The sequence below is a fragment of the Panthera tigris genome, chromosome C1 (genome assembly GCF_018350195.1).
Source record: "Panthera tigris isolate Pti1 chromosome C1, P.tigris_Pti1_mat1.1, whole genome shotgun sequence".
In the NCBI taxonomy this organism is placed as follows: domain Eukaryota; kingdom Metazoa; phylum Chordata; class Mammalia; order Carnivora; family Felidae; genus Panthera; species Panthera tigris.
In genome coordinates this window covers 6499770-6569653 of record NC_056667.1, presented here as the reverse complement: position 1 = coordinate 6569653, position 69884 = coordinate 6499770, and the positions used below count along the sequence as shown (strand labels likewise).

Here is a 69884-nt window from a genome sequence, read left to right as displayed (position 1 = left end):
TGTGCACACCGAGGAAAGTCCCCAAGAAGACACAGTGAGAAAGTGGCTGGCTACAAGCCAGAAGAAGGCTTTTACATTCAGGAACTGAATGGGCCAGATCTGCCCTTGATCTTTGGACTTCCCAGCCTCCAGATCTGTGAGAAATAAAATTCTGTCTTTTAAGCCGTCCAGCCAATGATATTTCGTGTGGCAGCCTGAGGACAGGGTTGGGGGCGGGCAGGGCTGGGTGCAGAGATGGAAAAGGGCCCATGACCCACGAACCAAGGGGTGCAGGCAGCTTCTAGGAGCTGGGAAAAGTAAGCCGTTGGATTCTTCCCTAGAGCCTCCAGAAATCGGCTCTGCTGACACCTTGATTTTTAAGACCTCCGGCCTCCAGAACTGGAAGATCATACATCTGGGTTGTTTTTAGCCATTTCGTGGCAGTTTGGTACGAGCAGCCGCAGGAAGATAACACAGGGGCCACGAGGTCTGGCCTGCCCTGTCTGACCTTCCTTCCCCTTCCCTGGGGAACAGCCCCTGGCCCTTCCTCTGGGAACCTCCCGCCCCGTTCTCAGGCCCTCCCTGCGTGGGGTGGAGCCGGTGACCAGGACACGGAACAGCACGTCTCCCTGGCCACGGGGCGGGGGGGCCTGGGGTTCTGGGGCTCTTCCCGAAACCTCCGGGGGAGAGGAGGCCCCTCTTTCCACCGAGGCAGCTGAGGACGGACGTAAGCCTGAAGCACTCGCTGGCCATCTGGCCACGTCAGGGGTGGAGGCCACGCCGGAAATCAAGAACGCAGAACCGAGGGAGGCCGAGGGTGCCTCCCGACCCCCCCAGTCGAGCCCCCAGCAACTTGAGCTTCCCGACGCAGGAACCTTTAGATCCCCTGTGTCGCTTGACCAGGTTTGAGGTGGCATTCCGTCACTTGCAACCTGGAGTCCTATACTAATGTCACTCGCTCTCGGCCGCCCGCGATGAGGTCCATTTTCTCAGGTGGGAAAGAAAGGGCTGGAATTGGGGCGCGCGGCGTGGGAATCATTCCCACCCGGGCCGGTCTTCTCTCCAGAGCGGCCACTGTTAGTGTTTGTTGGGGGCAATTATGAGTCACCGCACTGCTTCTGGAACAGTTTTTTTTTTTTGGCGGGGGGGAGCTTCCACGAAAACCCGAGTCCTGCCTGTTTGTGCGTCTTCTACCCATCGTGGTATTTATCGTACGGAAGAAAACGGAGCCCTACCTCCCCCCAGGCAAGCACCTGCTTCGGTCCTCCCGGGCACTCCTCTGCAAATGGACACGCTCTTTTCCAGTGTTTTATTCCACGATGGTCTGGAACAGGGTACGTGGGGCGTGGGAAAGAAGGCGCACGTGGCTGTCTAGAGAAATCTCGCGGGTGCACGTGTGGTAACGGGCAGGGTAAATGCGCACAGAGGCCAACGTGGTCGTTATGGGAGGCGGCACAGAAGCGGGGTGGGCAGGGCCCCCTGCGCCCTCTGGCAGGCTGGGCGTCCACCGAGGTCTTGTGGCTTCTGTGTTCACAGCCTGGGGGACAGACGAGCCACCGCTTTTGCTCTGGGGTCTGGGTGTGATGCCACCGTGATAAGGAGTATGATTTCGTATCTTCCATTTGCCCCTCGGATCCTGACGCCGCCTTCCCCTGCTTCCTGCCTCGAGGGTGCCCTGTGCGGACAAGGGGCTCCTGTGCCCTCCACCTTCTGGCTGGGAAGCCCTACGGCGGGCTAGAGAGAGGGAGGAGGCTGAGGGCAAGGTGTCCATTCTCCTGGCTCCTTCCGTTCGATGCCTGTGTTCATTTCTGCCACAACGAAGTACCATGGACAGGGCGACGGTGGGGGGAGGCGGGGCGCGTAAACCGCAGAAGTTCCTTCAGGAGGTCACTAAGTCTCAAATCAAGGTGTCAGGCAGGGCTCCGGCCTCCCTGGAGGCTCCGGGAACATCCTTCCTGGCCTCTCCAGGCTGCGGGTGGCTCCGGGCGATCCTTGGCTTGTGACAACAGCATGACATTCTCTGCCTCCTTGTCACATGGCCTTCTCTGCGTCTCTCTGTCTCCTCCCTTCTCATAAGGTCACCAGTCAGATTTCAGACCCACCCCAAATCCAGGATGATCTCGTCATCTCAGGATCCTTAAATAATTATATCCGAGAGGACCCTATTACCAAATGAGGTCCCAGACAGACATGAATTTTGGAGGACACTATTCAGCCCACCGCAAAGCCCTCATGGACTGGCTGGGTCTTTCTGACCAAAGGTCCGACAAGGGTCCTGTCTGCATGACTCTTTTATTCTGGGCCTCGGGCCTTTGGTGCCTCTGGTGGTAAGGCTCTGATGGCACCAGCCCTGGGACCCTACATTCTCCTTTCCCCTCTCGGTTCCCCTACACCCCACCTCGTGAACGAACGCTCCTTGAATGACCTGAAAGAACCATCCGTTTCCTGTTGGGGTGTTGATGGACATACTCTCCAGCACGGGGCACTCAGTCCATCTGCTTCCATTCTCGAAATTAGTATCACTCCCTCCTGGATGAAGAGACAGGCTCAGCAAGGCTGAGCTCCCCGCCCGAAGCCGTACAGCTGAGATGTACCACGGGTAATGCCCTCCTTCTCTCAGGATGCCGGGCAAAGCCAGTTCTGCCTCCGAGAGGCATCCTTTGGGGTGTGGCGAGGTGGGGACAGTGGGGCCTGACTCCGGACTCGTGTCGCTGCAGGTGAGTGGAAACCCAGCTCCAACTGGCTCCAAGCAAAAGAGAGAATTTGTTGGCTCCTGTGCCTGAAAAATCTGGGGGTGGTGGGGAGGTGGACTCGCTCGAGGCACCTCTGGCTTCCGGTGTGCAAATGATGGCGAAGAAGGGCACGTGTCCCCCCTGTCGGCTCTGTGTCTCTGTGCCAGCTCCATTCTTGGGTGGCTGTGCCTGGGAGGGGTGGGGGCAAGATGGGTCCTGACTTCCCAGCTTCAGGTTCCCAGCGGGAAGGGAGCTTGTCTCTCCACGGCCTGCAGAAGTCCCAGGGAAGAAGCTGGTGTCAGGCAGGTGGCTCCCCAAGGGGAAATCAGGGTGCCGCTGGAAGCTCCTGGAAAGGGCAGGTGCTTGGTGGGGAAGGTGGGCGGAGGTTTTATCGGTCACCTGAGGCAGTGGAGGAAGGAAGGGCCGGGCAGATGTGGGACCGGGGCTTCTCCCACCTTCCACCTTAGCAGAGGGATCCTCCCGAGCCAGGTGTTGGGAAGCAGGAGGTGGGCGGTGTGTCGGGGGAGGGGGATGAAGGCACTTGGGTGCAGAAGGCCACCCCACCTGGTCCCAGGACGTCAGCATCATAAACCCTCCCTAGGGATGGGAGTCTTCAGGAGCTGATGTCCCCAGCTGCTCTCCAGGAAGGTAGCGAACCAGCAGGATGGAGTCCCATCTGCCGCCTCCTCGCTGTGTGACCTTGGGCCAGCACCATCGTCCTCTGGGCCTCAGTTTCCCTGCTGTTAAACGGGGGCCTGCTCCCCATTGCCGAGAGATCAGAGGGAGGACCAACAGGCATCTGACAAGTGCCCTGTGCGGACCTAGGAACCCGGCTTCTGGTCTCGTCTTCACAGTGTCTCCTGTCTTTCCAGGTGTCCTCGGTGTCCTGTCTGGTCGTCCGGTGGCCAGGCAGCTTGGAGGCCATAGAGGCTGGCTGCGTGTCGCCTGCTGACTTCCCACCCTCTGCGTCTTCGGTAACTGCTTGTGGGAGGCTGAGGTGTGAGTCACGGGAGGTGCCGGGTGAGGCCGCGGGGCCCGGGGGGCCCCCGAGCCGAGTACCAGCTCTCATGCCAACTTGGTGCCAGGCCAGCGTGGGCCACCGAGCAGGAAGAATCAGAGCATCTCTGTCTGCACCCAGGCCCTGCCTCCTCCCAGCCGGAGTCCCACTTGGGGCAAGCCTGTCCCCTCGGCGCCTCAGTCTCCGCCCCCACCAACGTCGGGGCAGGGCCACAAGAGCGTGGGGAGGTGGAGCAGGCCGGCGCCTTGCACGGGGCCCGCTCACTAGGTAGGAGGCTCGGCGGCTGGTTTATCGAACGGCCCAGTGTGGTTTGACTCGGCTCCAGTCCCTCGGTCCCCGGCTGCACTCTGTCAAATCGTCCCTTCCTCGACTTCCAGTTTCCTTCACTTTCGGTTTTCACTGAAAGTGTTCGGACTCTCTGCCCTGTCCCTTCTCGCTCCCCTCTGCTCTCTGTCTTTGCTCCTCCTGTGGGTTAGGTAGGGGTTGAGGGGAGCAAGATTCAGGGTGTATGGTCTCCCTTGCCCTGGTCCTTGGCTGTCCTCTCTCTGGAGCCTCTGGGTGAGCCGTTATCCACCCCACCCCCCCACCCCCATCCTTGCCCTCAGCTCCTGTCCCTGGTGAGATGCACCCTTGATCTGCGGCCCCTCCCTGGATGCAGGTTCACAAGGGCGACCTCACCTCCTCCATCATTTGTTTGACCCCCGTGGGGCCCATTGCCGCTCCCACCTCTCTTTGACTCTTCCTCTTCTGAGAGGTCCGTTTTGAAGTATCTGCCTCTTGGTTCTGTGTAAATCTTCTTCGGCTTGCCCCCTGGCCCCCTGGGATTCTCCAGCCCACACTAGGGGGTGAAACGAAGATGTTACTGACCAAGCAGGAGCCAGGTTTTCTGCTCCAGAGACTCAGTCCAGCTGGGCCTGGCGGAAAGCAGGCCGAGGTAGCACAGGGCCGCCTCGTACAGGTGTTAAGGCTGTGTACTGCACAAGGGTGCCTCAACCGTGAGGACACTGTTGTCAGTGCACATCCAAACTGACCTACGTGAGGCGTGTGGGTAAGTGTCAGGATGCAGGCCTGTGTCTCTGGGTGGCTGAGGCAAGCCTCCTTTATGTGAACCCCACACTGGCCTGGACACGCTCAGGGCGGCACCTGTATACTTCCGCACACGCACGGATGTGTGCAGCTATGCCCAACCCCCGCTGAGCTCAGAGGATGCCTTGAGGTCCCTCCACCTACTTGCTACTCTCGCACCCAGTCCTCACGCTCACCGGGCTCCTCGGGGGCGGTCCTGAGGCAGGGTTCAAGGAGTAAGTAGAGGCCAAATAAGCGAATGGATGAAAGAAGGGGCACAGAGGGCAAACGGCAGAGAAAGGAGTAGGCACGCAGCTGAGCATCTGACCGCGTGCCTTTGCTTCCTGGGTTGAGCAGTGTTCTGGACCCCGGCCAGCTTCAGGGTCTGTGCTGCGGGGAGGGCCGGCCTTTCTCTCCGCTTAAACCCCCAAGTGGCTCGGGGTCTGGGTCTGCAGTGTCTCCCAGACCAATGTCTTCCGGCCCTTGGGACCAGTAGTGGAGCACTGCCCTTGGAGTCCAAAGTGAGAGCCCCCACGGGCCACCTGGGTGTCCCCTGCCCCGGCAGCAGCTGCCAGCCACGGAGAAAGGGGAGTGCCAAGGAGAGGGCGGATGCTTTCCCAGGGCCCCTGTGTGCCCCTCCAGAAACGCCTGGCCTCCTTCCTCCTGCCCCTGGCAGCAGGGGCTCCCCGGGGCGCCCTGGGTATGGGCCTGGGGGCAGGGAGCCGGGTGAGCTCCGTGCTTGCCAGCCCGCGGGGAGTCTGTCTGCCCCTCCCTGGGCTCTGGTGAGAGACTAGAACACAAAGCTATTTTTATTTATGATAGTGTCAGTGGGCTGGCCTCCGTCTAGACAGCGGGTGTTATCATTCGGGGCCATCCTGGAATGCGCAGCCCCATTTATTGAGAACAGAAGACCGTGTGCAGATTAAGCGGCTCACAAAAATAAGCTGGGAACTGATACGGGCCGGGCAAAGCCAAGGTGACCGGCGAGGTCAGCCGTGCACGTTGCTTTTGGACACCGGGATGTTTTCAGAGAAAACGAGGATCGATGTGGCCGCGAGGGTGGGCGTGGCCTGAGCCTGCCAGTTCCCCTCTGGATGACGCATTTAGCTGCCTCGGGGCCTCAGCGTGCTCATCTGTAAAACGGGCACGAACACAGACCGTCTGTCTCAGGATGACGACTACGTGGCCAAGGGGGAGAAAGAGTTTGGGAAGGTGCCGGCGCACAGCGAAAGCTCCTCGATATTACTGCCTCTGCTATCATTCTGCCCCTTCGGCCTTTGGAGCGTGGCCACGAGGTTTACCGGAAGGCCCCCATCCCTGCTGGCATCACGGGGATCCATTTCTAAGCTCCAGACAGAAATGTCGGATCCTGGAAGAGGGAAGGAGGAAAAGGCAGCAAGAGTGGCCTTGACCCAGCCCTTCCGAAGGGCCAAGGCAGCTGCTGTTGAGACTTCTACGTGGGCACACCGGGACAGAGCTGGAGGGCCCAGACCTGGGCAGGAGAGAGCTCCAGTGGGGGTGGCAGAGGCAGGGACCCGGCTCCACCCCAGCGGACGGTCCCAGCACCCCTCTGAGCCTTGGTTTCTGCTTCTGAGAAATGGGGAGGCTGGGGGGTCCCTTGCAGGCTTGCCTGGGACGGAGCGCGCCCAGCGCTCAGGGCGCTGTGTGGACGCCTGGCTTCTGTGAACCAGGCACTGACAGAGCCCACGGCAGAGCAGGCCCCGCGGCCCTTTGGGTTGGGGCTTTAGGAAGGAACAGAGCCTCTCCTGGTATCTGATGCCGTCCTGCTGTCCTGCCGTCCTGCCTTCCCGCTCCCACCCCGACACTAAAGGTACACATGTGTTCTGCGTTGCCCCGATATCGCCCTGGCCTGGGGCCTCTGTGGTCAGAGGCCTTGTACTCTTCCTTCAGCTTCCGTGGTTTCTCCGGCTCACCCTTTGCACCCGCGGCGCCGCCCCACCTCCGCGAGGTCTCCATCCCAGCCTCTGCTTTGGAAGGCGCCTGCCCTCTCCTTCCTGTGATAGGAGAAGCTCTGGGTGGGGGGGGGGGGTCCACCCTGTCCCCAGGGGCCACACCCAGCACCCCCTGAACGAATGAGAACCCAGCTCTGCAGGGAAGCGGGCTGTCCTCAGCCACCCGACGAGGGAGACTGCGGGGGGGTCGAGAGAGAGTGTGTGTGTGTGTGTGTGTGTGGCCTGTCTGAGCAACCGAGGTCACGGTGGACCCGCCAGACAGCGCCGTCCAGGGGATAGCATGCATCAGCGTGTGCAAAGTGAGTGCTTTCGCCGGCACACGCGAGTTCTCAGGCCCATGGCGTTGGGTGGAGGCAGACGGTAGGCTCGTGCCTACTTTAGGGGGTGGCTGTGAGGCTCACAGAGGTGGTTTCGTTTTCCCAGGACCACCCAGGAGTCTCTGAGCTGCAGGTAGAGCCCGGATCTTTTCCCCTGCGTCTTTTTTGGAAACTACTACCCCTGGGAAGGAGAGAGCCCAGCGGGAGCTCCCGCCCAGGAACGACTTAGGAAGAAGGCAGCCTCGATTTACCCGGGTGTGCTGGGGTTTGCCGTCCACTGCCCCCCAGGCCCCAAGGCATGGCGGCAGCGTCCCTGGGCTGACCCGCTGACACTGTGAGTGCCGGAGGGACCCGTCACCAGGCACAGAAGAAGCCTGGAAGCGCACAAACCGCACCCCCCCTCCTTTCCCAGGATGCTCTGCAATGCGTGGGCTCAGAGTAGCCACCGCGACTGCTCCGAGGGAAAGAGGACCCCAGAGGGCAGGGCTCAGGGAGCCACACGGACAGGCTCAGGCTCTTCCCCAAGAGCGTGGACTGACTGCGGCTGGATTTCAAGACAGGAGCGCCCAGGGCAGTTCGGTCAGAGCCACAGCCTAGACCAGGAGCTGCCTAGAGATGGGAGGATTTCTGGACGTAAGCAGAATAAATGACCCGGGTCCCCGAAGTTCTGGGTTTAAGCCTCCTTCATGGGGCCGCCCGGGGGAGGCGCACAGGCTGTGAGCTCAGACAGCATTCTTACCATTATTATCTCCAACCCTTAAATGGCACTCCCTGTGTGGCAGATACTTCCTAGCAAGAGCCACTCCACGAGCAGGTCCTGTCACCACCCCCGTTTCACAGAGGAACCTGCACAAATGGGCTCGATCCCCACCCCTGCCGAAAACTCCTATTTATTTTTCAAAACCCTGATAGGGCATCCCTGCGCTGATCTCCTGGTGGGGGCCATCCTTCCCCCCAACCCCCCCCTGGAGCCCCGTTTCCCATACCTGCCGGTCTGCGCCCATCCACTGGGCTCCTTGCTCAGAAGCCTGCTTTCCGGAGTCTGAATCCCCATCCGGCACAGACAGGGGGTCAAGACGTGTTTGCCAAACGGGACAGCAGAGGCTGTGGCCCCTTTTCTCGTTACTCCCACAGGACCTCCTGGAGGAAAATGTTGCTTGTCTCCCCCGCAGGTGGCCAGGAAACCTGTCCTTTAAAGGTGACTCTGGGGAGGTCTGCTGGCCCAGCCCACCCCCCAGTTCATCTTTCCTGGAAACTGGGGGTGGGTGATGCCTACAGAGGGGACCCCCCCCAAGCTTCCAGGGACGGTGGCAGGAGGCACGAGGAGAAGCCATGGGACCAGAGGGAGGGGTGTCCCCGGGGGGGCACAGGCATATCCAAGATGCTTATCTTTCCCCCTCTCTCGTCAACGGCTATTACAACGCCTTGGGCCTGTGTGGGCTTTGCAACGTTTCGAGGCATTGCCTCGAACCCAGTTCTCCTTGACCCTTTGCAACACCGTGAGCTGGGCTGGAGTGGTTCTTCCCACTTTGCAGAAGAGGAAATGGAGACCCCCCAAAGGTGATGCCCAGCCTCACAGGATCAGCGACTGGTATTCTGAAGTCCCCTGGCCTGTAGATCTCTGTCGGCCTCACCCTGCAGCGGGCCAGCCTGGAAACTTCCTAAATTCCGCCACCGTGTCCGGTTTGCGGGTGAGGGCCCCCTGCTTATGATCCTCTCTCTTTCGGGTTTCCTGGAGGACTCCGAATGAGGGGGGGGGCAAGGGCTGGGTGTGGGTGGCAGGAAGTCGGACTCCTTAGGGCTGCCGGGAAAGGCGCCCCAGGGGGCAGGGTCCCAGGGCCGGCATGCTGTTCCTTCTGTCCTGCAGCCACCAGGCCCGGCTCCTCCCAGCGTGGCCCTCAGAGGCGGCTCCTTCCAGGGAGAGCCAGACTCCAGCCTGCTAGCAGAGGATGTTTTCCTGCGCAGTGGACAAAACATTTCTGGCACTTTCAGGAGGGGACTGAACAGTCTGTCCACTTTGGCTGCGTTCGGGGTTCCTGGACGGGCGCAAGTGTGCTTTCACAGGCAACAAGATTAATCACACAGCAACCTCCCTCCCTCCTGGCTCCTCACCTGCCCCGCCCCGTCCCCTGTCACCCGCGCTCTGCTCCGGAGCAAACTTCTGAGAAGTCATTCCAAGTGGCCTCAGGAAGTGAACACTCGAGTCACGCGCCTCCCGCCACAGGCCTCCTCGGTGAGGGGGAGGGGCTGGGAAACACCCCCGACCCCGAGTCCCGTGAACCCCAGCCGTCTCACGTGGGGCACGTCCCATCCCAACTGACTGCTTTGGCCTCTGACCTGACGCAGTGGCCTGGATCCGACGGCCGTTCCTCCTGGTGCCTCTCTGTGGAAGTTCATCAGAATTTCCAGAGGTTTGGGAAGCTTCCAGAACCCCCTGGATGAGATGTGGTCCCAGCCCTGGTTCCCTGTGTCCTTCCATGCTCGATTTAGAAAGGTCTCTGAGGCACCTGGGTGGCTCAGTTGGTTAAGCGATCACCTTCGGCTTAGGTCACGATCAGGTTCGTGAGTTCGAGCCCCACGTGAGGCTCTGTGCTGACAGCTCGGAGCCTGGAACCCGCTTCAGATTCTGTGTCGCTGTCTCTGCCCCTCCCCCACTCACGTGTTTTCTCTCTCTCTCAAATATAAATAAACATTAAAAAAAATTTTTTTTTTAAAGGCTGGTCTCAAGTGGCCAAAGTGAAATCAGTGGGTAGGGCCAGGATAGAAGATCAGGAGAGAAAGGGAGAGGTCTGTGTCCAGAACTTCCGGGCCACGCCCAGGGCTGGGTGGGGGGTGTGGTGGGGGGGACAACCCTGGCCTGGAGGGCCCGCTCCAAGGAACGCCTCGTTGCAAAGCTGTTCTCAAGGTCTCGAGGTTTGCTCTAGACCCTGCCTGTCCCAGAGGGCCCAGGAGTAAACATGAGACAGAACATTCCACGAGCTTAGGGTCCTGGCAAGACACCCCGAGGCCAGGGCCACACGGCCACCCCAGGCAGGTCTGACGCTTTGGAAATTGGGCCCCCCACCCTGGCTGCACTCGAGGCAGAACAGGGTTGGGCGGCACGGGGGTGGGGAGCAGCGAGACCACTCCGCAGAGGCCCGTGGGCCGGCGCCGGGGCCCTGAACCCGCCGGGGCGAGCTGAACTCCGTCGGGAGGCAGGCTGCTAACCAGTAAGCAAGTTGTAAAAACCCAAGTCAGACACAACATCTGGCAGCTGCTTCAAATAGTTCTCCGTCTGAAGGTGGAGTCGCTCGCGGCCTTCCAGTAAATCAAACCATGTGCGACGAGGGGCCTGTGCCGGCCTGGAGCACCCTGCTTGGCCGGGCCCCAGCCGCGCCTCCGGTCTCCCTGGCTCTTTAAATAGCCTGGGGTTCACATTCCATTTCCTTGTACGATCACCGTGGAGCCGGCCTGGCCGGAGAAGCTTCAGGATGCGGGTCGCCTCCTTTGGTACCCCCCAAAAAGGATGGAGGGAAACGGGCACCGAGACGCCACCCAGTCCCCCGGCTCGGCCTCCGAGCAATGCCCGTGTCTTCCTAGACCCCGGGACCCCTCACCGTAGCTGGTCAGGGCGACGCCCGGCGAGGGCCCGGGTGCCCTGTCCGCCGCCAACTTGCGAGGCCTGTGCCCGGCCCCGTGGCTTCCACGCGCGGCCTGGGCGCCCACCCCGCGGAAGAATGGTCATCGGTGCCAGAGCAGACGTGCTCCGGTGGGACCAGCCCGTGTGATGACGGAAGCAGAGGTTGGAGCGACGTGACCGCAAGCCAAGGACGGCATGGAGCCACCAGAAGCTGGAAGAGGCAGGAAGGATTCTCCCCTCCGAGCCTCCGGAGGGAGCGCGGCTCTGTCCACACCTTGATTTTGGACTTCTGGCTTCCAGGACTGGGAGAGGATGAACGTGTGCTGTTTTAAGCCCCCAGTGCGTGGTGATTTATTGTAGCAGCCACAGGAAACTGATACAATGTGGAAACTGGGGGTCACAGACACGGAGCAAGGCCACCTCTCTCCTCACTGCCCCGGACTCTGCCTCCCCGATTAGGAGGCTGATTCTGAGAAAACTGATCTCATTCCCATCCAGCAGGACAGAGGTTCCGGGACCCAGGCAACTTCCGGGCAAGATGCCTTCCTAGGAAAGGCTTGTTCACAAGACTTCCGAGCACACGAGGGTCTGTGTGGCCTATGAGTCATTACGTGAGCTGCTTTCTTACTGACCAGTTACTATGGGCCAGGCTGCACTCTAAGGTCTTCATGGGGACTGAATCCTCACGGTGACCTCAAGAGAGGAAATTTTCTCTCCGTTTCACAAATGAGGAAATCGAGACCAAGGGAAGCACTGGGGGAGGGTGTCGGGGAACACCCCCCCTGGAGAAGCAATTGGAAGTAAAAGCAGCCGGGCACAAAAGGTCCCACAGGGGGCGCGATCCACCTGATATCAGCTGTGCGCAACAGGTGAATCCATCGAGTCAGGAGGCAGATTGATGGCTGCCAGGGGCCGGGGGGCGGGGGGATGGGGAGGGACTGCCAGTGGGCACAGGGTTTCCCCTGGGTGGATAAAAATGTTCTGGAACCGGACAGCGGTGGTGTTGCACATCGTGAGCGTGCTCACGGCACTGAAGCATACGCTTCAAGATGGTCAGCGTGACACTACGTGAGTTTCATCTCAATTTTTAAAAAAATATTTATTTAGTTTGGGGAGAACACCAGCGGGGGAGGGGCGGAGAGAGGGGGACAGAGGATCTGAAGAGGGCTCTGCGCTGACAGGCTGACAGCAGCGAGCCCGATGCGGGGCTCAAACCCACGAACCGCGAGATCATGACCTGAGCTGGAGTCGGACGCTCGACCGAATGAGCCACCCAGGCGCCCCAGCTCAATGTTGTAAAAAACCAGTGGAAAAGGGTGAGGTCAGAGTCCTGGCACCAAGGACCTTGAAGCGCCCAGCCCTAAGCTCCTAGTGTCTCAGCAGGTCCCCCGGGGAGGAAAGTGCTCCTGCCGGGTCACAGACGGGGACAGCAGGGCGCCTGAGAGCCTTGCTGGAAGTTACCGTCCCGCGTGGGTCGGGGAGCTGGGCGTGAATCGCAGGCTGCCCCGGGTCCAAAGCCCAGGACCCTCTCCGTGGCCATGAGGACGACGCAGAGACGAGCTCGAAAGTGAAGTTCTTTGCTTTTTGGCTGAAGTTGGTTCTAGCTGTGGTGGTCACAACTCCGATGGTGACTTTGTGGAACAGCAATCAAAGGGAAGGAACCTCACAAACGTGGTTTGCTTGGAATATCTATCAAAAGGTGGAAGGGAGAAGGGACGGTCTGCTCTTCATGCTGTCAAGAGCGGGGACACGATCGGGGAGAGACATGGTCCTGGGTGACGCTGAGGTCGTGGGAAATATCAGGGGCAGCTCCTGGGTGGACAGTGCCTGGGCAGTGGTCTAGGACCTGCAGGCCAGCTCCGAGCTCCTGCTTCAGCTCTCCAGGACTAATTGCCTTGGGGAAACTGAGGCTCGCTCGGGGGACCAGCCCCAGGCTGAGGTTTCCTCCCCCCACTCTGGTATTTTCCTCAGACTGCCTGGCTCACGAGCACTTCCTCACCTGGGAAGGTGCTGGCCACGCAGCCCCAGCTCTCCAGGACATTTGCACGTGCTCTGAAACGAAGGGTACGGAGAGCTGATTTCCACCCACACCAGTGGTCTCCACGCTTCTCTGAGTCACAGCCCCAGTGAGCCTCTGAGGGGAACGGGGAAGGTCAGGGGGTCTGCCTGGGTCCAACTCTGCCTCCACCCCAGGGCAGGGCGTCAGACTCGGTCCCAGTGTTTCAAGATGCAGATTCCCGGGCTCCACGTGCTGCATCAGAGTTTCTGTGGGTTTGCTTTTTCCCGAAGGTGCCCTAGTGATTCACGTGCAGGTACCTGTGAACTTCAGCTTCAGGCCCCCAAGCTGGGTCCCGCTATTCGTGAGCGTCTACAAGACACGATCTTCGGGACGGCTGGAAGGTCCACCCTCAGAAGAGGCAGGGGAGGGGTAAATGAGGTCTTTGCATTTCCTGCCTACAAGGTGGACCCAGGACGGGCTGCAGCTGGGTCGAGTGGGAAGACAGACCCAGGGTAAGTCAGCGCCGACTCCATCCTGCCAGCTGCCCTCAGCCTGGGCTTTTCCACCGGGAACATTCCCTCTGCTCAGCAAAATCACTATCAGACTGGCAGCGGCTGCTGCGTTCTGGCCCGGGAAGAAAGGTTCCAAAGAAGTGTTAGCTTTCTGTTCTCTTAAAAAAAAGAAAGGAAAAGAGAAAGAAAAAAGGAGAGAAAGAGAAAAGGTCAGAGCCCCGCCGAGGACACGGAGGTCCGAAGCTGGGACAGGACGCCGCCGAGGACACCGGGAGGACCGTAAGGCCAGCCCGGCTGCCGGCGGCTGAGCCCCGCGAGGCCCTCAGAGAGCCATGAGCGGCTTCCTCTGGGCCTCCTCGGCCAGGACATCATTTGTTGATTCTAGAGCCCAATTCCTAGCTCATGATTTCTCTCTGGTTGCCATGGCCCCGTACAGAAAACACAGCAAACTCCTGGCCCCGGGCAGCTCATTTATTTCAAATATTCCCTGCAGCTGGACTCCAACCATGTTTGGGTGTCTGGACTGGAGCATGAACTAATTGCTCTGTCTTCGGCCCCCTCCCCAGCTCCCCCGGCATACTTTATGGTTCAGTAAAGTCCGCATTCCACATCTCGCCGCCGAGGAGGCGCGGGAGGGAGGGGGGGTGGGGAAGCCTTGTGCAGGAGGAGGGTGGCGGGTGGGGGGGGGGGCTCTTCCCATCTGTGGCCAAGCCCCAGGCCGGCTACCTGCTCGAAGGCAGGGTATTAATTACAACCACATGGGCCGCTCTGCAAGATGGTTTTATTAAGACTGCTCCCTTCCACGCGAAACCCTGCTCCCCCAGAAGTCTCCAGGCCGTACAAAGGCCCTTATTTTCCCCGGGCATCCACAACCCCCAATCCCACCCCTACCCCCGCCCACCCCCTGCTGCGTCCTTCAAAGCTAGCGGAGTCCCAGCTGCAACCCACACGTGAACTCCGACTGAAAAATAACGTCAGACCACCCCTTTCCTCCCAACGCACCCGGGGAGGGTCTCTAGGGCTCCCTGTCCCCCAGTACCCACCTGGATCTCTGGAGACCCGAGAAGAAAGAACGTTATCGGGAAGCTGGTTTCGGGCCGGTTGGACCATTCTCAAAGACCGATTCCGGTCCAGGAACTGCCATTTTCCAGAACAGAAGCGCACGAGCTTTTAAAGCGTTAGCGCCCTCGCTAGTGTGCTGGGCCCTGTTCTAAAGCCTCATTTCACCCTTGCTACCCTCCCACGAGACGGGCAGGGCGAGGACTGCCATTTGATGGAGGCTCATCCGAGAGCACGCAGTGAGGGAGAGTCAGAGCCAATATTTGAACCCAGGTCTGACTCAGGAGTCCCTGTGCTCGTTGCCGGGACAACCCACCGACACACCAGAAGAATTTCCCTTTCCTCGGCGACTTGTCCTGCAAAAGAGCTGATACAGTCACAAACAGTGGTCTCCAAACTCTCTTAGGCAAGGTCGCTTGCGGAGTTCGAGACAACTGCAGATCCCTGGCCTGGCCCCAGGAACGTCGATCTGGTTCATCGCAGGCCGGGCTCTGAGAAAACGTGCGTTTCAGCCAATACCTCCCGTGTGGTGCCAGTGCAGGTGGTTCGAGGAGAGCTGACCAGGAGGCTGACAGAGGAAGGGACACGGGACTGTGGTCCTGAGGGTCTTGGGCCCTCAGGCCAGGGCACTTTTCACAGCACCGCGAGATCCTGACAGGCCCACGGGGAGCTGAAATTCTTTCTTGCCAATTCTTTGGAAACTAGTCAGGACATGAGATAGTATCTAGTAAATTTCTTGCAGATTCACGGATCACTCACCGATCCTCTGAATAAGCCTGAGTCTCCTGTCTTCTCTCTCTCTCTCTTTTTTTAAATTTTTAAATGTTTATTTACTTTTTGAGAGGGAGAGAGACAGAGCGTGAGCGGGGGAGGGGCAGAGAGAGAGGGAGACACAGAATGCGAAGCGGGCTCCAGGCTCCGAGCCATCAGCACAGAGCCCGACGCGGGGCTCGAACCCACGAATCGCAAGATCATGACCTGAGCCGAAGTTGGGTGCTTAACCCACTGAGCCACCCAGGCGCCCCTCCTGTCTTCTCTGCTAGGGGATGAGGGGGGGTGTCCTGCTCTCAGCAGCTGGCAGGACAAGGTTCACCGTGAAGTCTCATTAGTGTCATGCATGCTTGGCACGGGGGCACAAAGGTGAGTGCGGGACAGGCTCCTTCTACCGAGTGTGCAGAGCGGGGACTCATATCTTGCCCCTTAAAAAGCCCACGCTGTCAACTCAAACCATAGGACACTGATGAGCCAGGGGCTCTCACTGATGTGCAGAATCCTTTCCATCAGGCTCAGAAAGTCTCAGTCTGGGCTGTAGGCTCACAAACTTCTAAAAAGGGATGAGGACATTCTAGGATCACCTCTCTAGGATTCTCCTCCTCACTGGGCCACTGGTGGGCATCCCACCCTCTGCCAAAGGGTCCTGGGGATCACCTTAGTATCTACTGAGAACTGGATGCACGCAGGGAGGGTTTGGCCACAGCCCTTTCCCTTCCCTCGAGACACAGAGAGGGAGTCAAAAGTGGCTTTGTATTTTTAATAAACTTTCCTTTATTAGGTTACTGACTATTATTAACCATCATAAAATAGAACGGGAGTTTCAAAACTGTACAGGTCACAAGGTTCTGGGCTGAGGGGAAAGAAGGGTGGGGCCGGGGTTTGGGAAGCTTGGGGACAGAGGTGCAGAGAAATGACAAAGAGCCCGCAATTCATCCAGCGTCGGTGGGAGACGGCTGGGCCAAGGCAGTAAGGCTGGGAGCGGCAGAAATAGAACTCTCTCGTGTGCAACATTCATGAGAACATGACCCACCCCGAAACAGGAGTGAGGAAAAGTCTTTAAAAGTCTTACAGGTAAGATTTCCTCCCCACTCCCCCCCCCCGTCCCCGCCCTTGGAAAAAACCTCAAAATAATAAGGGGGCAATTTACATTCCTCACCCAGACTTGGTACCAATTTTGTGCTTTAAAAAATATACTCCGTTGGAAGACTTTTTTTTTTTTTAAAGGTACCCTACAGCAGCTGTTTAAAACATAATTCTTACAGACAAATATATATGTATATATATTAAACATTTAAACAAATAAAGTCATCTATTGTACTGGTACAGAAATGAACAGAAGTCCGATTCGAAGAGATTTGACCTCAAGATAGAAGGTGGTGAACGCGGTGGCAGGGGCCGGGGGCTGCTACGTGGGGGGGGGCTGTGGCAGGGCGCTAGTGACCCTCTTCTGTTGGCTGCCCCGTCCCACCCCGCCCTGCACCTCGTGTGGCTCTGGGGGTGGGGGGGGAGTCATGGTGAGCTGAGGCTGTTCCACTCGGGCGCAGAGCCCAGACAGGGGCACTAAGTGGGGGCCTGCGCTGGCTTCCGGTGGGGCACCACCTCTCTGTGGTCTCCCCAGCCCGTCCTGCCCCTGGTTTCTCTGGGGATGGAGACCCACTCAGCCTCCCTTCTTGGTTGAGGCTCCAGAAGGCCAGGGCTTCTGACGACGCACATGGGAAATCTCAGCTAGGAAAGGAAAGGCAAAAGCAGCAACACCCTCCCCCAGAAGACTGAAGAAATAAAACCACGTGCAAAGATGTCCGAGCCCGAGGGGTGAGTGGCCACCTGGAGAGACACAGGGAGCTGCCACAGCCCTTGCAGACGGGACCCCCAAGATTCTTGTATTGCACGTGAGGCGAATGTTCCCTGAGGGGCGTGCTCGGGAACTCGGAGCAGAGCCCCCCCGGAAACTGTAGGTCCAGAGCCCCAAAGAAAGACACCCTCGTGCCCCTGTGAGGACACGGCCCACCGAGAGGGGCAGGTGAGGCACACACATATCCCGGGGAGGGGCAGGTGGAAGGGACCACCAGAACACTCCAGAGAGAGGGTACTGAAACAAGGGTTCCTTTCTAAATGGAATAAATAAATGGCTTTTGTTATTGTTCAAAGAATAAATAGAGGGTACCAAGGGACTGACAGCCGGGGCTGATGCTGGGCGCTGCGGAAGGTCCGATCTTGGTTTGCTTCTGCCTCGGAGTCCGTGGGGAGTTCCTGACGTCCTGAGCGTTGTCTGCCGTGGCGTGGCCCCACCGGCCTCAGCACCAGCCTTTATCTGAGCACCTCTTAGCACCCCTGGGATCTGCGCTTGGCGCTGGGACCCGGCAGGTGGCAGGGGTAGCCCACGCCACCCCGAGGGCAGATCGGAGCTCAGCGCAGGGCTTCCTAGGAGTCTGTTCTATGTGTCCTTTTCCAAAGAGGGACCTTGTGCGGCATGCAGGGGACTTCTGCCAACGTCAGGACGGGGGACAGGGGGGCCTGGGTCGAGCTGTCCGTGTCCGGCAGGGGCGCTGGGCGGGATGAAGAGGGAGAGCAGGGGCTTCCTCCCGCGGCCAGATGCAGCCCGCGGCGCGGGGCACGGCGGTAGCTCGGTGAGGTGGCACCAGGTGGCTGTCGTGCTGGCGATGCCGGGGCTAGAGCGTCACTGGTAGAGGAGGTAAGCCTTGAGGGAGGCGGGCAGCGGCAGTGTGTGGATGTCACCCAGACGCTCCTTCCCCAGGGCCAGGCGCACGGAGCGGCGGCAGAGATCCATGAGTGGCAGGGGCTCGGCTGGGGGGGACAGAGCAAGGACAGCAGGTTAGTGCAGCTCTGGGTGGCTCCAGAACGAAAATGCTGACAACGCTGGCGATACTCTCACTGTCCGTTTCAATACACAACTGGTGAGGAGACCATTCTACACGTTAAGTCAACTGTTATTAGCTAACACAGAGAACCTGCCCGGGGCCGGCCGCCTTTGTGAGCCCTCCCGCAAACACCGGGTCCCTTAATGGTTTGTTATTTATTTTGAGTTTTTAAATGCAGCCCCGTACTTTTGTTTTTCTTTCTTTTTTTTTTTAAGTTTATTTATTTCGAGAAAGAGACGGAGAGGGCGAGTGGGGGAGGGGCAGAGAGAGCGGGAGACAGAGAATCCCAAGCAGGCTCCTTGCCTTCAGCGCGGAGCCCGACGTGGGGCTCGATCTCATGAAGCGTGAGCTGAAATCAAGAATCAGATGCCTAACCGACTGAGCCACCCGGGCGCCCCTCCCTTGATGGTTTATTATGGTTTGCTCAGAGGGGCTTAACAAGCACAGGGAGGCATCATTATCATCATCCCCATTTTACAGATGAGGACACTGAGGGATAGTGAGTCCAAATAACCCGCCCAGGGTCACGATGCTGGTAGGAGGTGGAACTGGGTCAGAACCCAGGCCGTCCCTGCTCTTATTCACAGGACGAGCAGTAGCCTTCACAGTGCGTCCGTCTGGGCACACGGAAGCCAGCCCTTCCCCCCACACGGCCCAGCTCCAGACCCCACGTGGGCGTCCAGGAGGGGAATCATTCTAGGTGAGCCCAATGCTCGTGGGTCCTGCAGCCGTCCCCCCGCTCACGGCTGAGGGCACCGAAGCAGAGGGGCCTCATGTGCCGGGTTACGCTCTGGGGTCCAAATCCAGGCAGCCCGGGCTCAGCAACCACATCCTTTAGGCTCCAGACCCCGCCGCCAATGAAGACAGATGTAAGAAATGGTGGGGGAAACCCAGCCACCCTGCAGCCTGGAGGTGTGATGTCTGCAGAAACCCCTCCGTCCCAGCTCTTCTCTCTCTGACGGAGAGAAGCTGAGAGCCCAGGCCAGGCAGAGTGGAAACATCAGCCCAGGCTCGGCAGCCGGGGCCCTCGAGACCGCCCCGGCCACCGCCAGGGCATCTCATCTCGCGGCCAGGGAAACTGAGGCTGGGGCTCACGGCAGTGCCGCCTCAGGCACCTGGATTTGAGAGGGACCTCTAGCTGCAGCCTGAAGGAGCACTTCTGTCCTTGTGTCCCCAGACAGCCGGGGCCCGTCTTCCCGCAAGGGAGGCTCCATGCATGCAGCCTGTGTGCTCCAGAAGGAGTGTGACAGTCACTCCCTCCCAGGCCCCGGAGGCTGCCGGGGGCAGAGTGGGCCTTGCTCTCCCCGCCTTCCCGGGACTGACCCTTCCTGGCCCTCCTCCCAGAAGCAAAGAGGAGGTGAGCCCCCTTGGAGCTGCTCAGGGCCACCCTGCAGCATCCCCGACACGGGAAGAGCTGAAGTGATGGCATCCGTGGCTTCGTCCAGGGTCTCCCCCTGACACCGAGACTCCTCTGTGACCAAAAAAAAAACACCGAGAAAAACCCAGCATTTCCCTTGAGATCCCCTGCCCCCAGTGAGAAGCAGATCACCGTTCTCTAATACTCACGAGTGTGCCAGAATACGAAAAATAACATGAAAAAACCTCAACTCTTGAAGAGCAAAGCCTATGGCTGGAGGTGTTGGGGGGAAATGGGGAGCTGATGAGTACGGGGTTCCCTCGGGGAGACGGAAGTGTTCTAGAACCGATCACAGTGATGGTTGCACAACTGTGACTATACCAGAGCCCATGGACTCATACGCTTTAAATGTGGGGACTGTATGGCCTGTGAATTACATCTCAACAGAGCTGTTATCAAAAAAAAGAATCTTAGGCTTGAGAATACATTTGCTAAGTTCCTGGCTTTAAACGAAGGCAAGCAACCCCCACGGGTGGCCAGCCACAGCGAGACGGCAGAAGGAGCTGAAATGGTAAATGTTTTTCGTGAAAAGCTTTCTCGGTTCCTGGACAGCACAGGATGATTAAAGGCAGCCCTGCCTGGAGGCAGGAGAATGCACTGAATGCTTGGGGGCCAAGCGTTCCAGACTCCCCGGGGAGCAGGGCCCGGTTCCTCCCACCTGCGAGCCCACAGAGACAGGACTTTCCCCCCGCGTCGTACAGCGTCCTGTGCCAGTGGCCTCACGTCTGGTCCTCACTTCCGCCCTGCACAGCGGCCTGACCTCGAGCAGACCACTCCCTCGGCCTGGGCCTCAGTTTCCCCATCTGTACGATGAGGAATCCAGACCAGATGCTTCCTAGAGTCTCCTGCAGCTGAGATCCTGACGGCCAGAAATGCCTCCCGGTGGTTCCTGACCTGGAAACGCGCTGAGTGGCCCTTCTATGGACCGAGTGGGGGATTTCGGTGGCCCTTCCTCTCCTCCACTCAGGAGCTCTCTCCATCTGCCCCCATCGGGCCAGTCCCTTCTCCCTCCCGGATGTGGCTCAGCTCCCATGGGGAGCCCGAGGGGCTTCCCCTGGTGGCTGAGGGCACTTGAGAAAGTAGTAAGAGCCATTGAATGTGGCCAGAGAGCTGTGCAGGGCTGCAGAGGGAAGACTGAGAGGGAGTTCCCATCACACCCTCTTAGCTTAATGGTGTCCGAGGCATCCCACGGGGACCCTCACTGAGAAATGTTTCTAAACAGCAGAGCTCTGCAAACCCGCAGCCCCAGCTGCCTTCTTTTTGGTGACGGCCTACCTGAAATGAACATCACAGCACCAGCAGCGGTCATGGCTTGTGGAACACGTTATCGTGTGCCTGGCGGGGACCGCAGCCCCCCTCAACCTACCGACGGGGAAACGGGCTCAGGGAGGGGAGAGCCACGGGCTAGAAAGTGAACATACACCCAGGTCCAGCCTATTTGGCAGTCGGGCTCTCTCTAGGCCAACGGGAGGAGGAAGTTCCCAACGGCCCCCTGCAGTTTACCCAGACGGATGAGGACCTACGTCTACCTCCTTCCACCCCCCCACCCCCCCCCATCGAAAGCAGCTATGTGATATGGGGGAGCCTCCTCTGCCTGACCATCTTTGGACCACACTGAATGATCCAGTTATGGGGGTTGTGAAACCAGAAGGATGTGTCCTTCGGACATAACCCACCTGCCAGGACGAGCTGCGGAGGCGGCAGCTGACAGAGCCAGTGATGCGTTAGGACCCGTCACCCGAGCATCCCCCGATGGGTCCACTCTTGGGGACCGTGAGGGCACAAACAGGTCATTCCCCCCTGGACCTTGTAGGAGGTCAACGATGACGCACAGGGCCACGGTCTGATGGCTTTCCAAAGGCTGGGCAGAGACCAGGAGTGCACTGGCCACGGAGAGGGAGATGGGCACCGGGCCGGGGAAAATATCCATCCTGATTTCAGTTGGTCACTGACAGAACCCAGGAAGGCCTCCCCACCTCAACACTTTTGACGGGGGCCTGCGGGCTCTGCCTCGAGCTCCACGCACAAAGTAAGGTACCCAGTGAACTCCCACTGAGGAAGCCGCCCGGCGGGGAAGGCAAGAGCTTACTTATTTGATGATCGTGCAAGGTGCGTCGGCCGCTCTGCCCATCTCCAGGAAGCTGAGGCGCTCGTCACAAACTTCACATAGTTTGTATGAATGGGAGGGGCGGGCACTGAGGGCGCCCAGTCGGGAAGTGAATCGGGTGCTTTTTATGGGAGCAGAAGGTTGAGGAACTGGACGGTTTATGCGCCAACTTCCACATCTCAAGGAGCAATGGATACCTGGTGGCCTATCTGAACACGCACGGCCCAGCACGCCGACCGGAGCTCTCCTGCAACCCAGCTCACACCTCCAGAGCCCGGGGCTGTGATAGCTCACGGGCTAAATGGACGAACTCTGCGGCCGGGAGGTCAAGGACAGCGTCTCGCGTCAGGAAGTGCCCCTGATTCAGCCACGTTCCCATCCCCACCCGTCACCTTGGCCGCCCCTGTGACTGCAAGCAGCTTCCAGTGCAAATGCTCTGTGAGCTGGATTCTAGACAGTCGTGGCTGGAGGACGGCCATCCCAGGGCATGTGGGCACCTCTCCTTAACGTGAAGCAGGTCTCACCAAAGAGAGGCAAAACAAAACCCCAACCCCTTGTCCTTGGCCACCAGGGAAGGAGGCCTGACCCCTGGCTGGGTCATGAGGCACCTTTGGTTCCCGGCTCCCCCGACTCTGAGAGCCAGTTGTCCTCATGGGACCAGCGTTTTGGGGGACGGGGCGTCTAGAACAATCCCTTCCCTCCTAAGTGGCCTCTCTCCCCCAGAAGGAAACCCTTGCAGGTTGGGTGATTAGTATCCTTGACTAGGGCACTTCTCTGCAGTCCAGCTGGAATGGAGATGTGGGAGAGAGCCACCAGCGGGTGAGGCGCCCCGGGAGGGGACCCAGGGAGGCCAGGAGGACCCCAGGAGGAGGTCACCAAGTCAAAAGTCTCCTGAGGAAAAGAGCTGAGCCGTCTCCAAACCCACAATCACGACAGACCTCACCAAACTTACTTATCCGGGAGCAGTAAAAGGGAGACTTTGAAAATGCTGGAACCGCAGGGAAAATGCTTCCTTAGTGGGAGATGCTAAGTGGGAGCAGGGAGGACCCATGAGGCAGGGACTCTCCCTTGGGGGACGGTCAGTCTGCGGCTTGCAAGTAAGTCTTTTCATTTTTGCATCTCCGGGGTGGGGGAGGCGTGTGGCGGGGGGGACAGGCAGGCCCAGGGCCCAAGCTGGGTCCTGTCTCCCCAGGAAAGAGGAAGGGTGACACTACAGTCCCTCTGGCTGCAGCTTCAGTCCCAGAAAGTCTCAAAGCTGGAGGAGTCAGAACAAATGGGCTGTGGTCAGAGGCGGCTGGACGGTGGGGGAGGTCACCCAGGGGCAGGAGGGCCGGGTGAGCACGGAGGGCGGCCACGCTTAGCGACTTAGGCTGACGGGCTCTGCAAACCGCTGGTCCCTGCTGAGGGCAGGACCTGGTGGCTGGGGTGCGGTGGGGTGGCGTTGGGCGGGGTGGGGTGGGTGGGGAAGGAGGGCTCAGACAACTTCCCAGACTAATAAGTCAGACCGCCCCAGAGGCTGTGACCCTGAGAAGACGTTATCTAGCCAGCCCTGGCTAGACCTTCTGCCCGTCACACTCCGCTCCCCCCATGGACCACGGACCTGGGCTGCCATGACAGTCTCCCTTCCTCAGCTGCCTTGGACGGTAAAGCAAACCCTCCTGGCAGAAGACACAGGCGCCCTTTGACCTCGCCCAATGAGCACCCCATCTGAGTGCAGTCTCACCTTCCCCTCAGGTGGCAAGCAGCACGGGGGTCTCGTGGGAATGGTCTAGAATTGCCGCCTCCACATCTACAGTGGGTGGAATAGTGTCCCTCCCCCCCCTCCCCTAAATTCAGAACCACTTGGGTCCTCAGAATGTGACCCTCTTGGAAACAGCATCTTTGCAGATGTAATTAGCTAAGATAAGGTCATGCCCGAGTAGGGGGGGGCCCTGAATCCAATGGCTGGTGTCCCAATAAAATGAGGCCATGTGATGACGGAGGCAGAGATGGAGTGATGCGTCCACAGCGAGGACAGTCATCAACCAGCCGAAGCCAGGAGGGAGGACTGGGAAGGGCTCTCCTTGGAAGACCCAACCCTGGGCACCTTGATTTTGGACATCTGGCCTCTGGAACTGTGAGAGATTACATTCTGTTGGTTTAAGCACCCGGTTGGTGGTCATTTACTCCAACAGCCCAAGGAACTGAACACACCGCCCTTCCTGCTCCTCTTCTGAGCCTCTCCCCACCCCAACCCTGACGACTTCTGTCAAGGTCACCAGTGATGGCCTTGTTGCCAAAGCTGATGGACAATTCTCCGCCATCACCATACTGGACCTCGTCCTTCCTCAAGTCCTTCCTTCACTTGTTGTCCAGGATACCACTCACCTCCTAAGCCCCACGGCCACTCCGCCTCCTCACCCCTCCGTCCACCTGACCCCGAAACACTGACGCGCCCCAGGGCTCCGCCTCAGCCCTGCCCGCTCACTCCCTGGGTGAGCTCAACCCGGGGTCCCAGCGTCACACACCGTCCAGCCGCGGATGACCGTCCCACCGACTGTCTAGACTGGCAGAGCCATCTAGATGTGTGCAGTGAGCATCTCAAGCTCAAGTTCCCTACTCTGGCCCAAGCCCCGGTCCCCTTTCCCCTGGACAACTGTCATGGCTCGTCCCTGGCCTCCCAGGGGCCACTCTTGCCTCCACCGTTCATTTCTACGCAGCAGCCAGAGTGGTCCTTCCCTAGAAGGAGAGTGTGAGGTGCTCTGTCGGTACGGAACCGAGGTGTGGGTGAGCTGGCCGAGGCTGGCACTTATCCTATTCTGTGTGTGTGTCCGGCTGTCGGCATTGTACCAGCCTCATGGGTCTTCCTATCTGCATCCTCCAAAGTCAACTGGTTGTGCAGAATGGGGCCCATTCATGACGGACTGGGACTGGGGGAGCCGAGAAGGCAAAAGGGCGTCCGGATATTGCCTGGCACCAAAACCCAGGAACCAAAGAGTTCGTGGGACTGATCGCAGCCGCACACTCACAAGCCAGCTCAACTTTTTACTCGGACCTTTTCCTCTTGCCTTTAAATTTCCCTGACTCTCCCTTCAGGGAGGCGGATTTGAGGCCTGCCCTCCCGTCTCCTCGTCTGACTGCCTCTCGAGTAAACCCTTTCCTTGCCGCGTCCCGGATGTCCCAGGGATGGTCTTCACTGCCCATCGGGGAGGCAAACTTGGCTTTGGCTACAGCATGGCATTTCAGGGGAGGGAGGGGTCCTCATCATTAGTCAAGAGAACCCAAGGTAGGCTCAAGCCACCTGGTACTTGGGGGTCTCCACCCGAGACCCGGCTCACAAATGCAACTCTCAACAACCATTCCAACGCCCGCTCCCCACTCCCCTCAAGCCCTGTACATTTCCCCAACAAGAAAAGTTACAGAAGCATCCGACTTCCCACCTGAGGCAGAGCTGACAGGGCATCCCCTTTACAAGACGCCCGTCTGGGCCTCCAGGACTGTTTTGGGTCTCGCCCTGACTCAGCAGAGGAACAGTTCGGGCTGAGTGTGCCCTGACTTGCCAGGGTGAACAGGCTAGTCCCCTCCGGGCCACTCAGGGGTCTGTGTTCTGTATTAGAGCTGGCCACGGGAACAGTGGAGCCCTGCAAACACACAACACTGATGGACCTGTTCCTGGAGGGCACCGGGGGGCTGGACAGCTTTATGGAGACCAATAGCCCCAGTGGCCTGGCGACAACACAGGGGGCCCAGCAATTCATTCATCTGTCTGGCTGCACAGAATGGGCACGAAACGATCTGGGGCTGTGGTCATTCTTCTGCCAGGGCCAGGGCTCCTGAGATCCTAGGTCCTGGGCAGGATGTGCCTGGTTCTCCCAATCCCTGTCTATCCTGGCCCAGGGCAGATGTGGCTATAGACTTTCTACTACCATCACCTAGGGAGACAGACTCACAGAACTTGCTCTCCTGGTTCCCTAGACCAGGTCTGAGATAACATCCTGGGGGGAGGTTACCTGTTGGACGCACACCTGACTGCTCCTGCCAAGAGTCCCATGACCTAGGGGTACTGGGTTGCACAGGTGAGTTCATTGCCATCACCCAGCCAAAGCCAGGGGCAAGGAGCGAGGGAAAGAGGCAGTGGAGACTTCTAAAGAGAAGTGTTTAAAACTTCCCTCTGCCTTATGTCCCCGGATATTTTCTCTGGTATCTTCCAAGGCTGAAGTAGGGAAGGGACATGGGAGAAGCTGAAGGTTTGGAGGCAGCACGACCAGAGTCAGCGTTTGTGCTTCTGACCCCAGCAGGGGCTTCCCCGACGGCTCACCTGGCCTAAGGGTGGGGTTAGATCTCGGGGTGCCAGGCCAAACCTGCCCCTTAAAAATGGTCAGCACATGGGCGGGCAAAGCTTTCTGTATCGCCCCCTTTCCAAGGTGGGGTTTGCAGATGGTAGAAGGGACCCATGAAAGAGGGAGGGCCAAGCATGGGGATGGACAGTTCTGGAATTCTGGGACCTCCTGCCACCATGGGGTCCCAGCCACAAAGCCACCCACGGAACCCTCTACTTCCTAAACCAGGAGGACAGTGTGGCCACATGTGGGCTACTTAACATGTGGTCTGAGAAAGGCCACTACCTTTTCCAAAGGACCAGTGGGAATCACTGCTGATTCAGCCTCCTTCTAATCCACATGATCCTCCCCCAAAGGCCTCCTGACATCCTGACTGAACAAATCCCTCCAGGGGACTATGTCCCAAAGGAGCCAACTCAGAAGACCCCAGCACCAGAAGAGAGAGACCCTAAACCTGTTTAATGAGCAACAGAGAACACTGGTTTTCATTTCTGTAAGAGGTCCTCACACTCCGAAGACTGCAAACCCCAGCTCAATAGTAAACCCCCAGCTACTGTGCCAGATTTTGGTCAACTGCAGATCAAAACTGGAGACAGGCCAACCAGAAAAAAAGAGCATCTATTCATGCATGCATGCATCCATCCATGCATCCATCCATTCATCCAACCATCCACTCATCCGTCTATCCATCCATCCATCTACCCATCCATCCATCCATCCATCCATCCACTCATCCATCCATCCATCCACCCACCCATCCATGCATCCATCCACTCATTCATCCCTCCACCAATCCATCATCCATCCACCCATCCATCATCCATCCATCCATCCAACCACCCATCCATCCATCCACCCACCCATCCATCGTCCATCCATCCATCCATCCACCCACCCATCCACGCATCCATCCACTCATTCATCCATCCACCCATCCATCATCCATCCAACCACCCTTCCATCCACTCATCCATCCACCCATCCATCCATCCACCCACCCATCCACCCATCCATCCATCCACTCATCCATCCACCCATCCATCCATCCATCTACCCACCCATCCACCCATCCATCCACTCATTCATCCCTCCACCCATCCATCATCCATCCATCATCCATCCATCCATCCAACCACCCATCCATCCATCCACCCACCCATCCATCCACTCATTCATCCACTCATCCATCCACTCATCCATCCACTCATCCATCCATCCATCCATCCATCTATCCATCCATCCATCCATCCATCCACGAGGTGCTATCAGGTAATCTGGCCGACTCCAGCTAGAATTCTTCATTTAAGCAGAGGAAGGCAAGAGTGACCTCTGAGGATCTGAATATGCTGGGATGTCTACCTAAAGACAATTTAGTTCCAATGACTGTGAACTTTTGGCCAGGCCCAGCCAGGATGCCGGGGACACAAGAAATCCGGGAATGCTGCCACACTGGACAGCACAGAGGACACTTACGGTCGAGGCCATTCAAGTAGCGCATGCGGATCTCACAGTGGCCCCAGACGGCACTCACTACAGGATACAGTTTTTTGCCCTTGAGTCCTCGAAAAGCCACTCCCATGTACTGTCCGTCCACAATGAAGCTCAGAGTCCCGTCATCCATGTCCAAGGCCACAAGGAAAGAGTCAGGGACAATAAATGTCTCATCCGGCTCCAAAAAGGCCGGGTACGTTTTGCTCGGCTGGTTTTTGCCATCGTGATAGAGCCGGTTGCGCCCCAAGTCCCAGCCCCAGGACTCGTGGTTATTCCCCACGAGAGTCGTGTACCCAACGGAGTGCAGGGGGGCGTCCGCCGTCGCCACCCCCACCACGGCGTGCGTGCCCCGCTGCCTCATGGCCCACGTGATCTGCCACACGTGCAGCCCACGCGTGTACCCGACTTTGCCCCTGATGGCGTCCGTGCTCTGGGCCACCGGATGCCGGTGAAAGATCAGCTTGTCGTCCTCCTTCACGAAGACGTTGAGCGATCGGTCGTTGTTGTTCCACGAGTGGAGCAGCTGGATGTCGTAGGACACGGGGGGCATGTCCAGCAACAGGTCCAGGCGGGTGGGCTTGCAGTAGTCCAGGCCCTGGAGCTCCTGCTTCAAGGGCCGGTACGTGGGGTCCCTCATGTCCACAGTCTTGATGCCTCCGGTGACCTTCTGACCCATGTTCGCCTTTGGTTTCACCTTTGCACCGACTCCCAAGGCAAACTCATCAATCGTGGGGTCTCCCGTCCAGTTTTCCAACGAGGCCCAGACAGACGTCCCAAGGAAGGTTTCCAGGCGGCCTCTGTGGACTGCGGCGCGCTCAGTGTTGCCTATTGGACGGAGAGAGAAAGAGCGGGGTGAGCAGGGCGTGTGGGAAGAAGGGGAACCCGGAAACCAGGAGCACGAGGCTACCCACGCGGACACGTCCCAGCCACCTGGCCTCTGTGCTCCCAGTACACCTGATGCGGGCTCTGGCCCCATGACTACACCACCAGGAAGGAGAGGGGCTGTTCACCAGCGGTCAGCACGGGGACGCGGGCCTGGGGACCGGGCACCATGCTCGATGGTGTCGGCTACACGACACTCTCCAAATGCCTCATCACGGTTTCCCAGGGCGGAAGGCCAAGTTGGCAGGGATCCTGAAATCAGCCCTGGGGCAGTGGGCATCTTCCTTGGGCAAAGCAAAGGGAAGCTTGTGTCCCTTCCCTGCTGTCTGCAGGGAAAGTGAAGCCCCGACAGGCAGCGGAAGCTTCCGGACTCCATTTCCCAGCACCTCCTCTTTTCTAGCACAGTTGTTTGCAGGGGTTCGCGCTAGGGGAGGCGACCCGGGCGTAGGCGGAAAGCCCCCCTCCCGGCCTGCTGGTCCCTGAGGCTGCAGCGACCTCCCCAGCAAGTCCTGTGTCCCTCCTGGGCCGCGGCCACCAGTGACACTCTTCTCATGGCCCCTGGTCAGGTGAGAATGAAGACTCTCGCCCCCACCCCCAGGTAGTTCTGGACCAACACTTAGAGGACCGTCACTTTTCCCCACCCACACCCTTCAATGAGCAGCCGGTGTTTGGCCCCTTGGGTCCCAACAGCCCATCTGGGGAGGAAGCCCGACTCCAAGACTTCACCGTGTCGTGGGGTTGGAGGAGAGACCTCACTGCAGCTGTCCCGTCCGCTCGGCTGGCAGTACCAGGAGGGTTACGACCAAGGAGGAGGGTGTGACACGTGGGTGCCCGGGGGGCCGGCAGGGCCAGGAGGTGGGGCGGGCGGGGGCCATCCGCAGTGGGCCTGCTGTCTCTCCTGGGCCTTCCAGCAAGCCCGGAGTTGCCTCCCTCCCCTGGGACCACGTCTTCAGGGTGACCTGGCTTCTAGGAGGCTGGCTCTCGGCAGAGTAAATGTCCCTGTGTGGGAACACTTGGACCCGACCCCCTTATCTCAGCGAGCACACCAAGCTTCTCGCCCTCCCCTTTCTGGTGTGGAATGGAAGGCTTGATCGCTCCCCGACGCATGGGCATTTCTTCAGAGACAGGCTAGGACTTCTTGTGTCGAAGGTATGCAAAGCTGGTATAAAGCAGAGGTGTCCCTCTGCAGCCAGAGGGCCACCCTGGTTCTGGAAAGTTCTGTGGATATCGTGACCTGATGTCCCGGATCCCCCAGTTTCAAGCTTTCAGGCCCGTTGAGTCCTGAGAGCCATCGAAACCTCCAGGACTCGCCTGTGGTCCCGCGGAGGGTTTGGCACCTGCTTGCCAGGCTGTGTGGGGGTGGGGGTGGAGAGAGCCAGGGTTTGGGGGTGCCAACACGGTCCTGGTAATTGCAGAGACTGGGGCCCACCAGGCTGCAGCCTTCCCTGAACCCCCTCTTCCATGTCTCCCCAAACTCCATTCGAGTATTTTCCTGAGCTGGTCCGGGGCAGTTCTCCAAGTCGGAAGCACCCAACCCATCTCTGCCTGGGAGCCTCCCTCTGGCTGGTGCCCAGTGGCCTCCCCGTGCAGGACGCTGGTGGGGACCCCAGTCAGCTCTCTGGAGGACGGGAGAGAGCTGACTTCCTCAGAGAGCTCATTTCACTGCTTCCTGGAGCACAACGGCCATTGCCCTTTGGTGGGATCTATCCCAGCACCTCAGCGTTCCCATGCCGGGCACAGGTGGCGGAGTGAGGAAGGGGCTGGGGGTCAGGGGAGACACTGGGCAGGCAGAACATGCGGGAGAGAAATGTGGCGGGGAGAAGTCCCTCCAACACATTAACTTCAACTACTTGGAGAGAGGGACTCCTGGGTGGCTCAGTTGGTTAAGCGTCCTGACTCCTGATTTCGGCTCAGGTCGTGATCTCACGGTTCGTGAGTTCGAGCCCCATGTCGGCTCTGCACCGGCAGCGCGGAAACTGCTTGGGATTCTCTCTCTCTCCTCTCTCTGCCCCTCCCCTGCTCTCGCTCCCTCTCTCAAAATAAATAAACCGTAGAAAAATAATAAACCACCTGGAGAGAAATGGGTGGAAATGGAGCATGGGGGAGGTGGGGAGAGCTGGCACAAGTCAGGGGTGGAGCTGGGGAAGGGATGGGGGTTGACAAAGGGAGAGAGGAAGGGAGTTCTCAGGCCTGTGAGCCGGGGCCTGCACACATATAACTCCTGCTTCAGCGAGACCAGGGATCAGCAAACTTCTCGGATAAAGGGCTAGATAGTAAAAAGTTTTAGGCTTTGTGGCCAGGCAGCCTGTGATAACTACTCAGCTCTGCCTTGTGGTGTGAAAGCAGCCCCGGACGGTGCGTTGATACGCGAGCATGGCTGAGTTCCAATAAAACTTTATGAGAATAAGCTGGTCCCTATTCTTGGCCGAGCTCAGCCAACCTCTGGGCTAGACAAGGGGCCTCGCACCTCATCTCCGCCGAAGACGGAGTGCCGAAGTGGAAGGCAGAAGATGTACGTGGGAGGGGATCTGGCGGCCACAGCGTCAGGCCGGCCTCAGAGCGAGCCAACAGAAAACACGGCATAAGCTCGCGGTGGCAGCGGGCGACCTGTTCAGGTCAGTCAACCACGCTCTGAGATTCCACGGCCTGCAGGCAGAGTCCGTTTGTGCGGCCCTTGTGCTAAGCTCCTACCCTCCTGGGCCAGCAACCCAGGGCACCGTCCAAGAGGGAGGGTCCTTTCGGGCCCCCAGACCGCGTGACCTCGAGCAGCGGGAGTCTCTGGGAGGAAGAGGGGCAGGGTAAATTGTCTGCGGCACCGCGGGGTGGCTCCCGCCCAGGGGACGTGGCCCACCCGCTCTGCTGCCTCTGGGCCAGCCCGTCTTCAGGGTCACCCCCAGGTGGTCAACCACCATAGCAACCCTGGAGCCATTCTTGATTCATCCGTCACCTGCCTGCCCCCACCCCGTGTCCAGGCTATGGTCCAAGTTGACACTTCCTTCTCGTAGACCTCAGGCTGTCCACGCCTAGCCACCTCCTTGCCTCCCTTTCCTTCCATTTTTAAATGTGGCTGCAGAGATCTGCCCTTCTGGGGGTCTCCAGAAACTCCACTAGCCCCTTTTTGGGAAGAGCCAGTAAGGTTCTCCCCCCTCAACGTGCACTTCCCTACTTTGCTCCCATCAGCACGGCCCCTGGGGCTTCCAGTCCTGTGGGGGCGGGGGGGGGGGGACTCACGCACCTCGGGCCACTGCCTAGGACTCGCCCTTAGCTTTTCCGAGGCTCTGTTTGCTCCTGGGACAGGGGTGTCCCAAGCTCACCTCTCCTCAACAGAGACAATGTTCCAGAAAGGACCTAGTACAACCGGCATTTTCACTTCTGCTTTTGTTTTTATTTTTATGTTCCAGGCTGTGCTCTGCACACTGAACAAAGATCCCTGTTATCCATTTTCTTGGTCCCTGCACTTGGTCCTACGATGGACGCTGGCCTTGAGCCAAGACCCAGGTGTCTGAAATGTTGAGTAAATAAAATTTAACGTCCCCCCACCCTTTTTTTACTTTTATTTATTATTAGGGACAGAGAGAGACAGAGCATGAGCATGGGACGGGCAGAGACAGGAGACACAGAATCCGAAGCGGCTCCAGGCTCCGAGCTGTCAGCACAGAGCCCGATGCGGGGCTCGAACCCACAAACCGCGAGATCATGACCTGAGCTGAAGTCAGACGCCCAACTGACTGAGCCACCCAGGCGCCCCTAACGTCCCTTCTAAGCCCGGGGTTGGCAAACTTGTTCTGTGAGGGGCCAGATCGTAAGTATTCTAGCCTTTTCAGATGATATGTAAATGAACGGGCATGGCCATGTTCCAATAAAACTTTATTGCCAAAAAACGGTGGGCCAGATTTGGCCCGAGGCCATAGTTTGCTCACCTCCATCCTAAACCCATGCCAACTGCTGACGTTATTTCCAAAATGCCTGGACGCGGTTCTGGGGGGCTGGGGAGGCCACGGAGTAACAGAGGCACCGGCTTGGCCTGTGCAGCAATCGCTAACACTGGGCCAAGGAGTCGGCAGGGGATGCCACACTTCAGGGAGGAACCAGAAGAAGCAGAACAGGCCCCAGCTCTGGGACCAGTCCCCTTTCCTGCCTTCTGAGAGGCAGACGCAGATGTCCAGGCCTTTCAGGGCCTAAAGTTGTCACAAGAGTGTCAGGGCCTGGAATGGCCCAGCGAGTCCCTAGTGAGTCTCCACGCATTGGGAGGACCCAGACCTTGTCCCCCTGGAGGAGAAATAAAGCTGCAGCAGGTGTGGCCGTGTGTTGACCTACCGGGCTGGAACAAGAGAGGCCGAGGACAGAGACGGCCCGCGGCCATCGCCACCACCCCTGGGCTGTGGCTCTTTCACTCTCTCTGCGGGGTTCTCGTTCACAAAGCTCGTACACACAGGGGCGCCTGGGCGGCTCAGTCGGTTAAGCGTCCGACTCCCGGTTTCGGCTCAGGTCACGGTCTCACGGTTTCACGAGTTCGAGCCCCGCATCGGGCTCTGTAGCTGGCAGCGCGGAACCTGCTTGGGATTCTCTCTCCCCGGCTCTCTAGGCCCCTCTCGCACTCACACTGTCTCTGTCTCTCTCAGGATAAATTAATCAATTAAAAACAAAAAGCACAGGACACGGGGTCCCCAAGACTACTCAAGACCGTCGCGAGCCAGCTCTCAAGACAAATTCCTCGTTTGCACCCCTCCCGCCCCACCAGCCTCTGATTGCCCAAGTAACATACTGTCCCCACTGTCCTCAGTCCCTGCGTCTTCCCCAAGATCAAAGACATGCCTGGAGCAGGGGTGAGCAGGACTCCAGGGTGACCTGGGGCGGGGGGGGGAGGGGGGGGGCGGGGATCTGTGGTTTTGGTGGGTGGGGTGTTGCCCTTGTAACGGGCACAAATACAGCAGCAGGATGGCTCTCTGAACCAGGAGCAAGAATGCACGCGTACCTAGAAACACGCGTGTGTGCGCACGCGCACTTCAGTGGAAGCAAAGTAAAATATGTCCAAAGGAGCTCTGACCGTCGGACTGTCCCTCTTGCCGGTTCCGGGGAGTCGACAAGTCATTCTGGGTTGGGAGCTCCTGGCAACATTTTTTTCGACAGGTAAAATCAGATTAAAGATCAAACAGGGTCAGAGGAGAAAACTAACCACCAAAGGGTGGGTTGGAAAGCCCGCGAGGGAAAGGGCCCCCTTCACACAACGGGCAGAGAGCGTGCAAGTCCCAACACAGAGCTGCACCTCCTGTGGGGTCACGTTCTCGAGCCGCGGCTGGCACGGGGCCCCGTGTGGTGCAAGTCACTGGAGGGGGTTCAGGAAAGGCCGCGTGGACGGCTTTCTCACCTGGAACAGCAGGCGAGGCGCCCACCCCACCACGTCTCCCTTGTCGGGGACCTCGACCTCGTGGTCAAGTTCACCCACGCTGATGAGCGGCTGTGGCGCCGTCCCTGAGACCGAGGGTGCTCCTGGGGCCTCAGTCTCCCTCTGCTCAGCCGGGGCCCTCCTCCCACTCACCAACCTGGCACAGCACTGGCCCCAGTATGCTGCGGGGGGGGGGGGGGGTGGGGGAAACAAAGGGGGGAGGACCCGCCCCCAACATCAAAGCCAAGCACATGGTTCTGTCTGGTGCACTGGAGGGCTGCCTGGGGGCGTCAGAGAGGAGCAGGCAGTGGGAGGGAAGCAGGAATCACAGCCAAGGGGCAGGGACACTGGCCCTGTAAACTGCCTCGTCTTTCCCAGAAGAGGGACACAGAGGGGCGTGAGCAAACACACCTCAGAAGCTTCACGACTCTGCATACTTACTTAACAATCGCGTGCACTGAGATTAAAGGCTCTGGGGCCAGGGGTGGGGGTTGGGGGTGGGGCACAGAGGGCGAGTGCCTGCTGTCAGGCCAGATGTCGCCGAGCCCTGTGGTTTGACTTGGGGAGACCCCTTTCCCTCTCCTGAACAACCCCCCCCCCCGCAACTCTCCCCCACTAATGCTACGCACACATCATCTTCGATGGGTCAAAAGCCAGCTCATCCACTGCAAAAGGGGACGCCTCTCAGGCCCTCTAAGGGGCAAAAGCATCCCACTTCAGGGAGCCATGCGGGATGCACAGGGTTTAAAAGCTTGAGGTGGTCTAGAGAGAATGTGGGGGAAAGCCACCCACGCACAGGTATGGGGGTGCGTCCGCAACACGCACCTGGGCACGTGGGGCCACGTGGCGGCCGCCATCCAGACGTATGACACCCAGCAATCACCCGCCAGCTGCTCTCCCAGGATCTTGCCTACGGAACCCGAGAGCCCTGCACGGGGACACGGGGACAGAGACGCTCACGGCCCTACGACGCCCCCCGGCCTTGGAGAGGAGCAGACAGCCCCTCGGACGGCTGACTTCTACAAAACCTCACGTGACGCCGTTCCATGGAGAACAAGATGCAGGACGGGATCCTATTTCTGTAAGAACGGAATTTAAGAAGATTCTATCTGCACATGTTTATCTGTGGGCAGGCACAGAGAAAGGTCTAAAATGAATAAACACCAAAGCTTTCACAATGGTTAGCCCTGGAGGGGGGCGGGGTGGAAGGAACGATGCATTCACCGTGAACACTTTTTGAACTGAGTTTTTTTTGTGTGTGTGATTCACGTATTACTTGGGTAACGGAATGATTTTTAAGCACACGGAAACGAATAAAGGCTGGCAAAGAATACTGGCTTTACACTTCCACAGATGAGTTGTTTCCCAAAGTAGCTCCTGAAGGCCCTCCACGTGTGTGCCACTTCTTCTAAGGCGGGCACGGGATAAATGTTTAATTCAGCCGGGAAGACGCACAGGAAGGATCCAGAATCGGGAGGAGGGCGAGAATCACCGGGTACAGCCCAGGGGGCCGTCCCAAAGAGGGACGTTACTTCCACAGTGATTGCTCCCAGGATTTCCAGTGGCACGGTTTCTAACTCATAATTTGAAATTGCCCAGTAAAAATGGGGTGGCTCCTGTCTCCCCTGGACCCATACGAGCTCGCCTAAAACTCATCCTTTTGTTTTGTGGTTTGAGGAAAAGTCTGTTGAATGGGCGGAGGGACCGCTCTGATGGAGACACATCCAAGGTGACCGGTGACAAATGGATGGGGTGGGGGAGGAGGGAGGGCACACACCCAGGAGGGCCGCCGGGGAGAAGAGTGGCAGTCACACACTCACCTCCTTTTAACTCAAGTCCCCCTCAGCTTGTCCGATTGACCCCAGAACAGTAAAACCATTGTTTTGTCCCAAGATGGGGAAAGAATGAAATGCAGGCTACGGAACAAGGTGACCCATTTATAAAGCCTCCTTTCACCTGAAGATCAAATAAACCCCCTCCCTCCGCCTCCCCACCTCACACATCGGTGTCTGCAGCCCAGAGTTTTGCAAGAGAAGCACGCCCTGAGCGGTCTGTGATTCTTTCAGACAACTTTGCAGCTTGTTGACTTGCTGTCCGGCTCTGCCTGTCAGTTAGGGTTTCACGCTCCCGTGGCCCAGGACTCGGGGACACGCTTTGGTGGTGAGCGCGCTCGGGGCGTGCTCCGTGCGAGCCTGGCCACGGAGCCCCTGGCAGAGGTGTTGCCACCAGCAGGATAAGGCCGCGCAGTAACGGTCCCCCGCACCCCCCACCCCCCCATTCCACCTGCCCCTTTGAGGAGAGATTCCCCGGAACACCCAGGAGAGAGCTGTGTTCTTCTCAAGCGGGGATATAAAAGTGAAGTCTCTGCCCCTAGAACCAACAAAACGGATCGGTCCCTTCTGGAAACTTCTGACGAGTGACTTTGGAGAGAAAAGCCCGCATGGTCCAGAGCTCTAGCCTCTGACCTCAAAAGACCAAGAATGCACCTGCTGTAAACACCTACGGAAGGACCCAAATTACTCACGGCACTTTCAGAAAGGGCTCACGTCAGTTGAACCCTGCCCCTGGGAAATCGGCACTACATTCATACAGAGACTGAAAATTAAAATAAAGAGCCACGGCTGCACCCAATCAAGGTTGTGACGGCAAGCGCCTGCACTCCTTTCGGATGAGAACCCCTGTTCTTGGAGGGACCTCGGTGACACACAATGGCCCACGGACACCTCGTCAGAAGTTTGCCGAGAGAGCGGCCGAAGAGCCTTCGAGAGGCAGTGGGAACGGAGCCCGTAGTGGGGGCTGGGCACCCATCAGATGGCACCTGCCTGGTGCCCTCCACACAGGGAGCGGGAAGCCGGGCAGAGAGCTGGGCCACGGGGACAGCCCACGGGAGCCCAGGGGAAAGGCTGTCGGTGGATGAACCACCTCAAAAACTCCAAGCATAAACTCCCTGAGTCCAGAGCAGCGGTCGAGGTCCCAAAAACTTTCTCCGGGAAGAAGAGGCTGTTCTCCTGGATGATGCTCACAGGAATGCTCCTCCAAGTGGGGTCCCCCGACCCCTTCATCACCTGCCGGGAGAAGCGAACGCCTGGCCTCCCATCCCCGACCCACTGAATCAGGGGCTGCGGTCCAGCGGTCTGCATTCTAAGGAGCCCCCAGCAACATCAGGACACTGCTGGTTCAAAGGAATGACAGCTCAACGTTTTAGAACCTCAAATCCATGTGAAAGAAGAACCACCAGGCTGAGATTCACAACAAGGGTTTTTAAAAACCGCATGTTCAGTCTTGATGTGAGATCTTTTAAATGTTACACATGCTCATCAGAAATCTCAATCCAGAGGGGCGCCCGGGTGGCCCCGTCAGTTAAGCGACCGGCTCTTGGTTTCAGCTCAGGCCGTGATCTCGCGGTTTTGCGAGCCCCGCGTTGGGCTGGCTCCACGCTTGACGGCGTGGAGCCCGCTTGGGATTCTCTCTCTCTCCCTCTCTCTCTCTGCCCCTTCCCTGCTCCTGCTCTCTGTCTCAAAACAAACAAACAAACAATAGAAATCTCAATCCAGAAATGTATAAAGTATAAATTAAAGGGTCCCCCTCCCACTGGGGACGGTCCACTTTGAGCAAAGGATCACCCCCAAATACTACTCACCAGTTTGCTTTTTCCAAGTCATAAGAGACTAGTCCCGGTGCCAATTTCGTGTGGTAGGAGCCGCATAATATCCCATTATGGGAATTTCTGTCACTTGCCTTTAGAGATGAATGTGTGAAGGTCACGCGTGGGGTGAGGGGTTCTCCCTAGCGGGGTGGCCTTGAGCAGCTTCCTCTCATTAGTCTGTGGCCACCTCGTCTCTCAATACGCTCCAAATCTTGGACTTCAGAGCCCCCACCCTACGGTCCACTTCTAGTAGAAGAGTCTACGGCCATACCACCCTGACCGCGCCCGATCTCGTCTGTCCATTTTTAGTAGGACAAAAGCGGAGGTCACGGGAACCTCCCACCAGGCTTCCTGGTCTTTGAACTGGCCACAGTGGCGGCAAGGTGCCCAGGTTCCCGCACAGCTAGTTGGACTGAAGGCTTGTCACCCGGACCTTGAATGGACCACAGCCAAGGAACTTGGAAAGGATTCTAAAAGGAATCAGGCCTTGTGTGCAACCTAATCGCCGTTCCTCGTGTGCGATTTCACGGAACTGAACAGGATGCTGAGGGAGAGGTAAAGCCCCACGCCTCGCAGGCCGGTCGAGAAAAGGACTTAACCCTACTTCTAAAGCCACAATAGCTCACGGACCTCCTCCTCCTGTCCTGTCAACCTGGAAAGTCCTGGACGCTGGGCCGCCAGCCCGATGGGAGGGCCACCTCAGCAAGTCCGAAGGTAGCAAATCGCTCAATCCTAAATTCCCAGGCAAGCAGAAGGGTCCAGCTGCCAGGTCCCCATGGCACCAGCTTGTCACCGGGGGGTACGGCGAGGAGGCAGGAAGTGGCCTCCCCAGCTGCGGCTTCTCCTTTTTTTTAATATTTTTATTTTTTGAATTGTACTCTTTAAAAATGTTATATTATGTGAATTTCACCTCGACAAACAAAAAACCATAAATGGATGAAAAATGTCCACGTGTCCAAAACCCACACGACAGGAGGTGGGTGTGGAAAGGGCTGCAGAACGGAGGGGGGCCCGGAGCTCGAAGAGGTCTAGGGTCACACACAGGGACCCGGCCAACGACGTGCCTCTGTGGGGAGTAAGGAGCCTTCTAGAACTGGGTCACGGCCGCGCAGTTCTCCACTCTCCACCCCACCCCCCCTTTCTTTCCTCCAAAAGAGAAAGCGTAGATGGAGTTTCTCTGGAGGGATCTGGAGTGCGCACCTGCACCTCTGTGCCTGCTCCCTCTGTCGATGACTCTGGTGCCTGCGACCGCACCGCTTCGGCCCCGGGCTGACGCACGGTGTGACTGGACCTGTCGCCACATGACAACCTGTTCCGATGGGCTGTTTCTGAGTTCTCGTGAGGATTACTGCTCACAGATCTGGAGAGATCTGGGCCTCCCGCGTCGGTCACCACCACCTCCCCCCGACCCTCTCTGGCCAGACGCCCTCTCGTAAAACCCGGCAAGTTGGCCAGGCGCTCAAGGCCTGTGTGCATCTAGTAGGTGTCTAAAAGAAAATCGGGGTCGCAGGCTCGCCCCATCCCACCAGCACCTGCTGAACCCTGAGGGGCGTGGCATGGGCTTCCCAAGACCCCGTCTTTGTCCCTCAGTCCCTGAGTTTCCCAAGCAGGTGGACAATTCAAGAGCACGGGCTGCGCACGGTCGGCGTTCAGGGAAGTCGGGGGCAGTGCTCCACCTCGGCTGCCAGAGCGCGTCTTCCCCGGGGGGAAACTGGCAAGAAAGTCAGCAAGACAGTCACGTGCAGAAGTGATCCACCCCGAGAGGTGGTCTGTACGTGTTCAGCTGACAAACACTTGGAAGACACCCAAGTCCCAATAAGGTGCCTTAGGGTTGGAATGCGTTCCAAAAATATTAGGTGCCTCCTGTATACACACAGGTAGAAATCACTGGGGGAGACAGGGAGCAATCATTTGAACAGTTAATGCAAACTTCAGGGGAAGAAATTTTTTAAAGTTTCTTTCTTTATTCTTGAGAGAGAGAGAGAGAGAGAGAGCATGAGTATGTGAGCAGGGGAGGGGCAGCGAGAGAGGGAAAGAGAGAATCCCAAGCTGTGAGCACAGAGCCCGATGTGGGGCTTGAACCTGCGAACCGTGAGATCGTGACCCGAGCTGAAATCAAGAGTTGGAGGCTTAACCAATTGAGCCACCCAGGCGCCCCTTCAAGGGCAGAAATTTGTATCTGTTGTGTTCCCTGTGGCAGCCCCAATGCCTAGCACAGTGCCTGCAACACAGTAGGTGCTCAATAAAAAAGTGTTAAATGACTCTATCTCTAATACAGGGCCAAGTAACAAGTGTCAAAGAAAAAACAGGCAGAGTAGTGAGGACAGAGAAAATGATGGGAACAGGTGGGAAGGGAAGGCTTCTCTGATACCGCAATGTATGGACGGAGACCGAGATAAATGGAGGGAAAAAAGCACGAGCCTACTCAAGAGGAAGAGCGTTCTGGGCAGAGGGAACAGGATGTGCAAAGGCCCTGAGGTGGCAGCACGCTTGTCGTGCTGGGAGAATAACAGAGGAGCCATGCAGAGGGGCAGGCACACCGGCCTTGCGGGCCACACTAAGGACTCTGGATTCTGTCTCCAGTGTGATGAGAAACGGGCATAGGGCTTTGAGCGGGGGGAGGACACAGTCTGACATCTGTCCTAACGGGATCCTTTTAGGCGGCTGTGTTGAGAAGAGGCTGTTGGCAGCCAGCGTGGAAGCCGGGAGACCAGCTGAGGTTGCAGCTTGAACCTGAGGGTGGCCGTAGCGGGAAGATCCAGAATGTAACCCGGACAAACTATAGCCCAATAGGTGATATTAGGCGTGAGGACACAGACCCAGAGCCTGGGAAGACGGTGGCCTAATCTGTGAACCCAAGGACTCCAGCTCTTACACGCCCTATGGTGACAGCAGAGATATCGGGTTACAAAACAGGAGGGCCACTCAACCGGTTTTCCTGAGCTCTGGTTCTGGGCTTCCCACGTGTCACTTTCAGAGGCGAACACAAATCTTTTGCACACTTGGCTGTCTTACTCCTTACTGTATGTGAACGTATCACCTCAGGTTTATACCTCAGTCTCCTGTGAGTTTGGTAAAGATCTCTAAACTGTGTCGAAATTGGAACGCCGGGGGAAAAAATCCAGTTCCCGAATCTACAAGATGTGGGTAGGCCATAATGACCCCGAGGGCTCAGCTGGCCCCCTTGGGATCCTTATCGGAGCAGCCGGCTGTCTCTACCTAAGACTTCCTGGGACTGAAAGGGGGTCAGTCAAGGGTAACTTGTTTACCAAGTGCCTGCAAACACGGAGAAGACACACCAAGTCTGGAGTTGGACCACTTGGGCTTAAGCTTCAGCTCCACAAGCTGGGCGACCTTGGGCAAGTTGTCTAACCTCTCTGAGCCTCAGGTGCTTCTCCACTGGAATGGGGGTGGGGGTGGGGGGGGGGGTGACTGCCTGACATCATAGGTTTGCTTTGAGGATTAAGTGAGAAGCCCACAGAAAGCCCAGCCCTTCATACAGACCCACGCTGGTGATGCATCTGTAATTTAGGGGTTTGAGGAGAAGGCAGGAAGGAAGGGAAGCTGGGAGGGTTTCTTGAGAAGGCGTCTCTAGTGGAGGACCAGCTAGAAGAATGGTCGCTTCGGGGTGTCCGTGACTCAGCCAGGTGGCCGCCTCTCGTCATCTCAGGCTCATTCCTGACGACAGAGAGGCCCCCTCGGGAAGCCCGCAGGTGCTGGTGCCACAGGCAGGCAGTGGTCTTGCCCGCCTCTACCGGATGCTCCCTGGTGCCTCCCCCACGTCCCCCGCTGTGCCTGCTGCAGGATGCGGTGGCAGCTGTGGCGGTGGGCCCGTGGTGTCCCGAGTCTGCTGTGGCCTGGGCTCTACTGAGGCCAGGTGGCAGGGACACACACATCTGGAGAAGTTTCTCGGGAAAGCAACTGGATTTGGGCTGGGTCTATCCCACCTGGGAAAGCAACTCGGATCTGGGCTGAGTCAGTCCCACCTATCACATCTGAGAACACAAAAGGAAGGAAGGGGAAGTGGGGAAAAGGGAAATTGGCCCAATATCCATTTAATGGGCTAGTCCCGGATGGCCATCAGGGCAGAGGGAGGAAGAAGCCAGAATGAATGAATGTGCTCGCTTCTCCAGCAAACTTTGGAAACGTCGGCAGGCGCGGGACCGGCCACTGGAGCTGGGCCAGGTCCCCTTCCACCCCCCCCCCCCGCCCCCTCCCCCGGGTCTTAGGTACACGTGAGGGCCGCGAACGCACGCGGCACCTGCTCGCCTCGGCCACATCAGACAGATCGCGTTTGGAAAGGTGTTTCCTCCACACGCTGGACTTGCCATGAAATACAACCACCAGCAGGTGACCTTCACGGGGAAATGGGGCCACCCCAGGGCAAGCGGCCCCCGCTCCTCACGGTCACGGCCGTGGGCCGTGCAGACCTAGATGCGGGGACCCCTCTACAGCCCTCCGGTGCAGCGGCGGGCCCCGGGACTGCCTTCCTGGCCGGGCAGCGAGTTTCCAGGGCCGGAGGAAGACCACAGCTCCTCTCCCGCCCGACACACCGAGTATTTCTAAGGCCGTCCCAAGTTTCCGTTCCCATATCAAGAGCGCCTCTTTTCTGCTGAGGCAGCGAGACCCGTCAGCGAAACGAGCTGCCGGGACCCACGTTTTCGTAACACAACGCCTTCCCTTGCAACGCACCAGGGTGAATCACTGAGGGTTAATACTATCGGCAGCTGGGCTGGTGGAAGGAATCCGCGCAGAAGCCGGATGGCGCGGCCCCCACCCAGATACCCCACCTCTCTTGATTGACAGCACCCCTTTCCAGGCCCCCCAGTGGAAAGGCGGACGTGACTGCGGTTCTGCACGCGCAACAATCCGACTCCTTCCTTGAGAACAGTCCCTTTAGGGGCCAGGGGACGGTCACCCTGTGCCCCGCATCTAGGCATGCCTGGAGCTGGTGGAAAATGCAGAGTCTGGGCCCTTCCCGGCCGATCTGGGCCCAGGGGGGTGGGGACCGTGGAGCGGGCCCTCCCCAAGGCAGAAAGAAGCCTGGAGGGAACACGCATCAGAAAGAAGGAAAACAGGGGCGCCCAGCCCTCTCCAGCAAGCAGTCCTGAAACATAACTGGCCCCGAACGAACCAAATCTAGAAGCTGACAAGTTTAGCAGAAGTAATGCGCAGAGCCCGTCAGGGCCTCATCCTCTTGCCAGACCCCCCGGAACAGGGGGGGACTTAGAACGGGCCGTAGATTCCCTGGCCCACAGCTTCCAGAAGCCCCCGGCCACTCAGGGTCTGGGAAGACCATGGTTTTGGCAATAGCATTCCAGACCTCTCCTCCTCTCGCAGCTCATCAGGGGCTCCCTTCTGCCCACCCTCCAAGCCCTCCTCAGCTCTCCCTTCTTCTCCAAATACCCTCCATTTGCCGGCTAGCCACACCAGCCTCGCCACTCTCCGGGAGCCTCACGCGCTCTCGCGGCCACACCTGCTGTAGCACCGACCCTTTCACTGCAAACAACCCCACCTGCTGGAATCCCGTCCATCTGTCTGTCCCGGCACCCCTGTCTCCCGCAAAAACCTCCCCCAGAATCACCTCGGGACGCGGGTCCTGCCAGAACCTAGAATGCAGGTCCCTTGTGGCCCCAAGTAGCATCCTGGCTGAGGCCCACAACCTTGCCCGAGACCCGCCCCTCACGGCCGGCCAGCAAGTGGCCTCACTGTCTTCTGGACACCTACCGCCAGATCCGGAGTTCTGGAATGTTTCGGGCCAGTGCCTGGGGAAAGCGCCAGGAGAGAAGTCCACGGGCTCTCGGGCTGGGGGCAGATCTGAGGAGGGGAGGCTGCCTCCCTGTCAGTGGCCGGGCCTGCGGGTCCCCCAGGCCTCCTATGCTGGGGCTAGATCAGCCCTGGCCTGAGCGAGCTCCGCCGTCACCAAGGGGAAGCGGCCCTTGGTTACCACTGGCCGGGAGAACACAGAAGGCAAAACAAACAGTGGGGCCCGCTCCTCCACGGACTCACTCCTCGCTGCTGGGAACGATTACAAGGTAACAGGCCAGTTTTTAAAAGCCCTCCAGAAGGGAGGCTGCGGCCCAATGGGAGGCCACTCTGTAACCCGTTCCCTTCCTCCTGCCGCCGCTGCACCCTCCCCAGGACCCAGGGGCCCTCCGTCCACCCACTCAGGGAAGCCCAGGGCAGCCAGGCTGCAAGTCGCAGAGGAAGCCGGGGGGAGGCAGAGTCTCAGGCAGACACGGCAGCTACTTCGGCAGCCACGAAGCCAAGGTCTCAAAACGACAGGTGGGCCCACGTTGGCAGGTGTGGAGGTGACTTCCCCGAGGACCCCGGCCGGGCCTGCAGGGGCAGGCTCACGATAGCACTGTTCCCTCAGCCCCCTTCCCAGCCACCGCCCCCCTCCGGCAATGACCAGCCCTCTTGTCCCCAAACAGGTTGCCATGAAATTAACAGAAATTCACCAGCTTAAGTTGCCATCAAATTAATGGAAACTCACCAGCTTATTGGGCTCACCAGCCGGGGCTGGCAGGGCGATGGGCTGGGCCTGCACCCGGGCCACAGCCAGCCCCCCAGGGCTCTATCCTCAGGCCCAAGCCTGGGTGCCGACCCCCTGTCTGCCTCCAGCCAGAGCGGACCTGGCAGCCAGGTCTCCCCCATGCGGAGGCAGCTCACAGCCGGGGCCTGGGCTGCGTCCCGGGTCCCCGTGAGGGAGACTCCAGTGGAAACCGGGAAGGGTTAGAGCCGAGTGGCACTCCTTGCCCCCAGGTGGCGGCGGGGGTTGGGACACGTGCAAGGCGTGCAAGGAGAGGTTTTCTGGCTGCCTGCCGCACCCCCACCCCGGCCCCTGGGGATTTACGCCTGAACCTTTAATATCTTCCCGCATTGATTCAAGCCCTGCTTTCTCTCCCCTGCCTCCACACTGGGCAGGTGGGAGCGTCCCGCAGTGTCCCCCTCAAGGGACAGACCGCTAACTCTGGACAGGGAACGTGGTGGCAGCAGGTCGAAATCCCCAACAGAAGGAAAAGCCACCACATTGCCTGTCTTTCCCTCGGGAATTACCCCATCAGGCACGCGGGTCAGGTTTTCCCTGCCTTAGAGAAGTCATGTTGATCGCCGGCTAGAAGAGCCCACCGTGGCTCAGGAGCCTCCCAGCGACAGAGAGAGAGACAGAGAGACAGAGAGACAGTCAGAGACACAGAGAGAGACAGAAACACAAAGAAACAGCGAGACAGAAACAGACACAGAGAGACAGAGATAAACACACAAAGACACAGAAACAGACACACAGACAGCAGAGGGACAGACACACAGAGAGATAAAGAGAGATAGAGACACAGAGACTGAGACACAGACAGAGAGACACACAGAGAGACAGGAAGCACAAGGAATAGGAGGCGGGAGGGTGCAGGCCCCGAACCCTCCACAAATGTCCACTCGGGGCCCCAAGAGGCCAGAGTGTCCTCGTCAGGAGGGCAGGGCCGAGGATGGGAGTGGGGGACCCTTCCCCAAGCCAGGCAGGAGGGTCAGAACTCACAACCGGAGGGGAGAAGGGTTGCAGAGAGCTGGGGAGCCCCTCTGCCCACCCCCAGCGTCGCCCTGCTCTCACCCCCACAAAGAGGGGTTTCTGTCCCCAAACCGGCAAAGCGTTGAAGTTAAAACGAGTCAACGAGCTCAGTGACCAGGCAGGCCAGGGGCTCCAGGGCCAGAGAGGGGTTACCTGGGCAGGTGCAAGGTTCCCGCCTGGGTCGTGCTCTGGGCAGGGGCACCGGTGGCAGTCGCACCTTGAGGGGTCCCCTCCCTCCTTTTAAAAGAACCCAGTACCTTCGGAGGTGAAGCCCTGGCTCGCCTGAGTATCAGGAGCCAAACTCCCGGCCCCCCTGTCCCCCCTGGCCAATCCCTGCTTGTCTTAGAGGGACCAGGGGCCAGCTTCTGCCCCCACCCTGTCCCTGTCACCGAGCTGTTCTTTCTGGGGGGTGGGGGGGCTGAGCAGCGGGGATGAGTCTCAGACTCCCACTCTGACATGCTGGAAACTGAAAGGGAGCATTTCTAGGGCAGCCAGACAGAAACTACTAGAAAGCCCCCCTCGCCAACTCACTTGAGTTGACGGAGAAGTTTCTTCCAGAGCTTCAGGCGTGGACTCTGTTCTGAGGGGGAAGTGAAGGGGCCAAGAATCCCTGGACTAAGACCCCAGACCCTCCTCGGAGCCCCCCTTTCCCTTCCTCCCTTGAGGACTCCCCGCCCGTTGTGATTACAACAGCGGGGACGTTTAGGGTGATAATTAGCAAGCATGTGCAGGAGACAGGGTCTGGAGCTGGATGGCCTTGAATGCCACTACACAGAGTCAGGACTCCGACACTGGGACCAGGTGACACATCAGAAAGTTCATCCAGGGGCGCCTGGGTGGCTCAGTCGGTTGGGCGTCCGACTTCAGCTCAGGTCACGATCTCACGTACCGTGAGTTCGAGCCCTGCGTCGGGCTCTGGGCTGATGGCTCAGAGCCTGGAGCCTGCCTTCAGTTCTGTGTCTCCTTCTCTTTCTGCCCCTCCCCCGTTCATGCTCTCTCTCTGTCTCAAAAATAAATAAACGTTAAAAAAAAAACCATTAAAAAACAAAGCAAAACAAAACAAAACAAGAAAGTTCATCCAGCCCCTGGGCTTCCAGAAAGCGCTCCAAATGGAAAGCTCATGAATGTCCCCTCTTTCCACGGAGCAGGTGAACTTGCTCTGCTTAATGAAAAGTGCCGTGAGGGGCAGTGGTTCTATAAACACAGCAACTGATGCCCCTTTCATGCCTCAAGCCTTGGGGACTGTGGCGGGGGAGGTGGCCTCCCGTGTGCCACTCCCCCAAACACTTCCTTGAATGCTGTAAGAAACACTCTTGCTTGCTTGCTTTTACTTTGGGGGGAGGTAGATTAAGAACCAGGAAGGAAGAATGAGAACATTCCTCTTAGGTAAACAAAGTTTGCAGTGGGTTAACAACGCAAGAAACACCACTTCCAACAACAGCATGAGAAAGCGTTGCGAATTTTTCACCCAGAGAAACACGAGCAATAAACACATACGGTCTGTCAGAGGGCTGAGAGAAACAGAGGCAAGAATGAATACACACGGAGAGGCCAACAGCTGCCCGCACATAGTGGGTCCTCAAACAACACTGGATGCTCACACGGCCTTCATTCACCGCGAGAGGTCGGTGGGGGGCACTTGGGGGCACTTTGCACATATTCCTGAGTTAGGTGATGTCGTAACGGTGGCCCACGTGATGTTCAGGTGGTCAAATCTTAACTCCAAAGATCATCTTCCAGCCGCTGACCCCAGAACCAGGGGACCACCGCCTTCTTTTAAAGCACAAAGACACCACAAAGACCATTCAATCGAAACGCTTTGTTTTGTAAAATGGGGCCTCCGCCGCGGGAGATAGTAAGGTGAATCCTCAAAAAATTAAACACGGAATTACCATTACCAGCAACTCCACTTCTGGGGATACACTCAAAAGAATTAAAAGCGGGGCCTTGAACAGATGTTTGCACACCCACGTTCACAGCAGCGTCATTCGCAACAGCTAAACAGTAGAAGCCACCCAAGCGTCCGTGGACAAGGAGTGGATAAGCAAGCCACGGAGGATCCATGCAGCAGAACAGTATTCCGCCCGAAAAAGGAAGGACATTCTGGGGCGCCTGGGTGGCTCAGTCGGTTAAATGTCCGGCTTCGGCTCAGCTCGTGATCTCGCGGTTCGTGCGTTCGAGCCCCGCGTTGGGCTCTGTGCTGATGCCTCGGAGCCTGGAGCCTGCTTCCGATTCTGTGTCTCCCTCTCTCTCTGCCCCTCCCCCATTCATGCTCTGTCTCTCTCTGTCTCAAAAATAAATAAAAACATTAAAAAAAAAAAAAAAAAGGTCTTTAATAAAAATAAAAAGGAAGGACCCTATGACATGTGCTACGACATGGGTGAACCTTGAGGGCATGAAGTAAACCAGTCCCAAAAAGACAAGTGGTATACGATTCCACTTACAGGAGCTACCCAGAGTGGTCAAATTCCCAGACACAAAGCAGAATGCCAGGGGCCGCGGAAGGGGGAAGGGGAGTGAACGTTTCATGGGGGCAGAGTTTCAGTTTGGGAAGACGAGAAAGTTCCGGAGGTGGATGGCGGTGACCACAACCCAGCAATGTACGTGTGCTGAATGCCTCTGAACTGTACCCTTGAAAGTGGTAAAAACGATAAATTCTGTCCTGTGTCATGTGTATTTTACCATAATAGAAAATGCTTCGTTTTCTACGCCAATCAGGAAGAAAAACCTGAAGCCTAGAAAAATTAAGTGAGGGAAGAGGGGTCCCCGCTCCCCCGAGCTACCAGAACCAGTGATGAACGAGGCAGACGCCCTTGGCCAGCCATCCCTGTCCCCCCCACCCCGCCTCTCCCAGCCGACCGTGGCCAAGGTTGTCCACACACGGATCTGTCTTCCCAGGAGCCACGCGGGCGGGGGGATCAGCCCAAGCAGCGATAGAATGTCACCGCTGATTTGGCTAACGGGCTCCCTAGACCTCTTTGCCAACTTCCCTTCCTCTCGGCTAGAAGACCAGAAAGGGCTTGACTATGGGCAGGCCGCTTCCGGGCCCTGCGCACGCGGGGTGCTCACATGGGAGCCGGTGCTTCGCAAACCTGCCAGGGCGGCAGAACTGGCAGGAGATAAAAGTGGGCTTGAGAAAGGAGACAGCTTACGAAAGACCGAGCCCACAATGGCTAAGGGGCTGGGACAGGTTGCTGTCCAGGAAATGACTCGTGTCTCCCCTGGTCCCTCGGGGCCGCTCCGGGAACAGACACTGCAAGAGGAGACCAAGCTTCTCGAGCTTCTCACGGGAAGGCGGCTTCCGGCAGCTTCCCCCACGGGCTGGGAACCTGCGAGACACCTGAGGTGGCTGGCGGGACCCAGGAGGGCAGCTTGGTCCTCACTCCCTGCCGAAGAATACTGAAACCGAGCTGGAAGCCACAGGGCCCAGGGCGCCCCGGGGGCTCGCTGCCCTCTCCTGCCACCACCCACACTTCCCGTGGCCTCCCGTGGCCTCTGTCACCCTCCACACGCTCAGGCTGCAGAATCTAACAAGCTGAGGTCAGGCCCCAGCCACTTTAGGGAAAGTGCTCTTGTACGGCCAAGACCTCCTAATGAATAAACTGAATGGCCTAAAACAGCATCTCCTCAATCTCTCGATCATGTGTGAGAATACTGACCGCGTCCTTGACCTTGAAGCGTCAGTTTCCCACTGGATGAGGCTCCCACCCCGGCTCCTTTGCCAATTCTGCCTCCTGCCCCCTAAACACAGAGGTTTTTGGCAAGACTCTCCCTCTGCTCTCCAGGTTCCAGGGAGCATCTCCCCTTGACCTTGACCCAGCCGGCACACACGGCATCTCTAATGGCAACCCCGCCCCCCACTCACACACAGCTGCCCCAACTCAAACGCGGGCTCCTCCCAGCCTCCACGCCTCTGCCAATTCCTGTCCTCGCTCTCACGATGAAGTCACCGTCACCTGCAAGGCTCCCCCCGGCGTCCCCAGACTGGCCTCCCTGCCCACAGCGTCTCTCTGACCCAGCCCACACAACCGACCGTCCTCAGACACTCTCGTTTAGACAGCTTTTGTTCCTTCTGAAAACCTGCAATCCACAAATGTATAAAAGGGACGCGTATTTTCGACACGTGAAGCAAACAGCTGCCAACAGCGTCGCGTCCGTTTCTGCGCTTCCTGGACGGTGGTCAGAAGGCCGGATGACTCGAACGGGCGACTCGGGGGAGAAGTAAATGCAAGTGGGGAACACACTCGTATGGAAAGAGGCCCCAGCTCCCTGGTAGACGGAGAAACACGGAATCGAGGTGACAATGCGCTCTCGTTTCGCACCCCCCGGGGTCTCCACGTAGTCAATGCAGAGACAGCACCAACCGCTGGTGGGGGGGGGGGGGGCACGAAGGGGCACCCGCACGGCTGGTGAGGGCTGAAACGGTGCCGCTTTCGAGAAACCAAATCGAAAGAGAAATCATCCCAGCGAGTGCACTCCTGGGGGCCCGGGCCCGCGAGAACGAAAGCGCCCTCGCCAAGGACGTCCGTAGGGGGTGTTTATCACAGAGCCGCTGCCAAAGCCCCTGCTCCCGATCCCGCGGTTTGTGAGTTCGAGCCCCGTGTCAGGCTCGCGGCTGTCAGCACAGAGCCCGCTTTGGATCCTCTGTCCCTCTCTCTCTCTGCCCCTCTCCCGCTTGTGCTCTCCAATAAATAAATAAACAAACAAACAAATATGAAAATAAAAAAGCTACTAGAAAATAACAGACGTTGGAAAGGATGTGGAGAAATGGGAACCCCTGCACGCTCCTGCTGGGAATATGTAAAATGGTGCAGCCACCGTGCAAAACCGCATGGCGGTTCCTCAAAAAAAAAAAACACCTAAAAATCGATTTGCCGAACGAGCCAAGAGTTCCACTCCTGGTTATGTGCCCCGAAGAACTGACGGCAGGGGCTCAAACGGGTCAACAGCAGCATCACTCACGATAGCCAAAAAGTGGAAGCAACTTGAATGTCCGTTGATAGATTGACGGATACGCAAACTGTGGCCCATCCATGCCACGGAATACTATTCGGCCTTGAAAAGGAAGGAGATCCTGTCACTTGCTGTGACACGGACGGAGCTGGAGGACATGAGGCTAAGTGAAATCAACCAGTCATAAAAAGACAAGCACTGGATGATTCCACTTACCTGAGGTTTCTAGAGGAGTCAAATTCTTAGGGACAAAAAGTACAATGGCAGCTGGGGGGGGTGGTGAGAGGGGGCGGGAGTAAACGAGGACACTTGCCACCATGAAATGGAATGGAATGAAATGTCAAAAATAAAATAAAATTATTTTTTTTTTAAAAAAAGCTGTTCCGTACAAAAAAATACAAAAGGAAAGGTGTTGACAGGCATGACGGAGCCCCTAAGGAGGCTGCTGTTATCAGGGGTTAGGGCAGTGGGCTATCACCCACCCCACACCCAGAGGACAAACGTTCAACGTAAGCACAAGGGACTCCAGAAGAGTCTAGATCTGGCAGTACACCCTAGAAGGCAGCAGAGGCCTGTGGGTGGATGCCACCACCCCGAGGTGACCTCACAGGGACACTCTTCTCCCACCCTCCCCCTGATCTCCCCACTGGCTGATCCCAGCTGGAAGCCAGAGGGAATGGGAGCCCCCCCCAACACTACCCACCCAGGAGGTGCCCCCAGGACAGGGGGCACAGCAGGGAGTGACCTGGAGGGGCAAGGAAGCCCCAACATAAACTCCAAGACTGTTTCTTTAAAGCAAGGTACAGGATATGATATAATGATTGATATGATATATGATATGAATGATATGATATGATATGATATGATATGATATGATATGATATGATACGATATGATATGATAGAATAGAATATGTCTCACCATTTCCATGAGAAAGAGTATATCATCTGCATGGTTATGCAGGCACACCATATCTGGATGGACCCCCCTCCCCAAGAAAAAAGACTATATTTGACACGCTATGGAGGGGACTGGGGGAGTGTGGGGAACAGGAGTTGGCGGGAGGAGACTTTTCACTATCTTCCGTATTACACCTTCTGAATTTTGAACCATACAAATGGTTCAAAACGTTAAAAGTTTCGTTTGGGGCCACCTGGGTGGCTCAGTCTGTTGAAATGCCTGACTCTTCGTTTCGACTCAGGCCTTGATCTCATGAGTTCGAGAGTTTGAGCCCTGCATCGGGCTCTGCCGCATGGGATTCTCTCTCTCTCTCTCTCTCTCTCTCTCTCTCTCTCTCTCCCTCGCTCTCTGCCCCTCCCCCACTCGTGTGCGCTCTCTCTGTCTCTCCCAAAGTAAATGAGCTTTAAAAAAAAGTTAAAATTTGCTTATATTAAAAATCATAAATAAAATTGAATTTTAAAAGTGAAACAAACAAACAATTAGAAAGGTGACTGCCAGAGGCGGGGGGTGGGGGGGGGGCGGTGGGGGATAAGGAGCTGTTGTTTTCGTGGGGACAGAGTTCCCAGTTTACAAGATGAAGCGTTTTTGAGACGGGTGGTGTGATGGCTGTGCAGCCCCACGAACATGCTTCGCGCTTCTGATCTGAACACATAAAGACGAGGTGACGGTGCTCTGGGCTTCCAGCGTGCATCCCCCAGAAACATATGCTGAAATCCTAACCCCCAGTATAGATCAGGACTTTAGGAGGTGCTGAGGGCATGAGAGCAGAGTCCTGATGAATGGGATTAAAGTCCTTTCAAAGAAGCCTGAGTGGCTCAGTCGGTGGAGCCAGGTCATGATCTCATGGTCCGTGGGTTCGAGCCCCGCGTCGGGCTCTGTGCTGACAGCTCAGAGCCGGGAGCCTGCTTCCCATCCTGAGTCTCCCCCTCTCTCGGCCCCTCCCCTGATCATGCTCTGTCTCTCTCTCTCTCTAAATAAGCATTTGCAAAATAGTAATATAAAAAAGACGAAACACCAGAGAGATGATCTCTGTCTCTCTCTCCACCACGTGCGTAGCAATGAGACAGCGGTATTCCGGCCAGGAAGAGGGGCTCGCCGGCCTCCAGAACTGTTGGAAATACACGTCTGCCGTTGAAGCCCCCCGGCCTGCGCTGGTCTCTTAGAGCAACCCACGATGCCGAAGACAGGCGGTAAATTTTGTGAAGCGTATTTCCCTATAACTTAGAAAAAAAAAAAAAAAAAAAAAGAAGGCAGAAAAGACATCCTCCAGGCTAGCATCAGTTTGAAATGCGGATGAGAGAGACCAAAGGGGAGAGGGTTGTAGGCAAACGCGATGCACTGTCGCAAACGAGCCTGCGTGAAGACAGGAACGGCTGCGTCTCACGAGCCTGGCAAGGCCGGAAGGGTAACGTGGGGACCTCAGGACCCGGTGACTCCTCCTTCCCTGCATTTACATATCACGTATCATTCGGTGGGCGTGCATTGTACTAAGGAGCAACGAAGCTATTTTCCTCGTGGAAAAACTTACATACATACGGAAGAGGCACCAACCCCCGTATTTTTTTTTTTCCCCACGCGGAACTGACAACCGTAAGCCATGCGGGTTCAGATCAAGTCGTGTCTCCTGGGAGCAGCTTGGGAAAACGGCTCCCCCAAATACGCACAGGCGATCCCCTTGCAACGTGCGTGGTGCTCGTCGTGGCTTTCTTGCTCTAAAGTCTTTGGTGGCTTCATCCTGCCTGTAGGGTCAAGTCCAAACTTCTGAGATGGATACCAAAGGCTGTGCCCGCTCTGTCACAGAAAGGCTGGCTCGAGCCCTCCGCTCGCTCTGACCGGCTACTCCCGCCCCTGCCCCCCACCCCCATTCGGCTCACACACCTTTCTCTTTCTCTGCACACGCCTGTGGCCACCCCGCTCGTGGGCTACTCTGAACCAGCTCAGCTGTCTGTCCCTTGGGGCAATTTTCCTCCCGAGACTCTGGGAATCATTCCCGGAAAAGAGTCCAGAAGCCTCATGCCATCATTTCGAGAATAAATTGTCTGTAGAGTGACACTACCCATGGAATGTCCTCCGCAGCCCTCCCCCTGAACCCATCCGCACCCAAGCTCACTGTCATTCTGGCGATTTGTCCAAGGTCTCCCAGACTCTGGCAGTGCCCTCTGGTTGGCTGTCGGGCTCCCCTCCCAGAACACTCTCCGCCCCCACTGTCTTGCGCCCTCCTCGTGAGTCCCATCCACCGTCCCACATCACCTTCCTGAACATTCCATCGCTCCCTGGCCACAAGGTCATTCCCCTCCTGCGCTGGCGTGGAGTCCTCTGCCCCGGGGCGCACACCCTCCATCCGGCTGACTCCTCTCCAGCTGTGGCTCCCCATCCAGGAACCCCTCAACGGGGGGCACCCGACCCTAATGGAGAACGGAACCACCCGTGTACTCTTTTATACCTTCAGGACTCTCCAAGCTTCCTGACAGGGATGCCCCCTGCACCGTGCGTGCCCCCCGGGGATGCTCCCACACTCGTCAGAGCTCCTGCAAAACTGTCTACCCCTGACCAGCGATCCCAGCAGATGCAGGGGCCACACGTACTGGCATAACTAAGAGCAGTGGTTCTCAACTGGGGTGATTTTACCCTCCGGGGGACATTTGGCCACGTCTGCAGACATTTCCGGTGGTTCCAATCAGGGGTGCGAGGTGCCACCGGGACCCTGAATACCCCACAGCGCAAGGGCAGCCCCCACATCAAAGAAAACGATCCTGCCCGTCACGTCAACAGTGTCGCAGCTGAAAACCCAGAGCTGAATGGATGCAGTGATCTCTGGACAGAACTGTCTTCATGTGGCCGTGGCCGTGGCCGGAAGCACACCCCAGAACGCCAGCATGTGTGGCTCTGTGTCAGGCCAAGGGGGTGGCACCTCAACCCATGGCCATCCTGAGCCCGGAGGGGAGCGGCTGAGGAGAAACTCACCCCAGCATCATCCCCAGCCCTCTGTGTCACCCTGAGCAAGACACCAGACCTCTGTGGGTCTTAGGTTTCCCCGGCTATAAAAGAAAATATCAAAGGAGATCGGCTCTTCAGCGGATTGGGCTGGAGAGGTTCTTAAAGCACTTGGAAAACTCGTTTCTGGTTGGCAGAACCATGAGCTGCCCTCCTCTGGAGTCACAGAGCCCATTCTCATCTTCAAGGCTCAGAAAAGTCCTACAGGACAGACAGCGGCAGGTGCTGCTTAACCCGGATGCTTTCACGCCTCACAGAAGGGGACATTCTCCCCGCAGCACACTTCACCACGGCCCTGCAAGGGACTCCGGTCTGCAGGGCTTCCGGATCTTTCAGCGCCTGCCGCTTTGTGATTCTGCGACGAGCAGTGCCCCTGCCTCCTGCCACGGCCACGATTATCTGGCCCTAAAGCAGTCGGCGCCAAAGTGTGCAAACTCTCTGTGGGGTCCACACCGTGTCCCCGAGTCCCACAAGCGTATCTCAGCGGAGCGCTCGTTTACGAATCCGAGGTCAGGGGCTTGCTTTTTGGTGGGTGATAGCGGCTGGCTCTGAGCCACGTTGGGCCCCATCCTCTCAATCCGGTCCGGGGGTTTTGGCAAACGGTGACCCAGGGGCCAGGGTGGACTGCTGTCGGTCTTTGTAAATAAAGTTTTATTGGCACACAGCCGTGCCCTTTTGTTGACATACTGTCTCCGGCTACTTTCCTGCCTGCTAGGAGTCGTTGCAACAGACAGCACGTGGTCCACAAAGCCTAAATATTTACTATCTGGACCTTAGAGTTTGCTGACCCTTGGTCTAGACCTTAGGAAATGCTGTCTACCGTGGAAGAACTGGGCCAAACTTCTCCCCTACGCTCCTCCAAAAGACCGTTCCAGCAGGCCCCGGGCCCCACATCCACCCGCACGGAGATGACACATGGTGCCCCAGCACAGAGCACGGCCAGGATGCTGCTGTCTGTCAGCCCCGTGCCCGCCCACGCCCTCCTTCCCCGGGCCCTGCGCTGCCCGCCCCCCCCCCCCCCCAGGCACACTTCCCCACCACAGACTCCCTGGATCCCGGGGGGGACCCTCTCCCTTCACACACCAGAGCCCCATTTACAGCCCAGTGTACCAGCCTCTTCTGGTTATGCACCTGATTAGCCAACTTTTAAGTACGTATCCCCCCAAAGATACATTATGCATACATTAGGCTCTCCCGTTTCTGTATGGACGGGACCTACCTTAGGAAACACGCATCAAAAAATAGAAATTAAACAGGAAGAGGGTAAAAAAATAAAGCTCTGAATTTCTTCCCACACGCTGGCAGACCGGAGTCTGGAGAGGGGGTCTGCAGGCTGTCGGCTCCCAGCTCCCACGTCGGCCGGCACCCTCAGGGGCTCGGGCCTCGGGGGGCAGGGGGCTGTGCTGGTCTTTCCCAACAAACGGCAGCAGATTAATCAAAGGACGAGTGACCATCCTGATGCCCGCCCAGCCCCGAGCACCTGTCCCAGAGGACCTCAGGGTCCCCAGACCCAGGAGCCACCTGGCCGCAGACAGGAAGGGAAGGATGAGGAACCCTCCCTCCCCGCCCCCGCCCCAGAGAAGGCACCAGCTCCTCCCTGGACAGCAAACACTGTGGCACATCCAGGGGGATTTTTGTGTTTTGACTCAGAGGCAATAAGTCTTTCAAATTAAGCCAACTGCAGACAGAGCTGCAGTAATGAGGAAAGCCCCTTGGAAACAGCCGGCCTGGGGTTTGCGCTCCTGCCAGGGAGGGGAGGGGCGAAGGCCACTGAGCGAGGGCGAGAGGGCAAGGCTGCCTTGTGGGTCCTCCCGGGAGGTGGTTCCTCGGGGCCAAGCAGCTTTGAGGGGATCTCAGGCCCACCCCCAGCTCCTGCCCTGCGTCTCCAACCCTCACCCCAGTCCTCCCAGGCCTGCCCACCAGGAAGGCACTAGGCCACAGGCAGTCGGAGACCCCATGGCTCCCCTTCTCAGTGCCTTTAGTCACTGTTCAAGGCGCACCGGCTTGGATGTCCCCCACTGACCTTCTGTGGACACTTCAGGTGGTTCCAGGTGTCCCCACAGGGTCGCCTGGTGGCACTCCAGACCCCCTGTAGCGTCTTCTCTGCTCCCGGGAGGAGTCAGGGCAGACACCGGGGACACAGATACATCTTCCCTCGAGTTTTATAAAGAGAAAAAAAAATTTCAACCACAGGGAGCTTAGTGCCAGCCCAGGAAGCAGAGCCGCCCAAGTAAAAAGGCGGCCCGGCCTCCCTGGGCACCTGGCTGCTGTTAGAAACACACCCTGCTCGTACCCCCGAGACACCGGCCTGCAGCTTCACGGAAGGGGGGACGGGGGGAGGGTAACAGCCCCCCGGGAAGGTGAGGGCTGAAGATGCTGGACAGAGCTGATGACAGGATTCGAATCTGCCCCCTGAACCGGTCCAGAGGGCCTCACACGGAGGGGGGCATCAGGGCGAGGGCCCGCCACCAAGGACGCCGAAGCAGGGACGGGGCCGCCCCTGCACCAGCGTCTACGCGGGAGGGCCCGCTCCCGAGGTCCTGAGTGCACGCCCTTCCAGCCGGCCACCAGCTCCTCCGACACTCCTCTCACTGGGCCGCTTCCCTGCCCCAAACCATCTGCTGGCATCCACGAAACACACGGGTCCCCGTAGCTAGTTTCCTGGGTGACCACGATGGACCAGGCACAGGGCGCCCTCAAAGACGACCGTCAAACTTTCACACAGAAGAGCGTTTCGTGACCTGGTCCTGACTACCTTTCTGGCCTCGCTCCCATCCCTTCCGGGCCTCCAGCCTCGCCCGCCAAAATGCAAACACCCGATGAAACCACGCAGTGTCCCCAACAAGATGGGCTGAGGGTCTGACTCCTCTGCCCACCCCTGGCTTCTCGTTCTGGTGATGCACCTCGATCCTGTCTAGTGGGGGGGGGGGCTCCCTCTTCCCACTCCTGGTCCCGGGCAGGAGTAGGTCGTGCTCTACCCCGGGCTCTAGGGGTAGGTACCGGCGCTCAGCCTACGGCATCAGGGCACCACCCACCCCTGTGACAGTCAGAACCAGTCCTGGGGCTTTCGCTTAATTGACCTTCGGAGAACACGGCCAAAAAGGAAGAAGGCGGATGGATGCTTACACAGAGAGGCAATTGCTGATGCCAGGATCGGAGCCTCTGGATCCAGCTACGCCTGAAACCGCCTGACGTTTTGGCTGCTTAATACAGTTCGGCGAATCAGGTGCTTTTTGCCTAAGGCATTTGGATTGGGTTTTCTGTCCCTTGCAACTAGAAAAGTCCTACTCGACTCACAGGCCAAGCTTTTTAAAGACCACTTTTTTGCTTCCACTGTTTCTTCCACCTGAACACCCTGGCTTTTCTAGGCTTCTTTCACGGAGACTTTGAAAGCGGACTCGGGTTCCCTCTGGAAAGCCTTCTGACCTCCTCCCAGTGTCATTTTGATGCCCCTACTCTGTGCCTCTCAGTACCTGTGCGTTCTTTCCATTTATTAACCCGTCCCTCAAACATGTGCTGAGCACTCGAGCCCTGCCCCTCGGTCGGCTCAGTCTAGGGGGAGACACCGTGGCTGCTGGTTTTCTTTCCCGTCTCCCCATCCTTGAAGCAGGGACCAGGCTGTTCTAACAGCCAGCCCGAAGCCTGGCACACAGCAGGTGCCGGATAAATGTCTGCTGAAGGAGGACGGAGCAACCCTGCCTTATCCACGGACACGTTATACGCGAGGGATGGGGCAGAGATCCAAGCCTGTCCAGGAGCAAACCTTTTCGGTCCTACCTTCAGTCCATCCAGAACCCAGCCACCCCCACCACCGCGCTGCTCCCGCCCGGGCCCAGCACCAGCCTCCTCTGCCCAGACTCTCCAGTACCTCCGGGCCTTTGCACTTCCCGAGCCCTCTGCATGGTACCGGGTACACGGGGCCTGGGCACCCAGGTGGCTATTCCCTCACTTCTGCCAAACCTCGGCTCGAAGGCCGCCTCATCACTGAGGCCTTTCCCAGCTACCCTACTTTAAATGGCAGATGTTCTCTCCCCGCAGCACCCCTGCCCCTGTAACCCGCTCGGCTTCCAGTGACACTCATTTGCTGATCTGCTTCAGACCTGCTCCCCGGCGCGCCTGGGGGGCTCACTCGGCTCGGCGTCCGACTTCGGCTCAGGTCACGGTCTCGAGGTTTGGGAGTTCGAACCCCACGTCGGGCTCGCTGCTGTCAGCACAGAACCCACTTCAAATCCTCTGTCCCCCCGTCTCTCTGCCCTTCCCCTGCTCATGTTCATGCGTGCACATGCCCTCTCTCTCTCTCAAAAATAAACATTTTAAGAAAGAAAAGAATGGAGTTGAAATCTGAAGGAAGAAAAAAAAAAAAAAAAAGACCCGTTCCCCTATAAGAACACGTGCTTCACAAGGGCAGGTGTCATTTCACTGGAACAGTGCCTGGCACACAGTAGGTGCTCAACGAACACCTGTTGAATGAGTCAGGGGCTCTGTGTTCCACGGAGCCACCTCTCACACTGCCAAGCTGCACAGAAATGCCACCTCCACGAAGCAGGGCCTAGGGCCTCTGCTCCCATACCACCTTCCTGAAGGCGTATCAGGCATCCGCCTGTCTGTCCCCCCTCTGCTCTGGAACCTTCCGCCAACTGATCAGCGGAGGTTGCCTTCCAGGCCCCTCATCCCTTGAGAAGTCAGTCTCCAAACACGTCAAGTGCTGACCCCTAACAGCCCAGCCATCCCTGGTGTGCAGGGCAGGCACATACCCAGACAGCAGGGGGCAGCCTTGGCCCCTTCCCTGGCCCCGCACTGGCTGCTCTTCCCCCGGAACCCCCCCCCCACCCCGCCCCAGGCAGCAGTGGGAGCAGAAGCGGGCTCGTCAGCTGCTCCGTGCTGAGCCCTGGGGTCCCAGCTTCAAGTAGCCAGACAAGCCCTCCATTCAGCGGCAGCAGCTGGCAGGTGGCTGTGCTTCCAGACGGGACTCCTGCAGCCCCCACGGTCTGCCTGGCACAGACCCGCTCATAGGGCACCTCCCATCCCAGCCTCGTCCCCACCGCCCTCACCCACTCGGTTTCCAAGAAAGAATGTGTCTGGTCTGGATCCGACAATGCTGGCCCCGTGACACGGAGAACAGACTGATTGTCCCAAACACGACCGTCTCGCCAGTGTCGGCCCAGAGAGGTCAAGGATCACAGGAGTTATCATCACAGTGAGCTGTGGCTCCCAGGCGGTCACACCCGCTCCCGGGGAGAGTCTGGGTGCTGGGAGGCAGGCTGGCCACCTCCTCCTCCCGCCGGGAGCCACACACAAAGTTCTCTTTATGGGAACACGGCGGGCCGGGCACTGGCAGTTTCAGCCTCAGGGAAACCAGGTTTGGGTTTTCTCCGAGGGCACAACCAGGCCTTTGTCTTGCCTCTGCCCCATCCCCACCCGGCTGGCTTGCCTGTCGGGGACACAGCGTCCAGGACCCAAGCCCTTCCAAGCGGACCCCTCTGAGGCTGGGCACGGAGACACCGCCGAGGACAGCAAGGGATGTACAAACGGCACCCGACGCAATCCACGATCCCCACCAAAGCCTCCCTGAGCACCTACTACGCGGTGAGCCGTGGGATCACGGCGGATCCTGCCGCAGAGGAGGGCGACGGATGTGACCACAGCCAGTTCGGACACCGCTCACTGAGGTGAGGAATCGTGTAGTCCCACTACGTGCCAGCCCAGCCCCCGCAGCGGGTCCCCACGGTGAAAAGAACAAAGTGTTGCCCGCCTGGAGCCCACCCCAGCTGCACCGAGCACATCCACTCGCTAAGAAAAGCATGAACGGGTAATAATCCACTGGGATTTGGTCCCCTACTTTGGCACACATAAAAGATAGGCCCGGGGCACCTGGGTGGCTCAGTCGGTTGAGCGTCCGACTTTAGCTCAGGTCACGATTTCACGGTCCGTGAGTTCGAGCGTCGGGCTCTGGGCTGACAGCTCAGAGCCTGGAGCCTGCTTCCGATTCTGCGTCTCCCTGTCTCTCTGCCCCTCCCCGACTCATGCTCTGTCTCTCTCTGTCTCAGAAATAAATAAACATTAAAAAAAAAAATTAAAAAAAAAAAAAAAAAGACAGGCCCTAAAAACTGGAGGAAAAAGATATGGCAAAAAACCCCAGGAGCTCTGACCGAACAACCAGGGTGCCCGAGGAGGGATTCCAGAGCTGGATTTCAGGTGGCCGAGGGGGCGGGACCTGGTGTGCATGAAGCCTGCCCGTGACCCCTCCTTGGGGTCCGCATCCCGGTTCTCCGTCCTGCAGGAAGAGTCCCCCTGAATTTCCCACCGGCCACAGGGAGGAAGGAAGGGAGGAGGCCCACAGCCCACAGCTCCCGAGCTGCACGGCCCTGCCGTCTGTGATATCGCAGCAGATCCTGACCCCTCGTCACCCTGGAAGCCCCGCAGAAGTGACAGTGGTGCGGACGTGGCATTGTCTCATGGAGGCCGAGGAGGCCCCAGGGACCCGCAAACGCCACTTCCCCAGAATCTGCCCTGTGGGGCTCGAGCCACGGGGGCAGCCAGGTGTGAGACAGAAACCACTTCCTTGAGGGGAGATGGGTCTGGTGTTTTCCATTTTCTGCTTTGTGCACCTCTGGGTTCCACGAAGACTAAATATTAAGCCCAAATTAAGCCCTCCGTGGCAGACAGGGCTCCAGGCCCAGGCGAGGGGCCACGCGGCCCAGTACTGCCTTCTGGGCATCAGGAGACGACGAGCGTGGACCTTTGGGGTCGTCATCCTTGGCACCTGGGCTTCGTGGAAGCATCTTCCAAGCTCCGCCGCGACCTCCGCCGGCAGGCCCCTGGGGGACAGCTCCCCAAGCCAGCCGGGGGGGGGGGGGGGAGAATCGGAAAAACCCCAGTGATTTTTCGGAAGGAACATCGCTTGCTGAGCACTAGGCAGAGGGGCTGGAGGGCCAGGGAGGGGCCAAGTCGAGCTGTCAGTCCCTCTTGGCTCCAGCCCAGCAGGAATTAGGCTGTTCCCTCTAGACGGTCAGAGCCGCCAGCCTAGCCAGGGCACTTTGAGGAGGGGAAAAGGTCGGACGCTCAGACAGAGGGTCAGGAGTGTGGATTTCCCCTTTCCAGCACGGCAGAGGGGAGGAGCGCTGCCGGTGGGAGCATCCGGCCGGCGATGCCGTAAGGTCCTCGAAGGCCAGGGCGGGGGGGGGGGAGGGGGAGGGGGCGGCCACCTTGCCCCCAGACATTCGCAGCCCCTCTACAGACAGCATCAAAGAGTGACAGCCAGACACTGTCACCACGGGGAAGGTCACATGTGGGTCAGTGCGGGCAGCACGGGAAGGGAGTGACCTATTTCCAAGGCCCATTCAGGAACCTCCCTGCAAGCCCAGACGTCTGACGCGGCCAGACAACAAAGGAAAGGGGGGCTGGGCTGGGGGGTTGGAGGTGTCTGATGGCCCTACGTGTGGCTCCCCCCATCACAGGGGCCCCTGCAGCTGGGCCTCCACCCCCCGCTGACCATCGGGGTGGCCAGAGCAGGGCCCATCGTGTCCAGCAACCGGCCACCTTGCTCTCGGCTCTCCTGGCCCTCTGGAATATTCTGCCAGTACTCAACCTTGGTGGAAGCCGAGGTGGTCCTGGCCTCCCCAGAATTTGCCCTAGGGCTCCGTAAGCACACCTCTCCCCAGGAATCACACCATTTCTCCTACAGCTTTGAGGAACACTCGTCACCCTGGGCCTTCATTCATAGACACCCCCTCTCAATCAACCGTCGATCAGGACTTAAATCCCATTTGCAGACAGGTCAGGTCACCATGCGAAGCGGGGAGGGAGAAACCAACGCAAATCTGTTGAAAACTCGTGCACATCCGAGACGGGCCTGGGCTTTGGAAGTAACCACCCTGGGTTCCAATCCCAGCTCTGACCCTTCCCCAGCTAGGACCTGAGCTTTTCCGGGCCTCGGTTTCCCCGTCTGCAAAACGAGGACAAAACCGTATCTGTGTCACAGGAGTGGTGTCAGGGTTAGGTGATGCCTGTGCCCATGTCCCCCGGCGCCTGGTTCGTACTGAGTGCTCCTTAAAGAGAAGCCACGGCGACTGGCCCAAGACAAAGAAGGAGCTCAGGAGGAACCAGGGACTAAGCCCCAGGGATCTGGGTCATTGCTAAGAGCTAATCAAGACCCGAATAGGATGCGAGCTCAGGGCAGCAGGTGCCGAAACTCCCTGCACGATGCTATCTATTCCCAGGTGTGAGTTAACTTGCCCCAAGTGTGCAGGCGGGTCCCCGACTGGGTTTGAGATTGCAGGGCCCGGCGGGGACCACGCCCAGCGAGCCCTGCCCACACACTGCCACCCGAGATACCCACTGCAGCTAAACGAACCTCCTGCATGAACTCGGCCAGGCCTCCGGCCAGTCCGGTGCCCTCATCCTGTTTCTCATGACTCGGCGTGATTCACACTTAACGTCGCTGACATCAGGCTGGTCCCGGAGTCCTCGGCACGGTCCGGCGACAATCGGCAGCCGATGCGAGAAAAGCGGCGGGCCTCCCTCTCCGTGGGTCTCGGAGGCGACGACGTACAGCGTTAACGAGCTGCCCCGTCTGCCTCCCTCACCGCGGCCTAAGCTGTTCCAAAAGCACTCTCATCTATTTTTGGCTGAAAAGTTAAGTGTTCCCTGGAGGTCCGGAGGGCAGAACTGCTCAGACGCTTCTCCGGCAGGTACCAAGGTCTGGCCAAAGGTCGGGCAGGTTTACAAAAGCCGCACAGGGCCTGCTCTCCCCCGACAATGCGCCCTGGGGCTCGAGGCCACCCCGTGCCCTCTTTGCAAAGAGCCCTGGCTTCCTGCTTCATGCGCCACTAACCCAGAAACTCCACACTCAAAAGAAGCGGCTAAGCCCTAGGAATGCAAACGTTGAAGGCGCACGGCCTGGGATGCCTCTGCAGACTTGAACTAGAAAGGTTTAAGGGCTTTTGTCAGGTGTGGGGGCGGGGGCCAAGGAGGAGCGGGTTCGGAGGGAAGCAGGAGTATTTCCAGGGCCTGTAATTACGCACGGCCTTTTTCAGCCGAGGTCTGTCCCATTGCCTTGGCCTGGGGAGTCGGTCAGAGACTCGGGAATTTAGAGACGCGAACACAGCAGAGAAGGCGAGATGCCTGGGGGCGCCTGTTAAGCGTCCAGCCTTGATTTCGGCTCAGGTCACGATCTCACGGGTTCGAGAGTTCAAGCCCCACGTCAACAGTGCAGAGCCTGCTTGGGAGTCTCTCTTTCTCCCTCTCTCTCTGCCCTCCCCCACTCATGCTCGTCCTCTCTCTCTCTCTCTCTCTCAAAATACATAAGTAAACTTAAAAAAAGTGAAGAAAAAAAGAAGATGCCTGTTCCAAAGGAGGGTCTCCCAAAAACGCCGGTGACATAAGCGAAAAATCACTCCTCTACCCTCTCCCCCAAGGAAACAAGAGGCACAGAGCCCACTCTCCAGGTCACCTTTGAAAGGAAGGTCACGAGCGGCGGGAGTGGGGGGCGGCCACCTGGGGGTGTGGTCAGACCCACAGCTGGGATCGAGGCTGAAAAGCACTCAACCGATCCAGTCCTGCGTGTGCCAGGCACTGTCTTAGGCAAAACTAGACGCCAAACTAGACGGACAGAGCCCCTGCCCTCATGGAGACAGACAGACATCAGCAGGCAACCACGGAATATGAGCCGACTGGGTCAAAGATGCTACTTAGCTAACTCTTCCGTTGTTGGTAAAGAGGTTGGCTAGCTCATTCATTCGTTCATTCATTCATTCGGCAAGTTCCCACGTAGGCCCCCCTGTGCTAGGCGGGCAGGGGACTGGACAGTGGCGAGCGAGGTCTCTGCCCTGGAGGGTGTCACGGCGACTCCCGCCACATCCCTCAAGACCCCACAGCGCCCCCTGGGTTCCTCACACGCCCCCGAGACAGGCCCCGAGCATGGAGACAAGTCCCAGCTCCGTATCACCAGCTCCCTCAATGACGCGGGGTGAACCATTCCTCCTGCTCCACGGCCTGAGTTACTTGCGAAACGGAAGGGGGCAGGCGCGGGCTTCCTCCAAGTATCAAGGGATAAATTAGGAACACGGAGCAAACCCGCCGGGTACAAAATGCCCCACCAATGGTGTGCTCTGGAACCCCAAGACTTTACAAAGGGGCTCGTGGCTCTCCAGGACCTTCCAAGACCTCCCAGTCCAACAAGGGAGCAGGGACACCCAGGTCTGTAAAGGGCAGGGGGAGGACAGGTGAGAGGAAGCTAAAGCCTCATGGGAGGAGGGAGGGAGGAAGGGAAGGAGGGAGGAAGGGAGGGAGGAGGTATCGCAGAGGGGCCCGCAAGAGAGAGATGCACCCAACTCGCGGAGAGAGACAACAATGGTTAATTATCCCCCTCCAGTCTGTCTTGTTTCTGCCTAAACAATGGCTGGCACATAGTGGGCGCTCAGTAAATATTTGCAGAAGGAAGTTTCTGCTAGGAAAACCCGAGAGGGAGGCAGAGAGACCAAAGCGGGGGGTGGGAGGTGCCCAGAAACTGAGACACCAACCTGGACATGGGGACCTGCCGGCAGGGGACTCTGGCTCTGTCCTGAACAGGTGAGTCTGGCTGCCACAACAGAAGTCACTTGACCCAGTGGGACTGAAAGTATAGCCTTTTGGAAAAGGAGAGCGTCTCCTGCCTCTGGCTCCGGGACCAGGCAGGCAGGTGGCCAGCCCAGGGCTAGACCTAGTTAGGGTCCTCCCGGGAGGTCTGGGGCTGGAGGCTTGGGGACAGGCTTCCCACCTGAGCCTAGCAGCCCAAGCAACCACAGGACCACCAGGTATGGACTCGGGAGCTCTCTCCAAACGGGCCGTCCCATCTCCCACCACCAGGCTTGACAGTGACTTAAAGCCCTTCGAGAGGTGGCCCTGTCAATGTCACCACTGCACCCAAACCACATCGGGCACACTGGGGACCTGAGGGAGCTCACACCTCAGAGTCACGTAAAACCCATCACTGCCTGCCACCCTGATCCAAGTACCCCTCTGCCCCTTTCCACCTCTGGGGTCGCCTCTCCGAGCTCCAGGCGGACACGGTAAGGCCTTCTCCCCACTCCACGCGAGCCACGCAGGCCGGGTGGCTTCACTGAGCCTCCAACCCAAGATGGTCTCCACCTCCTCCTTTACTCGATTCAGTGGGGTCCCAAGGAGGGGGTGGAGCAGGAGGGCCCCCAGGACCGTCCTCATCTCTCCTGCCCATCTCTCCTCCTGTCCTTGTAACTTCAAGGCTCCAGATGGAGGGGAGGGGGGTAAGCGCGCCAGGTGGAGCCTTGATCTGGTGGGGCGGGGCGTGTTCACGGGCAAGGTGAACACCACGCGGCTGCGGTGGTTCCCAAGCCCACGCCCCCTCGCGCCCCCCCTCAGCTCCCACCTCTCTGGTCCCTACCTGCTCTTTAGGGCTTGCTTCAGGACAGCCCTCCCCAAGGCGGGGGTCCTGGGCCAGGGGTCCCTCCTGTTGGCTTTCCCTGCACCGGTCACACTGTGTTGTAACGCCAGCTCAAGTGACCGGGGACGGCCAATCCTCACGGGCGGAGGCCTGACCCGCCCGGCTGCGTCCAGAGCCTGGCAAAGGCACCGAGCTGGGTGAGCCACCCCAACCGCAGGGGAACGGTTCTCAGCCCGGGAGGCAGCGGCCAACACTATCTCCGTGTAGTCTTTGGGGCGATTCTGCAAGGTGAGTCTGGTGCCCGTTTTTACAGATGTGGAAACTGAGGCTCTAGAAAGCCGATCTGTCCGGGGTCTAGGTCAGAAGCCAGAATTTGAAACTCAGAAGGTCTTCCCCGGACCCTGGGAGCCTGAGAGCGGAGGTCGGAAGGGTGGGGCCCCGGCACCGAGGAACAGGGCAGGAGCTCAGCGTGGGCCACAGGTGCAGGACTCTGCCCTCCGTCCCGCCTCCTGTCCCCACGCAGCCTGGAGGTGCCGCCTACGCTTCAGGCAGCGCGGGCTGGGAGGGACCGGAGTGGAGGCGACTAAGCCACTGCTCTGCACGGCCCCCAGGTGCCCACGCCCAGCCTCACCCCTTACCCGCTGTCAGCCCAGGCGCACAGCCCCTCCCTCACCAGGCCACAGGAAACACCATCCCTCCCCGTGCCGCAGATTCCCAGAACCTGCCCGGAAAGGGAGTGAGTGCAGCGGCTTCCTGTGGTCCCCACCTGGCTGTCAGGGGCCGAGACCGTCCACCCCGCTTCCCCTGGCTCCCATGGGACGCCCGAGTCAGACCGTCTCACCCGGCCTGGGCTCTCCAGGGCAGGCCCGGGGCACTGGGAAGTTCCAGAATAGCACGGGCTTAAAAACCCAACAAGGGCAAGTACACAGGGTCGGGACTCCCCTTAGGCCTTGGCCTGTGTCCTTGTTTCCCGTCCGCATGCTCCGCTCCGCGGCCAGGACACAGGGGACAGCGCCTGGCACACACGGGCCTGTGGCAAACACGTGGGGTGAATTAAAAGGGAGGAGGGTCAGGGAAGAATTAAAAGCACCCATGCACGAAGCCTGTGAACTTCAGGGGCTCAAAAAAAAATCGGTCCCCTCAACACAGGAAATCAGTTGCATATGGCTTTGAAACGGTCTTTTCCCACACGGTGACCTGAAGATCTCCATCTCGTGTGTGCGCACACACACACACACACACACACACCCTCTACCCCTTCACCCCTTGTCCTGGGAAGGCAAGGAGTTTAGATTCTGGCTTCCAACCCGGATCCCAGACAAATTACTTGGCCTCTTTGAGCCACATCTATTAAAATAGAACAGAACTATAAAAATAAGTTCTCAGATACCTAAACTAAAAATCCCAGAATCGTTGATTTTGAGGATATCTATTAAGGGCTTACGACACACTGGGAACCATCTGCTCTCCTGGCGGTTTTGTAGACGGACGGCCTCTTCCACCAGTGACAGGTCTCTTCCCTTCTTCCTTCCTTCTCTCTCTCTCCAGTCCTTACACGTTGTAAGGTTCAGTTTCAACATCACCTCCTCCAGGAAGCCTTCCCGGACTCGCCTGCTGAGAGTTAACTCTGAGCCCCATCTTAGTACTCCAGAACTCTGCTCACTTCTCATTGCCTTTATTACCCTCTGCCTAACATGATATTGTTTGGGAGTTTTCAGTACATTTGCCCTCCTCCCTTCCAAAGAGCACACAAGGCAAGTTCTCAAAGGCCAGGACTAAAGATGATAAAAATCCAAGCCACGTTTCCTGGGAACAGGAAGGCACATCGAAAGTAAGGCCCCCCCATCCCATCTCGGGCCTTGGATCCCAGTTATGGGAAGGACAGTATCTGGAAGTTAACCCATATCAACTCACTCCATCCATGGGCTCCTTTTACACCCCCATTTCACAGATGGGAAACTGAGGCCCAGAGCGCAGAGGCAGGAAGTACCACAGCAAGACTCCAGCCACCTCCACCTGACTCCCAGGCCGGGCTCCTAACTGCTCCAGCCCCGACACCCAGACTAAACACGGTTTCCCAACGTGGCTTCCTCCAGAGAAGGAGCCCGTGAACCAAAGATGTCATATAGGGATGTCTTCGTGCCCCCAGGGCGGCGGGATGCCTAGGGGCTCCAAGAGACCCAGAGTCCCCGATGGCTTGGTAAGGGGCGACTTCCCCGAGCCCCCCTCAGGTGCCCCTCCATCAGTCGCCCTTTGGCCACACAGCCTGCACCTCCTCACCATCCGGCAGCTAAAGGAGTCACGCCCGGCACAGCTGAGGCCCCAGGATCCTGCCCAAGGCCGACAGGAAAGTCTGCCCTGTTGGGCCAGGGCTCAGGCTAAACCAGCAGCTAATGTTATCTGGTCCAGCCCGTGCACACCCACACCCGCCCACACCCATACACACCCCTGCTCAGTCCCCTGGGGACCCCTCTCACCCCCAGGGTGCCTGGGCACATCACCAGCTCCCACTCACCTGAAGCAGGAGGCCGGTCCAGCTGGGGAGTGTCCCCTTCCCAGGCCAGACCCCTGGGAGGGAGGTGCAGGGAGCCCCAGGCCGGGAGAGGCCGGCTGTCCCCTCCCCCGCCAGTCCTAGTCCACCTCCCCCTCCCCTGTCTGCAGGGCTGAGTGGGGAGAGCACACGGCCGCCGCACCTCTCTGACCTCCCGCACCTGCTCCCTGCTCGTACATGACTAAGCGATTTCCACCTCGGCGTCCGCCTGCCAAGGGGCCCGCTGGCCGCAGGGACCGCACCACGGTGCCCGGAGCCGCACACGCTTCAACCCATAATTGGTGAGTCTTCTTCTTGGGAAAGAAAACCCCCTCCATGTTTTGTTTTGTTTTGTTTTCCCCTTAAATGAAACAAATCCACCCACGCAGTTACTGGAAACTCAAGCATGTGAAACTGAACCGTTTGCAAAGAGAATTAGTCAGCAACCTTGCGAACGGCGGAGCAGTCCCCTCCGCGGTGGAGGTGGGGCCGCCCGTGCTCTCGAGGTTCCCATCCAGGAGGGGACCGGGGGGCCCCTCGTGCACGCCACGTCCCCCAACCTGCAGGTGACGCCCTGGGAGCGGCTGAACGCGAGGGCGAGTCTGTTCACGCCAGGTCGAGGGTGAAACGCGCTTTTCTGGCTACGTACCGGTCCCGACTTTGTGAGACCTGATGGTTTCTATAAGCCCTGGCTCAGGGATCAGACTCGCATTCACATCCCGCCCCATCTAGTCAGGTGAACCTCTGCGGGTCTCAGTTTCCTCATCCGTAAAATGGGGGCAACGGAACCTGTCAGGATCACCCGGTCTATGTGGAGTCCTTTGTGTCTGGCACCAAACAGGCAGCGACACATGTGGACTCTTGAGCAGGTAGGGTGCCTTTCATCAGGGAGCGACAGTGGGTGGACTGTTCTAGGGCTCTGTCCCTCCGGGTTCTGTCCCTCTGGCTGCAGTGGAATTTGTGGAGTCGGTCTCCAGCCCTGCTGCCTCGCCCAGGAGGTGGATGCGGGGGGAGCCCCTCTAAGATGGGGCTCAGAGTTAACTCTCAGCAGGCGAGTCCGGGAAGGCTTCCTGGAGGAGGTGATATTGAAACAGGCCAGGGGCACGAGTCTAGTCCTGGAGCCCTGAGCCCCAGGCTCCGCGACCCACGGCTCCTTGGCCTTGCCTTCTCCACTGTACAGGGACGCCTCAGACATTTTATTCTGTGTTGTTTCTTTAAACAAAACAAAACACCCAGGGGTACCTGGGTGGCTCAGTCATTAGAGCAGCTGAGTCTTGATTTTGGCTCAGTCATGATCTCACAGTTCCTGGGTTCGAGTCCCGCATCAGGCTCTGTGCTGACAGTGTGGCGCCTGCTTGGGATCCTCTGTCCCCACCACGCCCCCCCCCCACCGCCCCTCCGCTGCTCTCTCTCCCTCTCTCAATAAATAAATACACTTAAAAAAAAAAACTCACTAAGTTATTTGCCTTCATTAAAAAAAAAAACTGGATTTCTGGCTTTTGTTAGGGGGGAAAAGAAATGGACGCTACAGAGCACTGGACCCCAGGGCACTGGGCAAGAGGCCACTCCCTAACCCAGGACGCACGTACTCTATTTTGCCACAGCACCCCCCCCCCCCCCGCATCGCCTTCCACTGGGTGCTTCCTAGGGCCTCGTTCCTCGCCCCTGGGGGTATCTGAGTTTGTGACCCAGTTTAAAACCCTAATTTTATGTAGGAGCGTGACCTCAGCCACTTGTCACTAGAAATATCCACAGGAACTGTCCCTAGGGAAGGTAATTAAAGTCTAATGCTGCGGGCTGATTTTTCTTGGAGAAAAACAAGACGATGTAAGAAGAACTACACCCCAGTCTGGCCGAGGGCAACTCGGGGATGAGATAGTAATTTTCTGAACTTCTTTACGCGATTTACTAGACAAAGAACAGAAGCAGGTGTCCGGGGCCCTGCCCTCATTTCCCTGATTTCTTCCCTCTCCTTTGGCTTGTGAACCAAGAGGGCCTCCCTCTTGGGATCTCGCCCCCTGGACGTGCAGAAGGTGGGCAGCCTGCTGAGCAGGCCCTTCTGGAGGGTTCCAGGACGGCTGTTTGCAGGACCGGAAGCCCCCCCAGCCCCAGCTCTCCCGGCTGGCCACCCGTTTTGCTGATCGGAGGGGGCAGGGGAGGTAGGGTTCGGCGGACACAGCCGGATCTACTCTCAGCCCAGCAGAGACGCTGAAAATGTCAAGTGAGCATCTGAGGGCATTTTCGAGTTGTTTGGGTCACTCCTAAAGGCAAGAACACAAGCTTCAGGATCTCTGCTTTCTTGACTCTCCAA

The 69884-nt window shown here is 58.2% G+C and overlaps 1 protein-coding gene across 1 annotated transcript; it reads right to left on the bottom strand.

Annotated features, from left to right (window-relative positions):
• Positions 1 to 16162: 16162 nt before the first annotated feature.
• SPSB1 (splA/ryanodine receptor domain and SOCS box containing 1) lies at positions 16163 to 42970 on the bottom strand. The gene is made up of 3 exons (XM_042997245.1): positions 42902 to 42970; positions 27243 to 28085; positions 16163 to 17852 (listed from the first exon to the last, which is right to left on the bottom strand). The coding sequence occupies exons 2-3, from the start codon at positions 27934 to 27936 to the stop codon at positions 17725 to 17727; spliced, it is 822 nt and encodes a 273-aa protein (XP_042853179.1). The 5' UTR covers positions 27937 to 28085; positions 42902 to 42970; the 3' UTR covers positions 16163 to 17724.
• Between the last annotated feature and the right edge of the window lie 26914 nt (positions 42971 to 69884).

Excerpts from the sequence above, each read along its gene's own strand:
- SPSB1 (XM_042997245.1), bottom strand. The coding sequence starts at position 27,936 with ATGGGTCAGAAGGTCACCGGAGGCATCAAGACTGTGGACATGAGGGAC. Across the intron at positions 17,853-27,242 it reads CTACTTGAATGGCCTCGACC|CCGAGCCCCTGCCACTCATG; the intron begins GTAAGTGTCCTC and ends TGTCCCCCCCAG.